We start from the raw sequence: 72,089 nt of genomic DNA on the forward strand, positions 1-72,089 counted from the left end.
GATTTTTTAATTGAAGCTTAATTGATTTTCAACGTTGAAAGTGATTCAGTTATACACATACAAATATATTTTTTCAGTCTCTTTTCCCTTGTACATTATTATGAAATATGGAGCATAGTTCCCTGTGCTATACATCAGGTCCTTTGGTTATCTACTTTATGTATAGTAGTGTATGTTAATGCCAAACTCCTAATTTATTTCTCTCTACCGACTGCCCACCTTCTTCCTTTAGGAAAATCGATGGTATGTTAAGCAGCTCTCTAATTAATAGATTAATGCAAACAGTAACCATCCTAGCTTGATAAACATCTTCCCCTAGGACATCAAAGGACACGCATGGACACCTACGCACTTCATCAGTACGTTAAATTGGTCAATTATGTTTTAGTGAAAGGAACTTCTCTCCCTTGCTCCAGTGTTTGGTTAAGAAAGCCACCTGGGGAGAGAGAGGAGCATTCAGTTTTGAATATACAACTGAGCTCTCCATGCAAACGAGGCTACAGAATCAAAGACCCAAGAGAACAATCTCAGTATCACACCAACTAGCCCCTAATTCTTCAGTAATGAAGCCCTTCCCCTCCAAAATAGTAGTGAACGCTGCAAAACTGTTAATAGCAGCTTGGACTAGTTTAAATCTAGCTGTCACTTTCCAAATAGGCTTAATATTGGATGTGAAACCATGAGAATACAAATGCAGCCTGACCACAGAGCACAGCAGGCAGTAGCTCACTGGAGCGTCATGCAGAGATCGTGACAAGTCCATGCTGTGTACACTCCTGCTCTCCATGAATCCCGTGCCATCTGCTCCCTTGCCACTGCCACCATGGCAGGACGTCTCCTAGGCTACTACCACTGAGCTGAAACTGTGCCCTCTCCCCCGCGATCTGTATCAGACAAGCATTTAGCGCTCATTCCTGAATCAGAAGGGACCCATTTAATCCAAAGGGGCAGGCTGTGTTGCCCCACCTTGACAGGCTGGGCACGAGTCTGCACTGCTGCGAGAAGCAGACTTGGACTCTTGTCCAGGAGAGTTTCTGGGCTGTTGTTTCAGAGCCTCACCACATCTAGAACAGTATGCCCATCTAGTAAACAGTAGTGCCTCCCACCACCAAATGCATAAGCCAACAGTATGAAAACAGATTCTAAGGCCCTCTGCCCTCCCTCTCCCACGAGTGCTCCCTCCTATCTAGCTACACCATGCGATGTATTCATTTAGTCAGTACCTGTGCTCTGGCAGCTGCACGGAGTTCTGACATGTAATCCTGACCCTCATCAAGGAGCAGTGAGCCAGGAGAACTGTTAGGGCGAGTTCCTACATTCACAAAGGGATTCAAATTTAGACCTATGAGGGTACCTCCAAATGAAGTCCTGTATCACTCACAAAGATCCACTGAATGACTGAAGCAAGAAATTTACTATCCAGACTTAATCTCATATCCAGTCACCAGAATGCACCACCCCCAATGCACTATATGCATTGTAACCAAGCTATAATTAAGCTCTGCATAGAAAGTGTTTTGTGCTTTATAGCATTAATATGTTCTTGTAAATCTCTAAAAGTGGACTGCAAGAAGGTTCAGTCTTTCTTTTATGTTCCAGAATTCTGGAAACCTTGAATAAATGGAAGGCAAGTGGACTTCTTTCAACTGCTCTACGAGAGAGAGGAAGAGAGAAGGGCAGAGAAGTGACCAACAGTCCATAGGCTCTGTTGTCCAGCCAGCCCTCAGTTTCTCTCTAGGACTCTGCTGAGCTAGGGCTCCCACTTGAGAACTTTTCTCCCTTCCCTGAATAGTGGCCCTTTCCCTGTGCCAAATGTCTTCTGGGGGCTTCTAACAATATGGCACACTAACCAAAAAAAAAAACCCCTCTTTCAAAATCATGTTAAATGCTTGATAAAATATAAAATACATCTTTAAATTCATAATTAATTTTGAAAGAAAGATGTCCCAGGAATAAAGAAAGGACCAAGCCAGAGAGCCAATGGGGGCTGCACTTCAGGCTTTTTGTTCACATCCTTAAATGAACATCTTTGTATATCAAACTTTTCTTAGGTTTCAATCATCCCCTCCCCTGACTGGGATGAGTCCTTCTAGGGTAGATCCACAGAAGCAATGTTCTTTGTATGCATGTCCCATACCCATTCAGCCTCCTCATATACTCTGGTTATTGGCATTCACTTCCTCTGTGTGCATGCTAAGTTGCTTCAGTCGTGTCCAACTCTTTGCAACGCTATGAACAGTAGCCCACAAGGCTCCTCTGCCCATGGATTTCTCCAGGCAAGAATACTGGAGTCAGTTGCCATTCCTTCCTCCAGAGGATCTTCCCAACCCAGGGACTGAACTCGCATCTCAGGTCTCCTGCTTTGGCAGGTGGGTTCTTTACCACTAGTGCCATCCACTTCCTTTATTGCCTTGAGACGTTAATGTGGTGGTGGTGGTTTAGTTGCTAAGTCATGTCTGACCCTTGCAACCCCATGGACTGTAGACCACCAGTCTCCTCTGTCCATGGGATTTCCCAGGACAGAATACTGGAGTGGGTTTCCTTTTTCTGCTCCAGGAAGTCTTCCCAACCCAGAGATCAAACCTCATCTCCTGCATTGGCAAGTACATTCTTTACCACTGAGCCACCAGGGAAGTCCCAAATGTTAAAATATGGATTGCCAAACCAATAACACACTGTACCACAGCAAAAATTGCTTTTTGTAGGTAGATATTACGGAGAAGGCAATGGGACCCCACTCCAGTACTCTTGCCTGGAGAATCCCAGGGACGGGAGTCTGGTGGGATGCCATCTATGGGGTCACACAGAGTAAGACACGACTGAAGTGACTTAGCAGCAGCAGCATGTAGATACTAAAATACTGACATGGCCCTTCCCTGGCTACTGGATAAACAGCAATGAGACTGCAGCTCTGGAATCCTCAGACCTGAAACTATCTCATTCTATGGAGACCATATGGATCATCTCTGAGAGGAGACGAGAGACAACGGGAAGTCCACCCTCCCGTCTGTATCCTTAGTCTTGGTTGGAATCATTTGTTTGGCCCACTGGTACACCAAAGTAAGAGCCATCTTAAATCAAGTCCTCAAACCCAGACCACCCTTTGTGAGCTGACTAGCTCACCAGTCACCTCTACTGCCCACAATAATAGTGCTCCTCTTACTCTATGCGGCAGGCAAATATTGTCATCCACCCAGTATTAATTTCACCTTCTTCGCTAGCACAGCCTCAATCTTGGAACTGCAATGTGGTCAGCCCCAAAACTATGTCTAAGTTAAACATAACAATCCCATTCCCCAGTTTCTGAGCCTCCCTATGTGTGGCTGCCAGCTCCACTTCTAGCCATTCAGGTGTAAATGAACAAGGATTCAGTTCTGAAAAGGCATCGGCATTCTTGATGGAAGAAACAGACACAGCTAACAGTTGCTTTCCTCTTCCTCCCTGCCATGAATGTGATGTCACACCTGGAAGTACAGCAGACAGTTTAACCAGAGGGAATCAAATCAACCAGGCAGCAAGAACAGAAAGAGATTGGGTCTTTGAGAACATGACTAAGCTGCTGCTTCCACCCTGACCTGAAAAACTCTAGACTCATTATTTAGGATAGTTAAATACCCTCATTACTTAAGCCAATGTTGGTTGGGCATTCTGGTCAATGCAGCTGAAAGCATTCCTAATTAATATACCCCTTTTTCCTGCACTGCACTCAGATCCACTATAAATGATTCATGGTACTTCCGCTGGCATGAGTGCCCCTAGAGCATGTATCTCAATAGTGCAATTTCTTGCTTATAGTATCCGTTTCCTTTCTATAATGGAAGCCCTACAAAGCCTGACTTCTTTCCTATTATAATACTGACATCTAGAAAATTATCTGGCATATAGTAGGGGTTCAAAAAATCATTGTTACTAAATAGTGTCAAATTGGAAGGAATATGTCAGTGCCTGAGCTTTGAAAGACACTGGGTGTATTAGCAATGGACTTGTTTGTAGTTGAAAAATGTGCTCTGTGAACATGAGGAAAGTCAACTTTGGTAAGTCAGTGCTGGCAAGAATTAGTGAATGCGATAATGTAAATCCAGCCCCCCAGACATGAAAATGACCCCATTTTCTCCAGCAGTGTGTACACCAAGGAACTCCAGAGTCCTGTGGTAAAAAGGCCCAAACCAACACACTGATCCCCTTTCTGAGGTGTGGGGTGGAGTTGTGTTGACACACACTTGCTGTTACCAGTGTTGCCCTGGAGTATCTCAGCCTTAGTAAGGCAGCCCGCTGTTTTGAACTTCACTTTCCAATGATAACCCACCATGCTTCTGTGGATCTCAGGGTGCTGTGGGGCCAGCTGCAGGTACCCTGATGATGCTACCGACAGCCAGCAAGGAGCCAGGACCTGTGGGTGCTGACAGCGTGGGCCACTCTCAAACACTGAGGAGGTGCCACCATTTACATCCTCAGAGTACCTGTGGGTTTCTCATCACTGAGATGGTGACTGAAAAGGACTTGGAGACATTCTGATGGTCTCCACCCCCATGCATATATTTTTTTAAGACTTCACCTTCCACACGGGCTTCAGAAGAAGTCATACTCAGCTCATGAAACCTTCATTGTAAACATGTGTGTGAATTTCACCTGTAGAACCAACACCCAAATCAAGAAAAATCATCTGCAGTTTTGATGTTCTTGTTTTTTGGTGGTTTTGTTTGTTTGTTTTAGTTGGGGCATGCAAGATTTTAATTGTGGCCTGTGGGGTCTAGTTCCTGATCAGGGATAAAACCTGGGGCCCCTGCATTGAGACAACAGAGTTCCAACCACTGGGCCACTGGGGAAGTCCTCCAAATGTAATTTTGAAGAAATAGTTAGGAGTCACTCTCCCTTCATGACTTGGTCTCACACACTGAGTTCCATTTGACTTGGCCTCACACACTGAGTTCCCTTTGCAACCTGCCACATACCTCTCATAGGTGAGTGAACAAACTTTTCATATAGCTTGAGTCATAAATCATCTATATCTTCTACATTTTTGGCCTCAAAATGATTGCCATCCACCCTCTATGTTACATAAGGCTAGCCTTTTCTTCCCTGGGCATGGCTTCCTATTTTGAGCCTATTAATTCCAACTGATGTCATAGATATTACTTTAGTGACAGCACCCTCAGAACTGTGCAGAATCCATAGAGCACTGGGTCTCTCTTCACAGATGGACATCTTATGGCCTCAAAATGCATAGATCCTTCCAACCCAGTAACTCTTCTGATGGTACTAGAATGCAGATGCTACCATGATGTTCAATGCAAAGAATCTTAAAATATACAAATAGGAAGAGACCTTAAACCCCTCATGATCTCTATTCTTTCACTGGCATTTGAATTTCCACTCTAATATCCTCAATAACTGAGTAGTTCTCTCTGTTAGAAATCCTATAGCTCCAGGAAAGTTATTAAACTCCAAAGCCATTCTTTACATTTTGAAACAATTGTAGGTACTTGAAAATTCATCCATATTTTAGCCAAACTCTGCCTTCCTATAATGCACAGTAATCTATGTGCCACTCTAAAGGCAGAAAACCCATTCTCCCTATCCCTTCTTGGTCCCAAACTGATCACAGATAGTTCCTCATTACGAACTTCTTTTCAAGTTCTCATTTCAGTTAATATTTGCAATATAGTCTTTGATGCAGAGATGGTACTATACACATTTTATAAATGAGAAGATGTAGAATCAGACAAAATGAGTGGTTGCCCTAAAGTCACCAGCTGGCAGGTGACAGACTCTGGACTCAAAGGCAAACCTCCTGATTCCCAATCCATTGCTCCTTTTGCTTCAGGAGAAGACATGGTTTTGAATCCCCTCATGATCTCTGATGCTCCTCTGTGGACACAAACCTGTAATAAGTCACTTAGTACTGAATCCAGCACATCCAGGGTGGGGCGAGCACACAGAGGAGTGTGGAATTCTGTGTCTTTTGTTCTGACATGCCACTTCAATTCATGCAGCGCAAGTTCAAAGTGGCTTCCCTGGCCACTTCATGTTCTCACTATTTAAATAATGTTTTTGGTTTGTTGATTTTTTTATCATTTATGAAATCAGTGTATGTTTATGATAGAAAACAAATACAGTCAATAAGGGATAAAAAAAACCAAAGTTCCATCAACCACATAAAACCACTATTAACCATTTTTCTATGCATATATTTGGTAGTAAATAAGATCATACCATAATGTTTTGTAATCTGCTTTCTAAACTCAATTACCTATCTTTCTCACTACTTAAATATTTTTTGTGACTTCAACTAAGTAGTTGCATTTTATTTCTTTATATGAATATGCTAGATTTTAACAAGTGCCCCATTCTTGAAGACTCGTTTCAACTTTCTTGCCGTTGTTACAATACTAGAGTGAACATCCTTACAGCTAACTATTTCCACACATCTATTGCATCCTTTCCATTGGATTTAAATCTAAAAGTGGCATTGCTGAGCCAAAGAAACTCACATTTTAAGATTTTCTTATGTGAATTGCCAAATATACCTCCAAAAGAGGTATTTATACTTATATTGCAACCAAAGTATACTGTTCAGACACAAAATTTTGTCCAACTCTTTGCGACCCCATGGACTGCAGCACGCCAGGCTTCCCTGTCCTTCACTATCTCACAGAGTTTGCTCAAACTCATGTCCATTGAGTTGGTGATGCTATCCAACCATCTCATTCTCTGTCGTCCTCTTCTCTTCCTACCTTCAAAGTATACTGGTTGAATCAATTTATATTGCAACCTAAAGTAAAAAACTGCTATCAATTTATATTGCAAACAAAAGTATAAATGAATCAATTTATATTACAACCAAAAGTATAAAAACTGATAATCACAAACCCTAGCATTGCTGTACACTATCTTTCACTTAATATTTGTCCATCCTATGTGCCGAAGAATTTATGCTTTTGAACTGTGGTGTTGGAGAAGACTCTTGAGAGTCCCTTGGACTGGAAGGAGATCCAACCAGTCCATTCTGAAGGAGATCAGCCCTGGGATTTCTTTGGAAGGAATGACGCTAAAGCTGAAACTCCAGTACTTTGGCCACCTCATGTGAAGAGTTGACTCATTGGAAAAGACTCTGATGCTGGGAGGGATTGGGGGCAAAAAGAGAAGGGGACGACAGAGGATGAGATGGCTAGATGGCATCACTGACTCGATGGACGTGAGTCTCAGTGAACTCCGGGAGTTGGTGATGGACAGGGAGGCCTGGAGTGCTGCGATTCGTGGGGTCAAAAAGAGTTGGACACGACTGAGCAACTGATCTGATCTGATCTGATCTGATGGCCAAAAACAGTTTAATTTCATTTTAGTTTAAATTTTTCATTTATTTATTGGCCAAAGTTAATATTCTTTTCCAAATAACCCATTCATATCTTTTGCCCATATTTTACTGGATACTTGCATTTTTATTCATTGATAAAGTCACTCACACCTCTTTGTTGAGCAATAGAGTTTATCTGCATATTAGCCAAAACCTCCAAAACTTCTTCTATGAATGATGCTATTTAGAAACAACTCTCCTATCTCATATATCTTATAGATCTGGCAGTCATCTATGTTTCATTTACATGTCTCCTTATTAAGTTTCATTTTGTCAAATTTCCTACATGGTTGCAAACTGTTAAAAATAATTTTATCCCCATCCTATCATATGTCCCCCCTATTCTGAGCCATCCATTGGTTTAACCCATTTTTCTACATATTTACTTGAGTGCAGGGTAAAAGGTCATAGGACAGACATGACTCTTTGGGAGACCTGACATCTCCCTGCAAGGAAACATCATTCACCATTTCCTTGAATTATGTCAGAGTTCTCATTCACTTATTAATATGTGTCTGCTCCCAAAGATACAAATAATGAGTCAAAGGATACAATGGCCCCAGATCACAGGTAGCTAACATATTACTGAGATAAGCATGAAGCAAATATTCATACAAACAATCATACAAGTGTAACAGCAAGTCCAGCCATTCACAGGTGGGCCTGGTCCAGATGTTTCCTGTGAGTTGAACAAAGGTATATTAGCTTAATGCTCATTATCTTGGAGGCAGAGTTCCCAGAGATGGTCCATTAGATACACTTTAAACTGTGGGCAGCATCCGTTTAGCAACTGTGTGCACACACGCTATGTTGCTTCAGTTGTGTCCGACTCTTTGTGACCCCATGGACTATATAGCCTGCCAGGCTCCTCTGTCCATGGGATTCTCCAGGCAAGAATACTGGAGTGGGGTGCCTTGCCCTCCTCCAGGGGATCTTTCCAATCCAGGGATCAAACCTGTGTCTCCTGAGACTCCTGCATTGCAGGCAGATTCTTTACCACTGAGCCACCAGGGAAGCTCCCTTTAGTTATTAACTTATAGCAAAAACAATAGAATACAAAGTTAAAGTAAAAGAAATAGATCCAATAGGGAGTCAGATTTGTTCTTCCATATTACACTGACCTGAGGCTTCCCTGGTAGCTCAGGAAGATCTGAGTCAGGAAGATCCCTCGAAGAAGGAAATGGCAAATCACTACTGTATTCTTGTCTGAGAAACCCCACGGACAGAGGAGCCTGGAGGGCTAGGATCCATGGGATCACAGAAGTCGGACACAACTTAGCAACTTAACCACTACTACAAAGTATAAGAAAGAGATTCAATGTGGAGTCAGATTTGTTCTTCCCTATTACACTCACACAGATGCAGGTGGCATGGATCTCTTCTCTCCTGAAAATGTTTATTCCTTGCTGGTCTAAAGTTCACTCAGATTTATTTGCAACTTATCCACTGGAGAAGGGATAGGCTACCCACTCCATTATTCTTGGGCTTCCCTTGTGGCTCAGCTGGTAAAGAATCTGCCTGCAATGCAGGAGACCTGGGTTCGACCCCTAGGTTGGGAAGATCCCCTGGAGAATGGAAAGGTTGCCCACTCCAGTATTCCAGCCTGGAGAATTCCATGGACTATATACATGGGGTCACAAAGAGTTGGATACAACTGAGCGACTTTCACTTTCTTTTCAACTTCCTGATGTGTTTTTTAAATGACTAGCATGTAACTAATCTAGCTTTTTCATGTTGTTAGGATGAGAGCCCACATTCTCTAATAACTGTCTAAATCAAAACTGCAAGCTCATACAGAGCTTTTTCATATACCATGCCTATATTTTAGGCATGTAGATGGTCTCCTGAGAGTCTCTTGGACTGCAAGAACAAAACAGTTGATCCTAAAGGAAATCAGTCCTGAATATTCACTGCAAGAACAAAACAGTTGATCCTAAAGGAAATCAGTCCTGAATATTCACTGGAAGGACTGATGCTGAAGCTGAAGCTCCAATACTTTGGCCACCTGATGTGAAAAGCTGACTCATTGGGAAAGACACAGATGATGGGAAAGATTGAGGACAGGAGAAAAAGGGAGCAACAGAGGATGAGATGGTTGCATGGCATCACTAACTCAATGGACATGAGTTTGAGCAAGCTCCAGGAGATAGTGAAGGACAGGGAAGTCTGGCATGCTGCAGTCCATGGAGTTTGCAAAGAGTCAGACACGCCCTAGTGACTGAACAACAACATTTTAATAAAAGCCATTACATAATGAATTATAGCTATGTTTTTGTTCTTCTCTTTTTTGTAATATAATAAAAGTAATCTGACCTAGACAATCTTATCTCTAAGAGAAGCCTTCTTTTAAGTTCCCCTTCAATATGAGTGGCAGTGATCAGTCAGTTAATTATGAGTTTCTCCAGTTTTATGCATTTCAGACCATAAATCTCATCTTTAGATTCCTTGTTCCTGACTATGCTTCTCACTGATGGCTCTGTCCCCCTGTTTCTCTGGCTCCAACTCTCTTCCAGGCCAAGACAAATATAGGACAAGCTTCTGTCTGTCCAAATATTAGACTTTTTAGAGCTGAAAATAAACATGTAAGTAAATGTGAGTCCTAATTCCTACAGTGCTATACTATCTGTCCCAAATCAGATCTCATTCCCTAGCACAGAGGAAACTTCTGGGGAAACAAATCTCTAGTCCCATTAAGATTTAACTAAATGCAACTGCATTTTCAGTGCTAAAATTGTGTTGTAATTAGACAAAATTACGAATGGCTCTTTTCATAGCGAAAGGAAAACGTAAGCGACCCTTTAATTAGGAATTGAGCATCTTTTTCCATTTCGCCTCCAAGAAGTCCTGTCAACAAACTTGAAATGCACACTGTTTTGCAGATGGCACCACACTGCGGTTCATTCCTCACGCTCATCACTAAATGTAGCAAAACATTCTTTTGTCTCTACATCAGACACTAACCAAGGATCCAAGGCCTGGGAGAATATAAATATTTTCATATAAAAAAGAATTATAACCTGATTTTCTGCTCCTTCACCCAGATGTTTGCATTGTTGGTATTTTTTATCAACTCTACTGCAGAATGATCTTCAAAGTGATAAATGCTACTGAGATGCTTTATTTTCTTTTTCCCATAACGTTTTTTCTTAAAAAAAAAATCCAGAGCTGGCAAAATATTAAGTCATATATCTTTATAACTAGCTAAATCCAAGGTGACTATGATATTCTACCATTTCCCTCCCAAGGAGGTAAAGTCAGGTCATGTGGGTCCATGGCCAAGGAGGGCAAGGTTCAACTTGGGTTTGAGTAGTCAGACTAAGTCCAAGAAAGAAAGAGGTGAAAAACAGCTAGTGAGGCACTATAATCATGTCTGAATAAAATGCTAAAGGTTAATCCATGGTAACTCAGACAGTAAAGAATCCGCCTGCAATGCGGCAGACCTGGGTTCGATCCCTGGGTTGGGAAGATCCCCTGGAGGAGGGCATGGCAACCCACTCCAGAATTCTTGCCTGGAGAATCCCCATGGACAGAGGAGCCTGGCAGTCTATAATCCATGGGGTCACAAAGAGCTGGACACAACTGAGCAACTAAGATCACAGCACAATCCTGGTGAAGCCAAGTCCATTTTCAAGACCAAGGATAAGTTTGACAAGTCATGAGCCAGGGAAACAGAAGGCTGGAGCAGTTGATTTGGAGCAAGCCAGGGACAAGGCCATCTGGCCCAGGACATCTATAATGAGAAGAGCATGTTCTTATCAGACACGACATAGGACACTGGGTTATATAGGGGCTGATTGGAAGATGTGGAGTTCACTAAGGATACCCCACATTTCCAAATTGGAACCTGAAAGGTCCTCATATTTCTTCTGGACTGAAAATCCTAGATGTTTCATTGGCCCATTCCAAAAGATGCAATGAAACTCAGGGAAATCTCTACCCTTATCTCTCAAATGGCAAGGGCCTATGTAAAAGAATCCATCTGTTCTCTGGGTTTGTGGCTCACCTCTACCTTCCACCGCCACTGGGCACCTTAATTCTAATAATAGCTTCTTAATTCTAGTTTCAATGCACCGAGTGTATCCCATAACTGGACCTTTATATCTAAGTTCTTATAACTGGAGCTCTAACTTACCTTTAGAAGTTTTATTCCTTGGAGACAGTTCCCAATCTTAAACCACAGGGTAAGTTTAAGGCTTAAGTACCTGTGGCTTGAGCTCCTGGGCGCTGTCCCCATCTGCTTGGGTTCAGAGAAATAACCAGTCCAGGATCCTCACTAAGTTCTTTAACCACTTCCCTTGGATCCTTGGTCTATCATGGCCACAGCCTTCAGGCACCAGTGGCTGAAGCCACTGCGCTCAGCCAACAGTCCAGCCCTCAAGCTCCCCTGCCATTTGCACTAAGTGACTCAGTTATCAGACCAGTCTGTGATTCACCCTTTCCTTAAGAGGGAAGCACCTGGAACAATGGCTGTTGGGATCAGTTTATTGGAACTTAAGACACTGCAGTTTTGAGTGGGCAGCCAAAGAAACAGAGAGCTCTGCAATAAGTGTAGGCTATGTGACAAGGAGGCCTGCTGGCACTTGAGCCAATGGACGGCACAGTGATGGAGTACACAGTGGGTAAATCTGTCATGTGGAGTTTTCGACAAGCCACAGTAGGAGTCATAACACAGAAATCTAAAGTTATGGAGCATGTAGTCTGCAGCAGAGAATTATATACCATTTGGAAAAAATGCCTGGTATACTATGGCAGTGATGGAGAGTCTGGCCATTAGGCATCAATTGAACATGTCACTGGAGCTGTCCCTCATGAGCTGCTGCTGTCAGATACACAATAATGTAAAATCAGGTGGGCACAGAAGTGTCCATGAATGGATGGCCCAAATTCCCATGCCGCTCATCTCTGTTACAATGACACTTCTTTCTCAGTATACACTGTTGTGTCTTGGAGGGGAACTTCCCAGGTGGCTCAGTGGTAAACAATCTGCCTGCCAATACCGGAGACGCAGGAGACATAGGTTTGGAAGATGCCCTGGAGGAGGAAATGGCAACCCATCCCAGTATTCTTGCCTGGAAAATTCCATGAGTAGAGGAGCCTGGTGGGCTGCAGTTTATGGGGTTGTAGAGAGTCAGACACAACTGAGCATTTGACCACATATGAACTCACGCACACAATGGATTGGAGAGGAGTCAGGTGAGTTCTAGGCAACTTAATAGAGGAGGAAAAGAATATAGGCCTGATCTATTAATAGATCAGCTCAATATTTATATAAGCCAAAAATAGACTGCTGCCCCGCTACAGCCTCATGAGTGACCCAGCTTCAAGTGATGTATTTGGTCATGTACTTTGTATGAATATGCATAGACTCCTGGGTTATGGCAAATACCTTGGCTGGTTGGTCAGGCACTTGGAAGATGTGGACTTGAAAGATCAAGAACAAGGAGATTTAAAGAAAAAGCATGTAGAAAAACTTCAAGAATGGATACAAAATATATGAATGTGTAAGATACACATTAATGCCCATAAGAAAGGATCCAATGTAAAAGAACTCTTAATAAAACTCAAATAAGTAACCTTGAAGACCTAATTGGCTTTATTCAAAGATTTCTGAATCAGACAGCATCCTATCTGGCAAGAAGAAAGGCATTCCAAGGAGCTGTACAATTTAAGGCATAAAAGTACCACCTCAGCTATCACTCCATAGTTTCTGAAAACTTTGTTGATCCCATTTTATTTTGTTCTGAATCTTTGTGGCCTTCACAGATTACAACTTCAGATTCAAGTTTTCTAACTTTGTCATTCCCGTCATTTCTTTTTCAACATTCCAGTCTTAGGGAGATTATTTGCCTGGTGATTAGCAGCTGCAAACATGGACTTAAAGATTTTGAGTGAGTACAATAATATTGGGAGATTATTATGATTATTGTAAGCAGGATAATCCCCAATGTTTAGAATGAACTTTGGAGCCATGGTCCCCAAGACTCAAACCAATCAAAATCAAATAAGTCAAAGAGAGACCTTTTTAAGCCAAGTTCAGTGATCTTATGTAACTGAGTTTTACTTTTTCTGTAAGTGTTAATGCAAGTGCAGCAGTGATTTTGACCACAGCATAGACACCTCCTCATTTAGCTAAAAGATAATCAAAGGCTATTCTATTACCAGTAATAAATTTGGCCAGAGAGTCTAAGGATTTTTGTTGGGCAGCTATTGCTTTTGCAGCAGATTTTGCAACATGTTCAAGAGTTAAGGACAGGTTCCTGATCTTAACCTCATTTGTACTTACCCCTAACAAGGGAAGTAGAGCCTTGCCAAAGAAAAAAAGTGAATCCTGAATAATAAATACCTCCTGTTAGCTCCCTTCTAACTCAACAATGTAAATCCAGGGAATCTAACAAATGAAGTGTCTCGGTTTATTTATAGACAGTTAGGAGCACAGTTAGATAACCCAAAAGGCATTGTCCAGTCATGTGCCAGCCATCGAGGCATTAATAAGCTCAAGGAGAAAATTAATCACTATAAAGATAGATCCTGTAGGGATATAAACCACTGCCACTCAGGTGGCACAGTTAATGGACTAATCTCAGGTATTGTTTGATTTGTCTGTTCAAGCCAGGAATTAGTTAGATTTTTTTTTTTTCCTACCCTGAAATTACAAAGCAGTTTCAAATTCCAGAGATTGCTTCCTTTGCCAATGGCTTAGGAGACATGGGTCTCCAAGACAATGAGGGGGAAAGAGAGGGCTTCATGTTTAAATTATGAAGTCTTGATTCAGTGTCTCGGGCAGAAGCAGTCAACATCGATGTCAACTACCTTTCCTCCTGCTTAGTTTGACTTGAAGGTTTAGAGCATTGGGACAGGACCAGATGTCAGGCAGAGCCTTTTTGGCTGTCAGATGTATACCCAAGGTTCAAACCCCTGAAATTTGGCTGCCATTGGGTAATGAGGAGGAGCTGGCTTAGTCCATTTCAAAGAAATTCAAGAGCAGTCTTTCTCTTGGTGGTTCTAAATCAGAAGGATTCGAGAAAATTGGAAATGTCAGCTTGGAGAGTTGTTGTCAGTCATTTGAGGAAACTAGAGGAATTCAGGATCCAGTCCAGTTTGCATGTAACAAAACCTCAAAGACAATTAATAGGATTAGAATCTAATATTTACAAGTGTGCAAACATAATTTTTTTCTCTCTATTCTTTTCTTCCCGTTTTTATCAAAGTTCACAGTGAGACCATTTTTTCTTTTTTGCATTAAAATTGGCCTGATTATTTACATTAGTTTAGCAAGAATAGTGATCAACCAGATAAGGTCTTTCAAAGACTGCTTTGATGGAAATTTTTAATCTCAGATTGAATTCTTTAAAGTCTTTCAGGCCAAGACGCCCAGCCAAAGACTCACCACTAGATTTTACCTGTGATTCTATCTCAGTCAAAGCCTTGGAAACACAATGTAGCCAGTGTTTCCAATTGTGTTCTATTATAAGAAGAACAGATTCTTATCGAACTTATATCAATAACTACTGGAAGGATTAGGTAGGAGAAAAACTAAATATTTTCATCTTTGACTACAAAGGTATAATTTACTATATTGCTGTGGGTCTTGGGTAGCCTAAGAGAAACAATTTTCTCAAATGTGGTAAAGTAGCAATGTTTCAAAAATGAAACCATAAAAAATTACAATTATTCTCCTCTCTTCATTCAGTCCTATGCTATTAATTCTTGTTTAGTTTAACTGGTTTTTGCCCCTTCATCCTGGAGATTCTTACCCAGATCAGTTTTATGTATTTAAAGATATCAAAATCCTATAATTATCAAAAGTCCTTTCTTTTTGAAAATGCAGCACTCTTACAGGAACACTTTTGCAAAAGCTCTCTGTAAATGACAAAGATTTTTAAATGCCCACTGTTGGACCTCATTTGATAAACAAATGTAGTTATTTTTGTGATGCACAACATTTTATGATAACAACTAGAATTATGACAGCATTTAGTTCAGTTGATCAGTCATATCCGACTCTTTGTGACCCCATGAACCACAGCATGCCAGGCCTCCCTGTCCATCACCAACTCCCAGAGTTTACCCAAACTCATGTCCATGGAGTCAGTGATGTTATCCAACCATCTCATCCTCTGTCATCCCCTTCTCCTCCTGCCTTCAATCTTTCCCAGCTTCAGGGTCTTTTCACCTTGCATCAGGTGGCCAAAGTATTGGAGTTTCAGCTTCAACAGCAGTCCTTCCAATGAACACCCAGGACTGATCTCCTTTAGGATGGACTGGTTGGATCTCCTTGCAGTCCAAGGGACTCTCAAGAGTCTTCTCCAACACCACAGTTCAAAAGCATCAATTCTTCGGCGCTCAGCTTTCTTCACAGTCCAACTCTCACATTCACACATGACTACTGGAAAACCCATAGCCTTGACTAGATGGACCTTTGTTGGCAAAGTAATGTCTCTGCTTTTGAATATGCTGCCTAGGTTGGTCATAATTTTCCTTCCAAGGAGTAAGCGTCTTTTAATTTTATGGCTGAAGTCACCATCTGCAGTGATTTTGGAGCCCCAAAAATAAAGTCAACCACTGCTTCCACTGTTTCCCCATCTATTTGCCATGAAGTGATGGGACCAGATGCCATGATCTTCGTTTTCTGAATGTTGAGCTTTAAGCCAACTTTTTCACTCTCTTCTTTCATTTTCATCAAGAGGCTCTTTAGTTCTTCTTCACTTTCTGCCATAGGGTGGTGTCATCTACATATCTGAGGTGACTGATATTTCTCCCAACAATCTTGATTTCACTTTGTGCTTCTTCCAGCCCAGCGTTTCTCATGATGTACTCTGCATTACACTGGGATATATCAGACTCTCCGGAAATGCACACAATTTCTGAAATGCTTATAAAATATACATATGCAAACACAACATAATCTGACAGTGCTTCCCATGTAATTTATTTTTTTAATTAATTTATTTATTTTAATTGGAGGCTAATTACTTTACAATATTGTAGTGGTTTTTGCCAAACATCAACATGAATCAGCCTCAGGAGCACATGTGTTCCCCATCCAGAACCCCCCTCTCACCACCCTCCCCATCCCATCATGAAATTTAACATAACAAATAAGCCTAATTAGTTTAAAATGTTTTTTATAAGGAGCGAGAACAAATCTGAGATGTTTCAGGGACTCTAAAAATCCAAGTTAGTTCCAGGTCAAAAGACTTCACTGAATACTTGATTTGGGGAAGTTTGCCAAAAGTACCAAAAGGTTTTTAAAAAATACACTTGGTCAAATAAGATCATAGATTACTGTGAAACAATATTTAGTCACCTATTTAACCAAAGTGACAATTAAAGATGGCTCAGGCACACAAAGTTACATTGTTGCAAAACAAACAAAAAACAAAACAAACCCTAGCTCTTTCAGTAGAGAAGACTGCTTTCTTCAGTTCAGTTCAGTTCAGTCGCTCAGTCGTGTCCAACTCTTTGCAACCCCATGGACTGCAGCACACCAGGCCTCCCCATCCATCCCCAACTCCCAGAGTTTACTCAAACTCATGTCCATTGAGTCAGTGGTGCCATCCAACCATCTCATCCTCTGTCGTCCCCTTCTTCCTGCCTTCAATCTTTCCCAGTATCACAGTCTTTTCAAATGAACCAGTCCTTCACATCAGATGGCCAACGTAGTGGAGTTTCAGCTTCATCATCAGTCCTTCCAATGAATAATCAGGACTGATTTCCTTTAGAATGGACGTTTTGGATCTCCTTGCAGTCCAAGGGACTCTCAAGAATCTTCTCCAACATCACAGTTCAAAAGCATCAATTCTTCGGCGCTCAGCTTTCTTCATAGTTCAACTCTCACGTCCATACACGATTACTGGAAAAACCATAGTCTTGACTAGACGGACCTTTACTGGCAAAGTAATATCTTTGACTGCTCTCTTAAGCAGTCAAAAAAATCTGATAAGGCACGGGAAATTATTTTTTGTAAAATGTGGAATCTTTGCTTTCTAGGTAGCTTACCTAAAAGGGAAAGACACTTTTACCATCTGTTATCAAAATCAAACCAAAAGTCCAATAAATCTTTCTCCTTTTAATAGTAAGAAAACCAAATTTTAGCAGTACCACCATACTTTTAATATTAAAACTCATCACTTAATTAAATTCACTTTAATCTTACCCAGTTCTGACCACTAATAAAATTTCTTTCTAGAGACTTTTTTTCCATGGCCTTCTGCAACTTTCTTTTTTACATTTATATTTTGTCCTGTGTTTTTCCTTTTTCTTATTCTGAAATAACCAGCTTCACTTTATGACAAAATTACTTTCCTCTCTCTCAACAAAATGCATTTCTGTTCTTCATATTCTTTTTTACTGAAAACACACATACCATTTTCCTTGCATGCAGAGTTGTTGTCCCCATTACTTCCAGTAGCCCTAATAACATATACTGGAAAACTTGACCCTTAAAAACTCAATTCTCAGGGAAATATTGAACTATTTTATAATATATGAAATTTACATTAGCATTATATGGCTTGGCAGGTTTGTAAATACTTTTTATAATTTCTAAAAACATGCTTTTTCATAGTAGATGTTTTAGTGTAGCACAAGCTATGTTTACTAACAAATCCAAAAATCTTAAATGTTACAGCAACAAGAAATCTAAAGTAGATAAGCCATGTTCAGCAATTAAGGTTTTAGTATTTTATCCTGTTAACCAATGTTCCAGATATTTAGTGAACTTCTATCATTCAACTTAATTAACAAAACTTTAAGATTTCAGGTTATCAAAAAAACTGAGGAAATCATTTGAAAAGTTCACCTAAAATTTTTTAATCCAATTTACATTTATTTGATTTACTTTTTCTTAACAATTATGTTTAGACTACCCACAACAACTTCATGAGACATTAGACAAAGTCAGTCATTGTCCCAGCTAATTTTCTTGCTGACAAATTTTGTGATAACATGAACTCGTTTGACCTTTAGTAAGCCTAAGTAGAATAACTATTATATTCAGTGCTGACAGTTCTAAAGTCATGCTTGTTTTTATTAAACTAACAAACCAGCTTTATTTCTGACTATTTTCCCAAATCACACAAACTTGGAATTCATTTTAACTAGTTTTTATTATATTTTTGAGAATTTAATTTATATAAGCACTTGATTTTCTTTAAGCCTATTAAATATAGAGCTCTTCTATAAGTTAATCTTGGCAGTAACATTGAGAGATAAAGAAAATGCCACGCATATGCAGTGCACATATATATTCACACATAAACACACTGTCAACTACAAATTGACACTTTTCATCTACCTCTATGAGGATTAAATCATGTGCTGCTGCAACTGCGAACTTCCAACACATCCTGAAAGGAGTTCAGGGTGGACAGCAGAAATGAGGCACTCTGTGCTCTGGAAAAAATTGGCAGAAAAGGTCTTTCAATAGTTGGATATTTTCAGTAGCTGATTTTATTAACCCAATTCCTATATCTCCTCATATCTAGAAAAGCACTAAAATCCTTCATGGTAATGACTGCTCCTCAGGACTAGCAGCAAACTTCACAAGACTAGCAGAACCTTCTGCAAAAAAATATATGCTTGATTGCATGTACTCCCTCTTCTCCAAAACTGCATATATACTGATCCTCCCCCCTGCCTCTTTGAAGCAGCTTCTCAGAGTATCTGAGGTGCTGTCTCCCAGACTATAGTTCTCATTTTGTCCCAAATAAAACTTGATTCACAATTCTCATGTTGTGCATTATTTTTAAGCCAATAATGCAAACAGAGACCTTACAGCCTCCATTTTTAATTACTGCCATGAATCAAATATAATACAAAACTCACTAGTTATAAAAGTGGCATCTAAGTTACTTTACTGATGGAATAAGTTAAGGTTATCTGCTCAGATGGTTAAAGCTTTCACATAATTTTTTACTTGCCAAAGTTTCAAATGACCTTTCTCCTATTTTTTTTCCTTCCAATAAGAATTACCTCCCTGAAGTTTGTACTCTAAAGAGAGGGCCTAGATAACAGTAAACATTTATTTGGGGGAAGAATGCAAATTCCTCCAAGAAGAGCTTTGATTTCCTAAGGCCAGTGTTTTACAAACATTTGAGATAAATGGGGGAGCTTAGGGGATTGGTAATTGGTTGATTTTTAAATGTTTCTAGAGGATCAATCTAGTCCTGTGAAGACTGAGGCTGCTGCTGTTAAGTCACTTCAGTCGTGTCCAACTCTGCGACCCCATAGACGGCAGCCCACCAGGCTCCCCAGTCCCTGGGATTCTCCAGGCAAGAACACTGGAGTGAGTTGCCATTTCCTTCTCCAATGCATGAGAGTGAAAAGTGAAAGTGAAGTCGCTCAGTCATGTCTGACTCCTAGTGACCCAATGGACTTCAGCCTACCAGGCTCCTCCATCCATGGGATTTTCCAGGCAAGAGTACTGGAGCGGGTTGCCATTGCCTTCTCCTCCTGTAAAGACTAGATTTGTAAAATAAGGGCATCTGTTTTAATTACTCAAAGAATTGGGTTGCCGCCCAAATATAAAAGGACTCCCACACCCATCCACCTATGTTAGAATGTTTTTTCTTTACCCCTAGGTACATTTACCTTAGGAGACAAGTCTAAAATAATTCCTCTCAGACTCTGAATATTAGCTTCCAATTTGGCCAAATTTCTTTCTTTCTTTGAAACTCTGATTTTTTTAATAGGTGCATTGAGTCTTACTTGCAGCATGTGGTGGCTCACGAGCTTCTCTAGTTGCAGTGCATAGCCTTCTCTCTAGTTGTGATGCACGGGTTTAGTTGCCCCATAGCATGTGATATCTTAGCTCCCTGACCAAGGATCAAGCTCAAGTCCCCTGCATTGGAAGATGGATTCTTAACCACTGGACTAACAAGGAAGTCCCGATTTGGCCAAATTTCTGATCATAGAGTTATTAAATGTTTTCAAATAATTGTAAGGTTTCATCCATGAGAAATATTAATAAATATTTCTGGTGGTATAGAAAAACACCTGAGATTTAGGAGGCATTCCCAAAGAAAATACAGAAGATATTATCCCACCCCCCTCCCTCCGACCCAGGATCTTAGAGCCACTCCCAACTAGCCAAAAGAAAAGACTTAGATAGTGACAAATAAGAAGATAACAGTTGTACCTGGAAAGAAATGATCTATGGGTCTGGATTTGGGTGGAAGAAAAACAACATGAAATCTTTTTTTTTTTTTGTATTAATTTATTTTTTTATTGAAGGATAATTGCTTTAAAGAATTTTGCTGTTTTCTGTCAAACCTCAGCATGAATCAGCCATAGATATACATATATCCCCTCCCTTTTGAACCTCCCTCCCATCTCCCTCCCCATCCCACCCCTCTAGGTTGATACAGAGCCCCTGTTTGATGTTCCTGAGCCATACAGCAAATTCCCTTTCAGTTCAAAATAGGGAAAGGAGTACATCAAGGATATATATTGTCACCCTGCTTATTTAACTTATATGCAGAGTACATCATGCAAAATGTCAGGCTGGATGAAGCACAAACTGGAATCAAGATTGCTAGGAGAAATATCAATAGCCTCAGATATGCAGATGACACTACCATTATGGCAGAAAGCAAAGAAGAACTAAAGAGCCTCTTGATGAAAGTGAAAGAGGAGAGTGAAAAAGTTGACTTAAAATTCAACATTCAGAAAACTAAGATCATGGCATCTGGTCCTATCACTTCATGGCAAATAGACAGGGAAACAGTGGAAACAATAACAGACTTTATTTGGGGGGATGGGCTCCAAAATCACTGCAGATGGTAACTGTAGCCATGAAATTAAAAGACGCTTGCTCATTGGAAGAAAAGTTATGACCAACCTAGACAGCGTATTAAAAAGCAGAGACATTACTTTGCCAACAAAGGTCCGTCTAGTCAAGGCTATGGTTTTTCCAGTAGTCATATATGGATGTGAGAGTTGGACTATAAAGAAAGTTGAGTGCCGAAGAATTGATGCTTTTGAACTGTGATGTTGGAGAAGACTCTTGAGAGTCCCTTGGACTGCAAGGAGATCCAACCAGTCCACCCTAAAGGAAATCAGTCCTGAATATTCATTGGAAGGACTGATGTTGAAGCTGAAACTCCAATACTTTGGCCACCTAATGTGAAGAACTGACTCATGGGGAACACATGTATACCTGTAGCGGATTCATTTTGATATTTGGCAAAACTAATACAATTATGTAAAGTTTAAAAATAAAATAAAATTTAAAAAAAAAATGAAAAGACCTGATGCTGGGAAAGATTGAAGGTGGGAGGAAAAGGGGACGACAGAGGATGAGACAGTTGGATGGCATCACTGGCTCAATTGACATGAGTTTGAGTAAACTCCAAGAGTTGGTGATGGACAGGGAGGCCTAGTGTGCTGCAGGCCATGGGGTCGAAAAGAGTAGGACATAACTGAGCGACTGAACCGACTGAATATAAGTTTCCATGTTACTCGTTCCATACATGAAACCTTAATTTTCCTCTCTCACCCGGACACCACAGACTAAGTGTACTACTTTGCAACCCCATGGACTGTAGTTGTCCAGGCTCCTCTGACCATGGGAATTCTCCAGTGGGGTGGGTTGCCATTTTCTTCCCCAGGGGATCTTCCCAACCCTGTGATTGAATTCAGGTATCCTGCATTGAGGCAGATTCTTACTGTCTGAGTCACCAGAGAAGACCTGTACTACACTGAGTACTCAAATATTAATAAAAGAGGACAGAGAGAAGCAATAGAAGTTACATCAATCTTTATTCTTTTAGTCTTGTTTTTAGGTACCTCTTATGTGTTTAATTTTTCAATAGCCATTTACAATGAATCTTTTAATGAAGTTACTTTGGAATTTTGAAGTCTTTTGGAGGCTTCTGCATTACCAGTTAAAATAGGTATCCCATTTTCTTTGATATGGGAACACCAGCTTTCAAGTGCACTTCTTAAATGACTGTACCTAGTTGGAACACTCCTCATAATGGCCATTGTAATTCTAAGGATGTAATTTCCCCTTAGGGCTGGAAGCATTTTGGGATAACCAAATGGAGTGCAACCCAGATCACTTCCTGGATATGTTTGGGACCCTCATCCATTACTAAACCAAGTTTCAGAACACAAAATTGTAGGCTATCTTTATTAAGATTTTGATATTCTTTTATAGGTATTTATAGCTTCCAGGACTATAGATCTTAAGAAAGTATGCTGGTAGGTGACATGTGAAATGAAGTGAAAGTCTCTCGATCGTGTCTGACTCTTTGCGACCCCATGGACTATATGGTCCATGGAATTCTCCAGGCCAGAATACTGGAGTGGGTAGCTGTTCCCTTCTCCGGGGGATCTTCCCAACCCGGGGATCAAACCCAGGTCTCCCGCATTGCAGGCAGATTCTTTACTAACTGAGCCACCAGGGGATTCTCCAGGCAAGAATACTGGAGTGGGTTGCCATGCCCTCCTCCAGGGGATCTCCCAACCCAGGGATTAAACCCAGGTCTCCAGCACTGCAGGCAGATTCTTTACCATCTGAGCCACCAGGGAAGCCCCAGTAGGTGACATACTGACATACTTAACTCTAAAATGTGAGTAACTTAATTCTTTAGCCAATCCTTTGGTCCTCTTGGAGCAAACTAGTACCTAAAATGAATGAGCCACTGGGTTAGGGCTTGTGGGATATTTTACAGTGTATCTCACTGCACAGAAAATTTAAGGTTGGCAGGTGACCTAGTGTCAATCTAGTTCATTCCATGACCAATTTATATTAACACCAGAGTCATTGGATTAGATAGTGAATGCTCTAAATTCTTAAATGCTTGACCCATGTCCACAAATTTTGGGACTTCCAAGACTCCCATTAACAGAATTTTATTCACACAAGACCTCACACTGGACCCAGTTAAGCTTAAATCAGAACCAATCCAATCTCAGACCCAGTTTGATTTTTAAATTGGACCCAATCTGTTCCCAGACCCAGTTCGGTTTTTAAGTCAGACCTAGTCCTATTCCACTGGTAAATACCAGCAGTTCCCAGTGTAAAATCTGAACAGTAGGAGAAAGAACTGAACCAGCAAGCCCTAAATAATGGGGATTGCTGACTGATTCCAAACAAGCAGGTAACTGCAGTTCCCAAGCTGGAATCTGGGGATCTAGGGTCAAAGCCAAGGCCGGGGTTTCCAAACAAATAGGGAACTGTGGAAAGCCAATTAGATCAGGAGCTCAGTGCAGAGACCAGAGCTCAAGAAATGAAAGGAATGTGCCCACATTGCTCTGAAACAGTGAGAAAAGCAGAGAATGCAAAGGGGGTCATAGGATACCACACATCTGTTTCTCATTTTCCCCAAATGCTTTCAGAAGTTCACTTCAGATCCCACCATTGCCACTAAATCTGCTTTTAGAAATTCAACTGAGTAAATCTGAAGGTCTCATTGGCTTTATTCAGTGATTTATGAGTCAGGCAATATTCCATCTAGCAAGGAGAAAAGTGCTCCAAGCAGTTGTATAACATGGAAGGTATTTATAGACAGAAAGATGACGGGACAAGAAGGGGTCAATTAAGCAGAAGGAACTATACTCAGTGCTCTGTGATGATCTAAAGGGAAAGAGATCAAAAAAAGAGGGGATAAGTTGCTGCTGTTGTTCAGTTGCTCAGCTGTGTCTGACTCTTTGCAACCCCATGGACTGCAGCACACCAGGCTTCCCTGTCCTTCACTATCTCCCAGAGCTTGCTCAAACTCATGTCCACTGAGTCAATGATGCCATCCAACCATCTCATCCTCTGTTGTCCCCTTCTTCTCCTGCCCCAATCTTTCCCAGCATCAGGGTCTTTTCCCAGTGAATCGGCTCTTATCAGGTGGCCAACGTATTGGAGCTACAGCATCTGTCCTTCCAATGAATATTCAGGGTTGATTTACTTAAAGATTGACTGGTTTGATCTCCTTGCAGTTCCAGAGACTCTCAAGAGTCTTCTCTAGCACCACAGTTTGAAGGCATCAATTCCTCAGTCCTCAGCTTTCTTTATGGTCCAACTCTCATATCTATACATGACTACTGGAAAAACCATAGCTTTGAATATACAGACCTTTGTTGGAAAAGTGATGTCTCTGCTTTTTAAAATGCTATCTAAGTTTGTCATAGCTTTTCTTTCAAGGGGCAGGCATCTTTTAATTTCATGGCTGCAGTCACTGTCCAGTGATTTTGGAACCCAAGAAAATAAAGTCTGTCACTGTTTCCTTTGTTTCTCCATCTATTTGTCATGAAGTGATGGAACCAGATGCCATGACCTTAGTTTTTTGAAAGTTGAGTTTCAAGCCAGCTTTTTCACTCTCCTCTTTCACCTTCATCAAGAGGCTCTCTAGTTCCTCTTCCATTTCTGCCATTAGGGTGGTGTCGTCTATGTATCTGAGGTCATTGATATTTCTCCCGGCAATCTTGATTCTAGCTTGTGCTTCTAGCCCAGTATTTTCACAGGATGTTCTCTGCATATGTTAAATAAGAGCTGGGTCTGACTCTTTGCAACCCTATAGACTGTAGCCTGCCATTCTCCTCTGTCCATGGGATTCTCCAAGCAAGAATACTGGTGTGAGTTGTGCATGCCCTTCTCCAGGGTATCTTCCCCAACCCATGGGTCAAACCCTCATCTCTGCTACATCTCCTGCATTGGCAGGCAGGTTCTTTACCAGTAGCATCACCTGGGATCTCACATGTACACGTATAGCTGATTCACTTTGCTGTTCAGTAGAAACTGACACAACATTGTAAAGCACTAGATTCCAATAAACTTTAAAAAAATAAAAAACAATTTTAAAAGAGTGGATTATTCCAAGCCAGGAAATCATTATTTCAAGCAAGGAAATAATCTTCCTTAGGAGAAGGAAGGGGAGGACAGATTATCTCTCTAGTGGTAGTCAGGACATTCCAGACTGATTGGTTTAAAATTCACTCCTGGGTTAATATTGTAGGTTTTAAGATTTTTTTTTTAATTTTATTTTATTTTTAAACTTTACATAATTGTATTAGTTTTGCCAAATATCAAAATGAATCCACCACAGGTATCCATGTGTTCCCCATCCTGAACCCTCCTCCCTCCTCCCTCCCCATACCATCCCTCTGGGTCGTCCCAGTGTACTAGCCCCAAGCATCCAGTATCGTGCATCGAACCTGGACTGGCATCTCGTTTCATACATGATATTTTACATGTTTCAATGCCATTCTCCCAAATCTTCCCAACCCTGTGTACGAGACAGCAAAAGAGACACTGATGTATAGAACAGTCTTATGGACTCTGTGGGAGAGGGAGAGGTTTTAAGATTTAAAACCATGTCCCACAACTTACTATCTGTGTAAGCTCAAGCAAATTATTTAACTTCTCTTAAACATAAATTCCCAAATCTATAAAAATCTAGATAATACTACGTACCACTCAGGGGCATTTTGAGGTTTAAATGAAAAAAAATGGGAAGAGATACACAAAATGACTCATCCAGTAAGTATTATCTAGCCTCTGTAACTTGAATGTAGCAGCCATGGTAGTGAGATGGAATTCCTCTTACCAAGACTAATCTAGGTGTTACCACTGCTGAGTATCTCACCTATCAATCACAGATTTTGATGCTAAGGTCTAGATGTGCCAGCTCTCAAGGAGTCCAGCCAGCCAATTTTTGGCAAGTCAACTACATTGAACTCCTTCTAAACTGGAAAAGACGGAGCTATCATTCTCAATAGGGTTGACCCAAGGCGCAGGTATGCGTTTGCCTTTCCTGCCCACAGCACCTCAGTCATTACACTCTCCAGGGGCTCACAGACTATCTGCTTTACCATTGTATGATACCAGATAACAACGCCTCAGCCCAAGAGACTGATGGCAGAAACTTCTTACGTATTCCTTTTAACTCACTGAAGTGTAAGAAAGTCATTCTGGCTTATTTGACTTGAACTTTATGCTAACTAGAACAGCATGCCTTATGGTGTGTTTATTATGCATTGTATGCTTTAACTGTTAAAAAAACAGTGTATTCACCAGATTGTTTAGAATGTTCATGTTGGGTTGACTCCTGGCCCCATTTTCTGATGCTGACTGCCAGTACTTCTTGGAAAATGAGGTTCCCTTCACAGACACCAAGGTCATGCTGACTCGTGTGTATGTGCTAATCTGTCTTCTAAACTCTTAAAGAACTGTACCTCTGTCATGTTTGATGTTTGGTTTTTGTTCTGACGGACCATACAACGGTGGTTCACGTGTCCAAAATGAAGCAAGGAATGTGCCAAAAAGAACAAGGAAAATAAAGAGACATGGAAAGGTATATAAAACACTGAGAAATCTGTAAAGAATGTTCTGTTTACACCCTCCAACTCCAAAGAGAGGATCTAGGCAAAAGGCTGTCCATTATCCAAGCTCCATCCCCCATGGCCAGTCCAAACACTTTCCTTCTATTCACAGTTGTAAACCACCAGCTGTGATCTTAAGAAATCTGAAAAGGCTGAGAAAAGAAACTATACTGTGTGTCTCCACTTCAGTGAAGGATTAGCAAGATCTGGGCAATCTGAACTCAGCTGGACCTTTAGCCCTTAAAAAGACATTCCAATGAATAAAATCCCAGTGGCTGCTAGAGGCATTTCCATTCTGTGTGTCTTTGGCACAGGCATCAAAGTGACTCCAAGATGAAGTGAACATAGCTGCTATACAAGGTCAACCACTTCCTCTTTATCTTTGACTTAAAGAGACCCTGTTTGCTATTACTTATGTCAACCTCATATTCTTACTGGCACCCTCTTGACAGCATCAAGATTTCAGACATCCCAAGACAAAGCAGGTAAACCTAAAGCAATCAGAGACAACATATTTCAGTTCAGGGCTCTTTGGAACTACCCTGTTACCTGAAAGACCCTCCTAATTTGTGTGACAGCTGGTGAGCCCCCTTACCCAGCACCTAAGAAACATACAATTCTTCTCTTTTGCTCTCTCTCTCATCCCCTGCTCCCCTCTCTCCAGTATTATTGATGGATTTGCACTGACTTATACACATTCTCTCCCTCACCATCCCCTCATCTCATCCCTCACCAAGGGATACAGATGTGATCCATGGGTTGGGAAGAGTCCCTGGAGCAGGAAATGGCAACCCGCTCCAGTATTCTTGCCTGGAAAAGTCCAGGGACAAGAGACAAAATTCCATGGAGGAGCCTGGCAGGCTACCGTCCGTGGGGCCACAAAGAGTTAGACATGACTAAGCTACTGAGCACACACGTACATGCACATATATTCAGACATTTAGGTAACAATAAAATAATAGAATATCTTCCACTCAGCATGTTTACTTACCACTTGTATACTTTTCCAAAACAGAACCAATTTGATTTATTTTACAGATATTTTTGTTATATAAGAGGAGACTTCATATGAGACTCATCAGTTACAGTCCTCAAAGTTGATGTCAGAGCAGAAAACTTAAAAGAGACTATTTCAGCTATGAGAAATCTAAATAAAATACCCAAAAGGAAATTGTTCTGAAAAGTACTATTTTGAGTGGGAATTATTGGAAATAAAACACTTTAGAAAATAACCAAAACCATGGGTGCAACTGTGACTTTGGAAGCAAAGTGAAGCTGATGACCACATGCATCACGTGGGCTGTGCTGACCCCTTAGCATCCTCAGGTCTGCTCCCCAGGGACCAAAGCCACTGGCTGACTCGGGCCCCACCTCCTGGTTCTCGTGGCACCCCTCTACTTCCTGTTCTAAAGTCAGGACATTCTTATCCAGAGGACGACAGGGTGTGATAGCAAAGTTGTGTGGTCTCTGGACAAACAACACAGATATATTGGCCCTTCCTTATCTTCCTTCTGAGCTAGACGTTGCCCTGAAGTGTGTGTATGTGTGTGTGTGAGTCCTGGCTGAAGTTTACCTTCCCCCTTAATGTTTGCTGCCGGCCCACTTCCAGCCACAGAGGTGGAACTAGCTTTCCTCTTCTCTAAGAAGACACCAAATACAAGAATGGACACACAATTCTTTGACTTGATTTTTTGCTGAATTTGCAAGTGACGATCATCCATATAGTATCCAGTTGAAATAGTAAAGTCACCAATGATGAGAGGCAAAAATGGCCCAGATGGAAAATTCCTCTGATTTTTAGCTTGATAAATATAGCACAAACAGATCAGTTTCTCAGGAGACATCTGAAAGTTGCAAGTCTGAGCTATCCAGATAAACACCCCCAATAGCAGGCAATGCCCCCAGAATATCAAAACTCACTTCCTTTGGTAAGCAGCTTTTCTAGGCCAGAATTCAGGGAGTAAAGAAGCAGGAGCTACCAGTCTAGCCCATGGCTTCCTGGTGGAGAAGAAAAAACTGCAATATTACTGTGGTCACAGAGAGGCTTGGGGATCAAAAATAAACACAGATATGGATGATTCCTATGATTTTTTTTTACATGAAGGAGAATCACTCTATTTAATTTAATTGAGATTAAACAGGAACTGTAATGCAACTGTTTTTTGTTTCGTTTTTCTAATAGGCAAACAGCCTTTTCCCTCTTGGTTTTAAAAAGGATGCACTGTGGAGTATTCAAACAATGCAAGGTTTAAAAGAAATGAAAATCACCTGGAGATCCGCCCCCAGTGATGACCCATTCTGTCTTGGTGGGAACATCTTTCCAGACATCTTGCCATAAAATTTTACCCATGTATACCCACCCCCCACACATAGATGTGCACGCACACACACAAACACACACACACATATGTATAGACACACATAGACACATACATGCACAAGCACACATACACGCATGCACACATATACACACCTTAAATAACTGGGCACATATTCACAAGCTAGCTTACAGTCTATCTTATCAGCACCTTGTGTGTGTGTAAAATCAAGCACCTTAAATCATAAATCATAAATATGGACATGCAGTGTCTGCATTTTATTTCTTTATCCATATGTACTACAATTTAGCCAATCCCTGAATACTGGTAAAACTAGTTTTGTTTTTTATATATTTCAAACAGTCTTCTAAAAAACGCCATCTTTAAACACTTATTCAAATATTTTCTTGGGAAAATGGGAAAATTCCTATGAAATTGGGACATTTCTTTGGAATTGGGAGGTTAAAGGGTAGCCCAATTTTTTAAAATCTTGGTACATAGTGCCAAAGTGGAGATTAACTGGGACATCAGGAGATCGTTGACCTTGAACTTTCCCTCCCAATCTGAGGAAGCTCTACACAAAACCTCTCCTTAGGGTCTGTCCCTACACGGACATCAAAGTCATGCCCAAATTTCTACCTGTGTCCCTGCTAGGTTGGAGAGCAGGTCTCACTGGAGAGAAGGCATAAAATTCTCATAAAACTCTCTTGAGCCCCTTCTGCTCCATGGTGAGGATGGACCCTGGCTGGGAGCTCTGCACATCTCCCTGCACCCAGACAACGGCTCCTGCCAAACTGGACACCCATTACTATGCGCATCCTGTGCTCCAAGTTAGCAGATCTGTGTAAAGACTGAAGGCAAGAATTTGTAGTAAAAGATCGGGAGTTTTCCTCTTGCTTTGGGGCAGATCAGTGGGTCTCAACTGGGGAAGGGAGGGGGTGATTTTGCCCACCCCCCTCAGGGAAGATTTAGCAATGTCTAAAGATATTTTGGGCTTCCCTGGTGGCTCAAACGGTAAAGAATCTGCCTGCAGTGCAGGAGACCCAGGTTCAGTCCCTGGGTCAGGAAGATCCCCTGGAGAAGGGCATGGCTACCCACTCTAGAATTTTGCCTGGAGAATTCCATAGATGGAGGAGACTGGCGGGCTATACAGTCCATGGGGTCGCAAAGAGTCGGACACGACTGAGTGACTAACACTTTCACTTTCCAAGACATTTTAGGTCGCCACAGCTGTGGGTGTGTGCTGCTGGCATCTGGTGGATACAGACCAGGGATGCTGTTAAGCATACTACTGTGCCCAGGCCAGCCTCCCACCACAAAGAAGTATCTGACCCCAAATCTCAGTAGTGCTCAGGCTGAGAAACCCTGTGTAGATAATGCATTCTTCTCTACTTTGTGGTTTTAGCTCATTCACTACCCTAAATTTCAGAGGGGAAGAACTGCAAATTTTCAGATATCTTTACCCCTCGTATATATGTATTTTTAAGTAAAAATATTGCTTCTTCATCTAATATTTTAACACCTTCTCCATTTTCTGGCTTTCCTTGTCCAGAATCCAAGACCCACAAGGTTCTAGAGCCCTAGAGTTCAAACCTGCTCTACCCAAAGTTGGGCCACCCATGAAACCCAAACAGCATTGACATAGACAAGCCTGATTTGATGTTTTCCTTCAATCCTTTTGTTTTAAATTAACTCATATAATTAACAGAACATGTAGACCTGTTCCTTCTTTTCTGCCCACGGAGTGGTTTTCATCTCATTCATATCATTTTAATATGCTGTCACTTCAGCACAAATCACTTGATGTGATGATAAGCCCCTTTGGCCTGAATCAGGGTGGGGAAGCATTTTCCTTGTGAGGGGAGTAGCTCTTCTCTAAACAAGAGAATTCTACATGCTATCCCATTCTCTCCACCACTCTTTTAGATTTACAAGAGCAAGATGCAAGGCATTCTAAAGCCCTGAGCAGGGTCACTGGACACATCTCATTGCTTAGATGACTACCTGAGAAGAATCATACTTTATCCAGACTTGGATCCCTGTCAAGCCTTCCTTGGGGCCCATTACTCAGTAAGCCCTGAGTTAGTGTTACTGACCAAAAACAGAGTCCCTCAGAGGCAATGAGCCGTGAGTGAAAATTCTGAGGTCGACAGAAATGGTTCCTATGATAACAGAGCCTCTGTAATGATTCCCTGGTGCCCCAGGGTGGTGGTCAGGAACCATTAAAAGGATCTACCATTCATAGACGGGAACTTAACTGCAATGGTAAATTGAGTCCACAGCCCACACACAAGTGCACACATATATACACCCCCGACCTCCCCACTGTGGAAAAGCAGCCTTGCTTGATTTATTTCCCTGTCACCAAAATTTTTCATCCATAGCAGACAAAAGAAATAGCCAAGTTCTATCCAGGCACAAGACAAGAAATGCCTTTTTTCTCTTTGCACATCAAGTTAAAAACGATTGCTTGTGGAGCAAAGCTGAGGACTGCAGAACAAAGGCAACGAAATCTAGCTCTCGTTGGTGCTCTGGCAAGATACTGAGACACACTGGAACTGGAGGCTTTGTGAACCTTTGAAGGAGAAACACCGCTTCAGAAATACAGTAGCCACAAAATCCCTTTTAATGCAGTTGCATGGGGCCTTTAGGACAAAAGAGGTGTGCACCTGTCTCCCCTATAGGACCTGGCCCAGTGTTTTGACACAAGTTCTCAGTAAATTATTATTGGGCGGATTGCTCACATCAGAAAGCCCCATCATCTTGCTGTCATCTAGATCCTGGCTACTTAAAATGCAGTCTTCCAACCCACAGCAGCATCCAGGCAGCTTGTTAACAATGCAGAATCAGGCTACTCCCCAAAGCCACCTATAGAATCTGAATTTTCACAAGATCCCAGGTGATGCATATGCTTATTACGAGTTTCATAATCAATGCTGTGAACAAACTCTCCCGACAAAACGTAGAAACTCTGCCCCAGGATGACGCAGAGTGTATCCAGTCAATCAATCAGCCAAATACTGCCTGACAGTCTGCTCTGGGCATGATCCCAATGAGGTGGCCAAAGCAGAATCTGAACACTAGAATACTAACACAACAGAATGAGAGTTTGGCAGTAGTTCCCTGGAAGACATGGGACACACCACAAAGGGGCCAATGAGAGAGGAAACTTGGGCCACAATGAGATTTGTCTCTAAAGGAGCCCTGGGAGTCAGAAATATATTAGTACAGCAATGATTATGCCTTCAGCCTCTGCAGACCTTCCCAAAGTGCTTCCCCTAATAAGGGAGCAGGCAGATCTGAATGAAGATGTTAAATTAGAGATTACATGAAATAAGCTAGCAGTGCATGAGAGTGGAGCAAAAACAGGAGAAAACAGGAGACAGAGGCCTGTCCCTAGCCATGACTTTAGTAACCAGTCTCAGGGCTGCCAGAGGCAATCTTCATCAACAGTCGTGAGTGAGTGAATGAGTGGCTTCTGCCGCCCTTGTGATTCTGCTCCAGCTGCAGTCCTAATGCCTCTTGGGATTTAGTCTTAAAGTCAAAGAAAGAAACATCCTGAATGAAACAAAAATTTGTTCCCTGGCCTCTAAGTTCAGCAATGGCTGATAGACAGGAGACAGGAGTAAGACAGCAAGTTACTTCCTTCACCCCGCACCACTCCCACTCCTTGCTCTGGGTCTGGCAGGAGGCTGAATCGGTCCCTGGGGGATATTTGGCCAAGTGCAGAGACATTTGGGTTTCATAACTAGTTGCGTGGTTACTACTGGCACATCCTTGGTAGAAGCCAGGTGTGCTGCACAAGGAGTTCAGCCCAGTGCTCTGCGATGACCTAGAGGGGTGGGAGGGGGTGAGGGGAGGTTCAAGAGGAAGGGAATATATATGCGTATGTAGCTGATTCACTTCATTGTACAGCAGAAACTAACACAACTTGTAAAGCAATTACAGTCCAATTTTTTTTTTTTTTTTTAAAGATCCTACAATGGACAAGATAGCCTCCACAACACAGAATTCTCTGACCCGAAATGCTGACACTGCCAAGGATGAGACACTCGGCTCTATGGCAACACCCCTGTGGGGGCGCTTCCTGCAAGACTGTCTTCAGGTGACAGATTCCTGCTGTTGTTCTTCCTATGGGCCTCAACTTTGGGGGTTTCTTTAATCTCCTGGCCCCCTGAAGTCAGCACCAACATTCAGTTCAGTTCAGTTCAGTCGCTCAGTCGTGTCCGACTCTTTGTGACCCCATGAATTGCAGCACGCCAGGCCTTCCTGTCCATCACCAACTCCTGGAGTTCACCCAAACTCATGTCCATCGAGTCGGTGATGCCATCCAGCCACCTCATCCTCTGTCGTCCCCTTCTCCTCCTGCCCCCAATCCCTTCCACCAACATTACACCCTCCTCAAATATTCTCAGCCACATGAATCTTTTGATTGCTTCCCAGACCCTTTGTTGAACTCAGCTACTTCATGATACTGTTTATAGAAATAGGTTTGTTTAGCTGACTCACAGGCCAAATGCTGAGATGCCAAGGTTTACAGCAGAGAAAGAGTTTATTCACAGGGCATCCAAGTGAGGAGATGAGAGAAAGAAAAGAAAGAAAGAAAGTGAAGTCGCTCAGTCATGTCTGACTTTTTGAGACCCCATGGACTGTAGCCTACCAGGCTCCTTCATCCATGGGATTTTCCAGGCAAGAGTAATGGAGTGGGTTGCCATTTCCTTCTTCAGGGGATCTTCCCAACCCAGGGATTGAACCTGGGTCTCCCACATTGCAGGCAGATGCTTTTACCATCTGAGCCACCAGGGAAACCAAGGGAGGAGATGAGAGAAAAGACTTCAAATCCACTTTCCCAAAGGTAAAGGGTTGGGATATTTAGAGGATAAAGAAGCTAGTGGACTAAGGCATGGGAGAAGATGATTGGAGTTAGGGAAATAGTAAGGTCATCAGTGTACCATGAGGGCATATCTGAGTTATCTTCTTCTTCACTGACACATGTTCAAAAACAGAAGTGCTTGGCAAGATCTGAGGGTGGAGTTTGGGGCCCGATATGACATCAAAAAGTCACTCATCAGCCATCCATGCAGGCCGTTTTAGGGTTGGTTGTCCCATCCAGTGTTAGCCAGCTCAAACTGTGACTCTAAGTTAACTTAAGCCTCAGTTACTATAGTGACCCCTACATCAGAGGCACTGTCTATCAGAGGTGATTAAAAAGCCTTGTAATATATTACCTAGGCTATGTGAAGCTTGGAGGGTATGCAGTTAAAGAGAGAAAAAAAAAAATAACTAAAGCAAGCTTAATCAGTAAAGGCAGTTTACAAATGGAAAGGTTTTAACAAGCTGTTCCTTTATCTGTTGTTCTATAAAGCAGTCTCAAGAATCTCTGCTGGTCACCAGCCTGCGTTAACCCTGTGGGGGACAGTTTGAATACATCTGCTTCAGCATGCGTGTTCTTTGGCCAAGCAGCCTGTTGGGCCTTAAACTGCCACTAGCCCCCTCATGCAAGCTCATGCCCTAGAGAGCAGCCACAGAGTCACAAGCAAATGTAAGTTCTGATGATTTCCCAACAGGCTGTGAAGTCAAAATGCCATGTGCCATATCCATAAGCAAAGGACGTTGCAGCCATCAAGCCATCATATTAGAGCTGACCCTCTACCCTGAGGGAACGCAGAATAGAGGCAGGATTTGCCCCCACCCATGGCACCCCACTCCAGTACTCTTGTCTGGAAAATCCCATGGATGGAGGAGCCTAGTAGGCTGCAGTCCATGGGGTCACTAAGAGTCGGACACGACTGAGCGACTTCACTTTCACTTTTCACTTTCATGCATTGGAGAAGGAAACGGCAACCCACTCCAGTGTTCTTGCCTGGAGAATCTCTGGGATGGAGGAGCTTCGTGGGCTGCCATCTATGGGGTCACACAGAGTCGGACACCACTGAAGCGACTTAGCAGCATCTATTAATAGCAGTCAGCCATGGCAGCCACCTCCTGATGGTGCTCCCAGAGGAGACTCAGGATGAGAAAATGCAGGATCCCACCCACTCCATAGCTGACATGCATATCAAAGGGAAGATTTCAATGAGCCCAGAATTTGTATCCTCCCATATGTAGAAAAGTGCTCATCTTCTTCCCTTGAGATGTCTGGTCTTCTTTAATTAGCAGTAATCTTTTGATGTTCCAACTGCCTGGTCTCTGTTGCAAAGATTCCTATAACTCCTGGCTTCCAACCCAGCCCCCTTGCCTCTTTGGAGCAGCCTCAGAATCTCTCAGCCTCTCTGAGATGCTGTGTCCTGGGCTTAAATTCTCAGTCTTGTCCACTGAATAAAGCATAGCTCTGAACTTTCAAGTTTTGCGTTTTTTTTCCATCAACAAGCCTTGTGACCAACAGTTTCTCCTCCTTAGGGCCTTCGCCTTGTGGGACCCTTAGATAAGACACCCACCTCCCACACAAAACCTGCAACATGCCAGCTCTTTTGGTTTGAATTGACCAATTCAGCCTTACTGAATCCACTGGGAATCCCAAAGCACTCTACCCACAGACCCTAATAAAGGCATGTGGCCCAGGGCCTGCCTGTCTCTCTGACTGTACCCTGCTTTGCCCTCCCTATGGCTCCTTAAGGCTTATTTGAAGTACCTCCTCTAGGACCTGTGAGTAACAACCCTCTCTGTTTCAATTCTTTTGTGATCTTTTGTCGAACAGTGACTCACAGTTAACACCCCAAATGCTATTTTTTTTTACTTTATTTTTTTAACTTTTTATTTTATATTGGAGTATAGTTGATTAACAACGCTGTGTTAATTTCAGGTGTGTCGCAAAGTGATTCAGTTGTACATATACATGTATCTGAAGTGAAGTGAAAGGCACTTAGTCGTGTCCAACTCGGCAACCTCAAGGACTGCAGTCTCCCAGGCTCTTCTGTCCATGGGGATTCTCTAAGCAAGAATCCTAGAGTATGTAGCCATTCCCTTCTCCAGGGGATCTTCCTGACCCAGGGATCAAACCTGGGTCTCCCACATTGTAGGCAGATTCTTTGCCATCTGAGCCACCAGGGAAACCCTGATGCATCTATTCTCTTTCAAATTTGTTTCCCATTTAGGTTGCTACTTAAGCAGAGTTCCCTGATCTATATAGCACTGGTCCTTGTCGGTCCATCCCAAACTTCCTAACTCTCCCTTCCCCTCACCCTTCCCCTCTGGTAACCACAAGTTCATTCTCTCAGTCTGTAAGTCTGTTTCTGTTAACAAATGCTAATTTAACAAAGTCATAATATCCCAGCTGGTACAAAGAAAGCTCAGTAATGAGAAAAATAATACCAAGATTTGTCCTGGGGCAGTAATTCTTAATTGATGATCCAGTCAAAGTCTAGGAAAAGAGTGAATAAAGTCTGGAAGCAGGTGGGGCAGCCTTGGAGAATCCAGCCCCAACATAGGAGAGGGCAGGGCAGGCTGAGTGGGATAGAAGTGCCCTTCCCAACCTCAGTAAAGCAGATTCAGCTTGATGAACTAATAATGAACTACTAAGATCAAAGTGGAGGCCTCTTCCACTTGCATAAGCACTTTCCAAGGATGCCAGAGGGGCCCTAATAATGTCCTTACATAGTTGTATATGTTTGTTAAATTCTCAAAACTGAGATGTTTTAACTGCAATGGGTTAAGAATACAGCCTCTTTCCACACCAACCTGCTTACCAATGCAGGAGTCACAGATGATACGGGTTCGATTCCCGGGTCAGAAAGATCCCCTGGAGGAGGAAATGGCAACCCACTCCAGTATTCTTGCCTGGGAAACACCATGGGCAGAGGAGCCTGGAGGGCTACAGGCCATGGGGTCACAAAGAGTCAGACACAACTAAGCAACTGAGTACTCATGCACTCTTTCCACACCAACTTTCCCTCCAACACAACCCACTCCAGTATTCTTACCTGGAGAATTCCCATGGACAGAGGAACCTGGTCGGCTACAGTCCACAGGGTTGCAAAGAGTCAGTCATGACTGAGTGACTAAGCACAGCACAGCAAGGTGGCATTAGAGGAGACAGCTAAACCAAAGCTGAATTGGTAATACATGTAATTTGGGTTTAGTGGGATGTATTTATGCTATTCACCATCATTTTGAGATATGCTAAAGTTATTGCTAGCCGTCCATGTGTAAAAATGACTTTCAGGAGTAATTATATCATCCCCTGGAAGAATTCATTGAACATTGTGACACAGAGGGGTGGGTCCAGAAGTCATATATTGTGGTAGGAACCTGTCCAACAATGGTGCAGACACAGTGGAGGAGAAACAAGTCTTGAAAGGCACACAGACAGAAGATGGTCTGGAAAATTCTTCCAATTGTCAAATGGGGAAAGTGTTAAAGATGCTCATTCTCTTCATCCTCTGATCAAAATAAAAAGTTCTCTCTTTCAAGAATATATTCAATACTTTGGAGTACAAAATTATAACTGTACCATAGATTTTTTTTTCCTTCTTTTTGGAGAAGGAGAATATCAGGTTTGATTTCTGATTGTACTAGTCCCCTCAGCCCCTTTGTGAGAACGCAAATTACACAAATGTGTGTGTAGTAGCCTTGAAGATAAGGGTTACAAATATGAATCTAGAGCCTACTGAAACTGACCAGAACTCTGCTCCCCCTAAAACCCACCTATGTCTCTTGACTCTTGTTTGTAGAAGGTCAAGTCTCCCAGGTCTCCCTGAATCACAAAAGAACAACCTCAAGCAGTTAGTGATTAGGACAATAAAGTTATAGAACCTTTCAGTGTCTATTACACATGTCTGAGTTGTTTTATAGATATTGTAACTGTTTCCAGAAGGAAAAAGCTGACTGCATGATGACCAGACTGTAGCCATGACATAAATTGCTCCTTCTTGAATAGTACTGAATCTGTGGCTAGCACAGTTGCAAGAATTTGGCTTTAAGAAAATGGGATTAACCAAAAGACAAAGACTGGCTGAATGGATACAAAAACAAGACCCTTACATATGTTGTCTACAAGAGACCCACCTCAAAACAGGGGACACATACAGACTGAAAGTGAAGGGCTGGAAAAAGATTTTCCATGCAAATAGGGACCAAAAGAAAACAGGAGTAGCAATACTCATATCAGATAAAATAGACTTTAAAACAAAGGCTGTGAAAAGAGACAAAGAAGGTCACTACATAATGATCAAAGGATCAAGAAGATATAACAATTATAAATATATATGCACCCAACATGGGAGCACCGCAGTATGTAAGACAAATGCTAACAAGTATGAAAGGAGAAATTAACAATAACACAATAATAGTGGGAGACTTTAATACCCCACTCACACCTATGAATAGATCAACTAAACAGAAAATTAACAAGGAAACACAAACTTTAAATGATACAATAGACCAGTTAGACCTAATTGATATCTATAGGACATTTCATCCCAAAACAATGAATTTCACCTTTTTCTCAAGCGCACATGGAACCTTCTCCAGGATAGATCACATCCTGGGCCATAAAGCTAGCCTTGGTAAATTCAAAAAAATAGAAATCATTCCAAGCATCTTTTCTGACCACAATGCAGTAAGATTAGATCTCAATTACAGGAGAAAAACTATTAAAAATTCCAACATATGGAGGCTGAACAACACGCTGCTGAATAACCAACAAATCACAGAAGAAATCAAAAAAGAAATCAAAATTTGCATAGAAACGAATGAAAATGAAAACACAACAACCCAAAACCTGTGGGACACGGTAAAAGCAGTCCTAAGGGGAAAGTTCATAGCAATACAGGCACACCTCAAGAAACAAGAAAAAAGTCAAATAAATAACCTAACCCTACACCTAAAGCAACTAGAAAAGGAAGAAATGAAGAACCCCAGGGTTAGTAGAAGGAAAGAAATCTTAAAAATTAGAGCAGAAATAAATGCAAAAGAAACAAAAGAGACCATAGCAAAAATCAACAAAACCAAAAGCTGGTTCTTTGAAAGGATAAATAAAATTGACAAACCATTAGCCAGACTCATCAAGAAACAAAGGGAGAAAAATCAAATCAATAAAATTAGAAAAGAAAATGGAGAGATGACAACAGACAACACAGAAATACAAAGGATCATAAGAGACTACTATCAACAATTATATGCCAATAAAATGGACAACGTGGAAGAAATGGACAAATTCTTAGAAAAGTACAACTTTCCAAAACTCGACCAGAAAGAAATAGAAAATCTTAACAGACCCATCACAAGCACGGAAATTGAAACTGTAATCAAAAATCTTCCAGCAAACAAAAGCCCAGGTCCAGACGGCTTCACAGCTGAATTCTACCAAAAATTTAGAGAAGAGCTAACACCTATCCTGCTCAAATTCTTCCAGAAAATTGCAGAGGAAGGTAAACTTCCAAACTCATTCTATGAGGCCACCATCACCCTAATACCAAAACCTGACAAAGATCCCACAAAAAAAGAAAACTACAGGCCAATATCACTGATGAACATAGATGCAAAAATCCTTAACAAAATTCTAGCAATCAGAATCCAACAACACATTATAAAGATCATACACCATGACCAAGTGGGCTTTATCCCAGGGATGCAAGGATTCTTCAATATCCGCAAATCAATCAATGTAATACAGCACATTAACAAATTGAAAAATAAAAACCATATGATTATCTCAATAGATGCAGAGAAAGCCTTTGACAAAATTCAACACCCATTTATGATAAAAACTCTCCAGAAAGCAAGAATAGAAGGAACATACCTCAACATAATAAAAGCTATATATGACAAACCCACAGCAAACATTATCCTCAATGGTGAAAAATTGAAAGCCTTTCCTCTAAAGTCAGGAACAAGACAAGGGTGCCCACTTTCACCATTACTATTCAACATAGTTTTGGAAGTTTTGGCCACAGCAATCAGAGCAGAAAAAGAAATAAAAGGAATCCAAATTGGAAAAGAAGAAGTAAAACTCTCACTATTTGCAGATGACATGATCCTCTACAAAGAAAACCCTCAAGACTCCACCAGAAAATTACTAGAACTAATCAATGACTATAGTAAAGTTGCAGGATATAAAATCAACACACAGAAATCCCTTGCATTCCTATACACTAATAATGAGAAAACAGAAAGAGAAATTAAGGAAACAATTCCATTCACCATTGCAATGGAAAGAATAAAATACTTAGGAATATATCTACCTAAAGAAACTAAAGACCTATATATAGAAAACTATAAAACACTGGTGAAAGAAATCAAAGAGGACACTAATAGATGGAGAAATATACCATGTTCATGGATTGGAAGAATCAATATAGTGAAAATGAGTATACTACCCAAAGCAATTTATAGATTCAATGCAATCCCTATCAAGCTACCAACTGTATTCTTCACAGAGTTAGAACAAATAATGTCACAATTTGTATGGAAATACAAAAAACCTCGAATAGCCAAAGCGATCTTGAGAAAGAAGAATGGAACTGGAGGAATCAACCTACCTGACTTCAGGCTCTACTACAAAGCCACAGTTATCAAGACAGTATGGTACTGGCACAAAGACAGAAATATTGATCAATGGAACAAAATAGAAAGCCCAGAGATAAATCCACACACATATGGACACCTTATCTTTGACAAAGGAGGCAAGAATATACAATGGATTAAAGACAATCTCTTTAACAAGTGGTGCTGGGAAATCTGGTCAACCACTTGTAAAAGAATGAAACTAGAACACTTTCTAACACCATACACAAAAATAAACTCAAAATGGATTAAAGATCTCAATGTAAGACCAGAAACTATAAAACTCCTAGAGGAGAACATAGGCAAAACACTCTCTGACATACATCACAGCAGGATCCTCTATGACCCACCTCCCAGAATATTGGAAATAAAAGCAAAAATAAACAAATGGGACCTAATTAACCTTAAAAGCTTCTGCACATCAAAGGAAACTATTAGCAAGGTGAAAAGGCAGCCTTCAGAATGGGAGAAAATAATAGCAAATGAAGCAACTGACAAACAACTAATCTCAAAAATATACAAGCAACTCCTACAGCTCAACTCCAGAAAAATAAATGACCCAATCAAAAAATGGGCCAAAGAACTAAATAGACATTTCTCCAAAGAAGACATACAGAGGGCTAACAAACACATGAAAAGATGCTCAACATCACTCATTATCAGAGAAATGCAAATCAAAACCACTATGAGGTACCATTTCACACCAGTCAGAATGGCTGTGATCCAAAAGTCTACAAGTAATAAATGCTGGAGAGGGTGTGGAGAAAAGGGAACCCTCTTACACTGTTGGTGGGAATGCAAACTAGTACAGCCACTATGGAGAACAGTGTGGAGATTCCTTAAAAAACTGGAAATAGAACTGCCTTATAATCCAGCAATCCCACTGCTGGGCATACACACTGAGGAAACCAGAAGGGAAAGAGACACGTGTACCCCAATGTTCATCGCAGCACTGTTTATAATAGCCAGGACATGGAAGCAACCTAGATGTCCATCAGCAGATGAATGGATAAGAAAGCTATGGTACATATACACAATGGAGTATTACTCAGCCATTAAAAAGAATACATTTGAATCAGTTCTAATGAGGTGGATGAAACTGGAGCCTATTATACAGAGTGAAGTAAGCCAGAAGGAAAAACACCAATACAGTATACTAACGCATCTATATGGAATTTAGAAAGATGGTAACAATAACCCTGAGTACGAGACAGCAAAAGAGACACTGATGTATAGAACAGTCTTATGGACTCTGTGGGAGAGGGTGAGGGTGGGAAGATTTGGGAGAATGGCATTGAAACATGTAAAATATCATGTATGAAATGAGATGCCAGTCCAAGTTCGATGCACAATACTGGATGCTTGGAGCTAGTGCACCGGGACAACCCAGAGGGATGGTATGGGGAGGGAGGAGGGAGGAGGGTTCAGGATGGGGAACACATGTACACCTGTGGCGGATTCATTTTGATATTTGGCAAAACTAATACAATTATGTAAAGTTTAAAAATAAAATAAAATTTAAAAAATTTTAAAAAAAAGAAAAGAAAATGGGATTAACACTGCTGCTCATAATAATCTGTATCCTTGGGGCTTCAAAGTAATTATAGCTTACTTCTGCCCAGGCAACTAAAATTGTTGGTGGAGAGATGCTACAGATCCACAGGTTGACATCTTCTATTCTAAGACTACGGTGCCCTATGTCAGATTAAAAAGTTGCAGAAGACAAACCTTCCCCTATAATCCCATAGAAATGGAATGATATCTGGCAGTGAGGATTTCTAAACAGCTCTTTGCAGGAAAGTGCTCTCTGTAGGAAGCCCCTTGTGTCTTGTCACTCTAGCAAAACTATATTATAATTTACCTTCAGCCCAAGCTCACCTTTCAAATCTTTTGCTCAAAGTCTTATCTAATATATTGATTTTTTTCCCTAGATCAAAGAAGTATTAATAGAAATGAAGAATAAGAAATTAACAGACGACCAGAACTTTTCCCCAGTTTCCCTTTCAGTAATCTCATGAGCAGACTGTGTGAATCAAAGATCAGAGACTTCCTTTTTGGTACAGGGGTTAAGACTCTGTGCTTCCACGGGTAGGGCTGCAGGTTCGATCCCTGATCAGGTAAATGAGATCCCACATGCCTTGTGGTGAGGCCAAAATGTTTTCAAAAAAAGAAGATGAAGGAAGGAAAGAAGGGAAGAAAAGTTACAAGGAGTTGACAAGTCTGCATGCAATGGGAAATGACAACAAATATGACACCCCCCCCCCCAGCCCCACCATCTCAATGATTGACTGAAAGTACTTCCCCTTTTTCTCTTTAAAAACTTTCATGGCCAAGCAGAATCTTCAGAGTTGGTTCTGGGACACGAGACCACCTTATCCCCAGGTTGCCCGCCTCCTGAATAAAGCAACCTTTCTCTTTCTACCAGTATTTGTCTCTCTTTCCTAGCAGCAAGCAGCCAAATCTGAGCTCAGTAACACTAGCAGTGCATGGAATATCAAAGATGCACAACACAGTTAATGAGTGGATGAATGAATAGATGGATGACTGAATGATGGCCTAGCATGGTTAGAGAGTCTTCCTGAAACAGGTAAGAAGTCAACAAAACGTAAGACAACTCTGGAAAGGAGCCCAGAGTGAGTGAGGTGGAGTAAGGAAGCCAGCTCTCTGAAGAGAACTAGCCCTCCACAGGAACAATGGGAGGTTTTGCTGGGTAGGAGGGTATGGTCAGACACTGGAAGTCCTTGGGAGCCAGAGGGGTTTGACTTTGAAGTTGTAAATAACAGGAAGCCATTATAGGTTTCAGAGCAGGGTAGTGGTATGATGATGGGTGTTTTCCAGAAATTATCCTGACAGTGGAACCCAAAACAGATGTGACTGGGATCAATAAGATGGGAGGAAGCACTGTGGTAATGCAAGTACACAAAATGGGCCTGAATTAGGGTTCTGGGAATGGGAAGAAAAGGTAAATCTTAAAGGGAAGACTCTTGGGACTTCCCTGGAGGTCCAGAGGTTAGGACTTCGCCTTTTAGTGCAAGGGTTCGGGCTCATCCCTGATCGGGGAACTAGGATCCAAAAGCTCAAATAATGAAACCAAAGCAATGTTGCAATGAATTCAATAAAAGACTTTAAAAATGATCCACATCAATAAAGTCTTTTTTTTTTTTTTAAAGAGAGAAGACTCATAGCACGAACAATCTCAAATTAATATTAATGAAAATCTCTACAGTGTTATAAACTATTTCTTGGAATTAGGCATGGACATACAGATAACTATTAATAATGTCATGGCTTTAAGTTCTCAGATCAGCAGCTTGACACCGTAGACTCTATGATTGTGCAATATGGCCAAGAAAAAGCTCTCAAGACATCTTGGTAAAGAAAATCTCCACGAAGCTAGCTTCGTCTGCATTCATAGTCAGCTGCCGCTACTGTCGTTCCCTGCAGCTGCTCCACAGCATGTGACATCCTGAATGAGCCTCCACCAGAAATCCAGTGGGTGTTGATGCCCATTTTAGGGGCTGCTGCCTGGCAGCGGAAATGCACATTCTCCCTGGGGGTGGTGGGTGGGTTCTGGAACCCTCATTCACATGAGTCCATCCGGACCTCTCCAAAGGAACTTCAGGGTAATTAATTAAATCAGTGCCTTTCAGTCCTCTTGATTACACATTGAGCCATCCCTAGTGGTTTTCCTCCTTTGGAAGCATCATCCCACTCAGTGGGGAACTGTACAGTTTTCCTCTTTCTCCAGGTCTTCAGGCAGGAGAAAGCAAGTCCAGAGAGCAAAGGGACCATTCATAACTTTTGACAATATGGGCAGGAAATTGCTGTGCCTAAATGAATTTGCATTATTTATCCTTCATCCTTACTCTGCTATTTTATGCTGCCGGATCTACTTCTTACCCAGAAAGTTAGAAGTTTGGCAATGTCCCCTATGAGCAGTATCCAGGGTCAATTTGTGCTTTGACTCACCGTGGTCCTCTTCCTTTTTTTTTTTTTTCCTGCCATATCATTTGGCATATGGGATCTTAGTTCCCCAGCCAGGGATTGAACCCATGCCCCCTGACTTGAGAGCTCAGAGTCTTAACCACTGAACCACCAAGGAAATCCAAGGATCTTCTTCTTGAAGGCCCATGAGATCTGTCAGGCCAAGACTTAAGCTGGAGAGGTGAGTCACAGGTCTCTTGAGAGCTGAATTTTTATCTAATTCACTGGCCCAGGTTGGTTGAACCCTGTTCTCCAGAATACTATGCTTCCTCTTCCTTCAGAAGAAGCCCTGACCTTAGCACTTAACCCACAAGCCCACTTGAATCAGATTAAGCTTTTAGATCCCAGAGAAGGCAATGGCAACCCATTCCAGTACTCTTGCCTGGAAAATCCCGTGGACGGAGGAGCTGGTAGGCTGCGGTCATGGGGTCGTGAAGAGTCGGACACGACTGAGCAACTTCACTTTCACTTTTCACTTTCATGCATTGGAGAAGGAAATGGCAACCCACTCCAGTGTTCTTGCCTGGAGGATCCCAAGGACGGGGGAGGCTGGTGGGCTGCCATTTATGGGGTCGCACAGAGTCGAACATGACTGAAGGGACTTAGCAGCAGCAGCAGCAGCAGCAAGCTTTTAGATATTGATAAATGACTACAGAATTGTGGCTAAAAACCTGTCAAGAAGATGTTTAAAGAATGCAAAATCCAACGAGAATGGAAAATTTGACAACCTAGGTGAGGAAGTACAAAATTCAATGAACTACTCTAATCATCCAGACAAATGACTAGAGACCACCCAATTGGGGGTGAGAAGAGTTCAAGAGTTCCTCCTATCCAACACAGGCAATAAAGCACTGAAAGAGAGGATAAAAATTGGCTAAAGATGAAACTTGAGAGCACTTGGGTACTTTCATGCTTAGCAGACAATCTGCAACCAAAAGGAAAGAGTCCACAGATTTTTCTGTGACTGAGTTGGATTTTATAAAAAAATAAGTATTCCATTCACATCTGTGGAGAATTATGTCCATTTCATGGTTCTGGACACCTCTGTTGCCCTCACCTACTTGATAGATAAGATTAATCTTCTCCCTTTATCAGATCAGTTCAGTTCATTTCAGTCGCTCAGTCGTGTCCAACTCTTTGCGACCCCATGAATCGCAGCACGCCAGGCCTCCCTGTCCATCACCAACTCCCGGAGTTCACTCAGACTCACGTCCATCGAGTCAGTGATGCCATCCAGCCATCTCATCCTCTGTCGTCCCCTTCTCCTCCTGACCCCAATCGCTCCCAGCATCAGAGTCTTTTATCAGATATATGATTTTAAAGCCATAGGAAGACATAAAAATAGACAAAGATGGTGAAGTATATAAACTCGGTTTTAATACCGTTTGTCAAATTTAGGAATGTTTTGTATAAGCATAAAGATAGCCATATTTTTCTTACTGAAACAATGCCATTTCAAATTTAATTTACTTGTGATAGATAACTTTAGTCTTCTCCCCATTCCTGGCACAGAACTCCTAAAATCCTTGGAATTTCCCAAGTGAAGAAAGCTATAAAGGTGCCTTTTATTATGTTAATGAGGTAATTCTTGGAAAGCCCGAGATAACCTAAGTATGGGGACCAATTGCTAGGAGAACCAACCTTGTAATTAAAGTGTTGGAACTTTCAGCCCTTCCAGACCTCCAAGGAGGGGAGAGGGGATGGAAATTAAATTCAATAACCTATGGCCTACCAAATGAAGCCTCCATAAAAAACCCTGCACTACAGGATTCAGAGAGCTTCTGAGCTGGGGAATAAATGGGGATGGTGAGAGACTAGTGCTCTTGGGGAGGACATGGATGCTCCCTGCCCTTCTCCACACCTTGCCCTACACATGTCTTCCATCTGGTTATTCCTGAGTTATAACCTTTTATGATAAACCAGTACATCATCTAGTAGCTAAATGTTTTTCTGGGTTGTGTAAGCCATGGGCTTCCCTGATGGCTCAGGGGTAAAGAATCCACCTGCCAATACAGGAGCAGCAGGAGACGCAAGTTCAATCCCTGGGTCAGGAAGATCCCCTGAGAAGGAGTGGCAAGCCACTCCAATGGACAGAGGAGCCTGACGGACTACAGTCCATTGGGTAACAAAGTGTAGGACTTGACTGAGCATGCAGGCATGTAAGCCATCCTAGCAAAGTCATTGAACCCAAGGAAGGGGTTCAATGGAACCCTAAACCCTAAACCCTTTAGTGGAAACCTAAAACTTACAGCTGGTAGATCAGAAGCAGAGGTGACAACCTGGACTTGTGATTGGTACCTAAAGCTGGGAGAAGGCAGTCTTGTGGGGCTGAGCCCTTAACTCGTGGGGTTTGATGCTGTCTCCAGATAGTTTCAGAACTGAATTAAATTGTATGACATTCACTCAGTATCTACTGAGAATTAGAGACTTGCTTGGTGGTACTGAAAAAGCATACACACACACCAAACTTGTGCTTTTCATGTTAAAGGTGTAAGGAAGTATCTCTGCAAACAATTTGAATGTTTAACAAAACTCAATTTATGACACTTATAAACTTGAATTATTTAACTTACAAAAGCTGTTCTGAAGTTAGAGAGAACTTATTTTCTAGATGTGTGAATTTGCTCTTTCAAGCACTGGATGTGTTTAAGAGAATCAGATAAATTACATTTTAATGTACATGAAGATACTTAAAAGACGTAAGTTAATTAGCTTTGTAAATGGGGTTAATTGTTTACAGAAAATCAGACCATTGAACTTATTAACTTATTAAATATTACTAATGTACATAAAAAGGTAATTATTCTTACATAAGTAGTTTATAAATTTATAGGTAGAATAACAAGTGTTGTGAATTTAAATCCTTAAGAAAAATAGGTTTCTTTTTATTTTATGACTTTAAATAAACTGTGTTAATTTTAAAACCACTTAACTTTGCTACACAAACACATACACACACACACTCCCTGGGCAATGTTAAAAGAATAACTTTGAAAACTTTGGAAAACACATGTCAGTGTTTTCATGGAGTCCACCAACTCTCATCTCATCAAGAAGTGTCCCACATCTGGCCTAGCTTCTTCCCCTGCTAGGCCATCAGACTTTCAGGTTGGGTAAGAATAATTCCTTTTGAAAAGCAAGTATGTCCAACATTGAACACTTATTGTTCTGTATCTGGATCTTTATGGGCAAGGGAAAGAAACAGATTTTCCAAAGTTAAGGACTAGACTAGTTTATGTGGGATTGAAACATTTAGCACACCTTTTTAAACAAATAAGAAAAAAATTTCAAGAATGCAAAATCATTTTTAACCCACTCTTACTTTCTAAACAGTTTAAATATTTATGAGAAGCAAAATCTACGTGTAGGGCATCTAATGGAGTTGGAGACTTAAATGTCTTTCTTGTTTTCTCCATAAACTGGGAAAGTGTTGCTTTTCTGTTAGAAATGCTCTGCCTATCAGTCTATATGAAAAAATGCCTTTCAGTTATTAAAACAAAGCAGTTTGTGAAGAGCTAGATTTCTGTCTTTGAGGTCACTGACATCATGATTAAATGGAATAGTGTTCTGAGTTTTCACACCCCTCTAGAACTTAAGTCTAGAATTTCAGAGATGTTAACTGTGTGTCTTTTGCTTATTATTTGTAGACAATATTTGCTGTTTCTCCTGGGTCTAATGTATAGTAATAGTAAAATTTAAAAAAAGAAGTGTGTTTCTTTAGGGGCAATGTTGGTGCCCCCTGTCCAACTTGATCATAAACCCCAGAAGGTGAGAAGCCATATCTGTTTTGCTTATCTTTGTATATCCCCATAATTATCTCTCCAGCATGAGACCTCATATTAAGAAGTCAGTTAAATATTAAATGAATGAGGGTTGGTGGGTGTGCAGGCTGCCCGCCCCTTCCCCAGACTATGTCTAGACAGAAGCTTTTGTGTCTTGCCCTCCTTGTTTCACTCTCCAGAATCTGAACTCCTTCAACTTTAGACTACTCACTTGATGTGACCCTCCATGGATCTAGATACATCCTAGCTCCAGTCTTACCTGGCTTGAGATCTCCTGTCTAACAATGAGGTTCTCCCACAAATGTACGGACACCAAGCAATGAAACACCAAAGAAGGAAGGGGGCAGTGGGGTGAACTGGGAGATTGGAATTGACATATATATATACTAATGATAATATGTATAAAAGAGATAACTAATGAGAACCTACTCTATAGCTCAGGAAATTCTACTCAATGCACTGTGGTGACCTAAATGGGACGGAAATCTAAAAAAAAGAGGGGATGTCAGACACGACTGAAGCAACTTAGCACATATGTATACATTTGGTCTTCCCTGGTGATTCAGATGGTAAAGAATCCACCTGCAATGTGGGAGACCTGGGTTCAATCCCTGGGTCGGGAAGATTCCCTGGAGGAGGGCATGGCAACCCACTACAGTATTCTTGCCTGGAGAATCCCATGGACAGAGGAGCCTGGTGGGCTGTGGTCCATAGGGTGGCAAAGAGTCAGACACAACTGAAGTGACTTAGCACACCCACACATAGGTATATGTATAACTGATTCACTTTACAGTACAATAGAAACTAACACAACATTATAAAGCAATTATACTCCAATAAAAATTAATTTTAAAAAAGAAAAACTAATGTTTCATAATGATAATACATAAGAAATGATAATATTGGGGCTATACTGACAAATATATTATTGAAATTTTTTTTTATTAAGTTCTCCCACTGTTAGTCCCACTTCCATGACTTGCTCTCCAGCTGTAGTCCTGAGCTCTCATCCTATCCCCATGATATATCAATAAAGGAACTGACATTTCCTATCTAATGTTCTCTCTTTTGCTTTCTATCTCTTTCTACTTTCAATTGCTCAACATTTTAGGGTCAAGGAAAAAGAGGAGAAATATTAGGAGAGAGTTAAGTCAAAGATGATTGAATCTCATGTCTCTTTTTATACAATGAAAACAAAGGGACTATAGATACCCTTTATCCTTAAAGAAAAGAAATTTCTTTCTGTATACCCCTGGCTCCCTCCATGATGCCATTTTATTTTGTGAGAATTAAGAAAGTAAATGCAAATTTCAGCATTGTATTTACCAAAAAAAATGCCACATATCTAACAGTGCTTCAAATTGTCAGCCTCATTCAGTGGACCATATAACTGTAAATTTTAAATTTCTCTAAAATCTACTACATACAAAAGGATATATGCTGGTTTGGATATTTTCTAGGGTTACTATGGATTTTTAAATGATAATCTGAATTAAAAGTCAAATTTAGAAATTTTAATAGTTTTGGGATTTCATTTCTAGTAAAATGAATAGAAAACTTTCATGAAACACATAAAAAATGCAAATGGTTTATGGTGGTTGAAACAGAGTGATAGCTTCCCAGAGGAGATGGGATCATTGTTTGATTCATTTTGTTACCAAAAGGACCGATCTCTTCAAGACCCATTTAGGGCTTTGATGTAAACTCTCACTCAGTCATGTCCAACTCTTTGCAACCCCATAGAGCCCACCAGGCTCTTCTGTCCCTGGGGTTTTCCAGGCAAGAATACTGGAGTGGGATGTCATTTCCTTCTCCAAGGGATCTTCCCAGACCAGGGATCAAACCTGTGTCTCCTGCTTTGGCAGAAGAATTCTTCACCACTGTGCCACCTGGGAATCCCATACGGGTCTAAAACCCTGGAAGGTGGCCCACCAATCCACATCATCCCCTCATTTTAAGTCTTCAGACTTTTTCAGATTTTCAAGAAAATACTTGGGTTACCTCAAACAACAAGGTGTTTTGCTAAAGGTAAGAAATGGCATGTGAACAAAAAAAAAAAAAACAGACTTCGTGGAAAATTGTTCAGGACAGAAGAGTACTGCTTATGTCCCAACAATAACGCCAACATCTATCTCACCTCTCCTACAGGCTTCTTTCCCTTTCATTCTTTTCTTTCTGTTAACTCCCCCTTTCTCTGGTCTCCATCATGTTCCCTCAATTTTCCTCCCTTAAGTTCATTCACCGCCCTCTCTGTGCTCTCTTACCATATGCTGCCACTCTGTGGATCATCTGTTTCTCACATAAAAATAACCATAAAAGACCCATTCGGGGTCTCTTAGTCATTGTCTAATACAAAGCAAGTTCAGTGGAAGAACTCTCCCGACAGTCACCAGGTGACCCTTGAGTCGGGAACCAATCCACAAAGTCCAGGGACAGGACGTGTGGTACAAATCATTTGCAATGACTTTTCTCCAAGGAGGGTAATGAGCATGACCGCCATTCCAAACATCTGAGCCAGTACACTTGTGTCTTATAGACATACGGTTCCAATTTATTTTTATGGCAACAAAATTAAACCTAAAGAAGGATGACATATTATTAAATTACAAGCATTTTTCCACATGTAACCTGGTACTAGAGACTTATGGAAAATATAATAAGCCAGCTTCTCCATCTCATTGAAGACACTGATAGATGTCAAGCAGGACAGAGCATGAAGACAGTGTCCTCTAGCACCCCGCATTAGTGACCAGCCTGGTCACAAGCCAACATTCTTGCAGTGCAGCACAGGGTTTCAACCAGTAATGACTTCAGTTAGCTTTATTATTCTATTTCTTCAACTTAGACATGAAAAGAACTTTGTCAAAAGCCTAGTGGGCATTAGGCTATCTTGTGGGTCTGGAAAATCAGGCTTTTCTGTTGTTTTCAGTAATCTGTAAAGCATGTCATTATTGACTAAATTTTAGGCTCTGAAAGTGCATTTTATTACAATTATTGTTATTACCCAATCTGTTACATTACTCAGCCTGAGCAATTTCTTGCTGGGATCAGTTCAGAGTGAAACTAATGCTCAAGATACTGTTTCCCCTTTCCATTCACAGGCTATTCAGCAGAAAATTGAATTAAAGCAAGCATCAATGCCTGGTCTATCAGTTTAGTGATTCCATCCCAAAATGAAGCAAGGTTAGCATGACATGTATTCAATGAATCAGTGTCGGCTTTTATAGTCATCACTGGTTCCTCAAGGAATTCAAACCATCTGTCCAATATATAACTACAACATTTGCAAGGCTATTAGACTTAGCAGTTTGCTACTTCCAACCTCCAACTTGTCCCATTCTTGAGAAGAGCCTTTTATTAATTGAGTTAAATTCCATCTCTAAACTTTAGTTTCCATGAAGGAAAGTCAATAGCATACAAAGGAAAGTCAATGTACACAAAGTCTCTACTACCAATACCAAAACAAACCTGTAAACCAAAAAGTAGGAGTGGGAGAAACACCATCCAGAAAGACCCAAATGTAGAAGGACATTTTTGCTAATCGATGTTTCATCTTTCCCCATATGCATAATACAAATGGCTTCAGCCTAAGAAGCAACCCACTGACAGGAGCTGAAGGCCAAGATCTTTCAGTGTCCTTGCCTATGACCCTCATGCTGGACTCTAGTTACCTGGAGATTTCAACTTCCCATTCTCTTCTTGAGAACTTTCTGGAAAGAGTTCCACACCACACAAACTGCTGGGCCTCTTGGCTTCTGATTAGTCATGTGATCAATGAGTATTCACTGAGCATAGGCTGTTGGCCAGGAGTTGACTTAAATACTAGGGATGGAAGAAAAGTGAAGACCAACCTAGACAGCATATTAAAAAGCAGAGAATTACTTTGCCAACAAAAGTCCATCCAGTCAAAGCTATGGTTTTACTGGTAATCATGTATGGATATGAGAGCTGGACTATAAAGAAAGCTGAGCACCAAAGAATTGATGCTTTTGAACTGTGGTGTTGGTGAAGACTCTTGAGAGTCCCTTGGACTGAAAGAAGATTCAACCAGTCCATCCTAAAGGAAACAGTCCTGAATATTCATTGGAAGGACTGATGCTAAAGCTGAAACTCTAATACTTTGGCCACCTGATGTGAAGAACTGACTCATTGGAAAAGACCCTGATGCTGGGAAAGATTGAAGGTGGGAGGAGAAGGGGACAACAAAGGATGAGATGGTTGGATGGCATCACCAACTCGATGGACATGAGTTTGAGTCAACTCCAAGAGTTGGTGATGTACATGGAAGCCTGGCGTGCCACAGTCCATGGAGTCGCAAAGAGTCAGAGACGACTAAACGGCTGAACTGAACTGAACTGAACTAGGGATAAAGCCATGAATGAGATAGACAAAGGCCTTGCCCTCTTGGAATTTACATTCTAGAGCTTTTGTTCTGTGGAGCTTATATCATGCCATATCAATTCACATTGCTATGCCTCTGCTCATACTATTTCAGCTTCTTGAAATCCTATTCCTTATCATTTCCATTTAACTAATTTAAAACATCTTCAAAGCGCAGTTCAACTCATACTTTCTCCATGATTATTTCCAGATTGCCCTGATGGATTACTTCTTTAACCTTCAACCAAACACACCCTTGTACCTAGTATTTAGTCCCTAATGCCTTACTTATTATTCATACATGTTCGTGCATATATCCTATCTCTTTAACTGTACTGAAGCCCTTTGAAAGCATGAAATGTATCTTGTGTTTTTGGTTTTTTTTTTAAGCCTGAAAAGAGAGTCCTAAGTGAAGAGAGTACATCATAAGTGGTGGTATTTAATGAGAATAAGAGTAAACTGAATAGTATTTTTCCTTTAATCTGGAACAAAGAGCAAAGAAGTCAGGGATATCTTGGGAAATAGTATTTTGAGATTTTTATAAAAGAAAACAACCAACAGTCTGTTTTGTTGATTTGGTCTAAAATACAGTTTAACGGCCTATTGTGAGATATTGTTGCAATCACTGTAGAAAACCGCTCACTGATGCTTGTTTAAGCTTAATTTTCTGGTGAACAGTCTATGAATAAAGGAGAGAAAACCTTTGGCTTTCATTACATTTACACTGAATTGGTCAAGGAACCATTCAGCAGGTATAATACAGCAGATTGTGTAGCAATAACAATAGCAATATTAAAACGTTTTGCACAGGATAAAACCCAAGAATTAACACAAGACATGCTTTGTAGACAAGAGAAAAACAAAAGGCCAAGCTTTTTCCAAACTCAGGACTGCTATGTAATCAAGCAAGATTTTCCTAGTGGACAACGCCCTACTGTGTAAGCATTATTGCTATTTCAGCTGAGATTTTTCAGAGAGTCTAGAACACCTGAGAATTTCAGAAAAGCACAAAGAAGCAATAAACATTTGTATTTGAATACTGCCATAAAATTTAAACAGTGTTTTCCATATACATTATCTCACTTAGTTCTTTCAAAAACCCAGAGAAGTTATTTTCAGTTCAATTCAGTCACTCAGTCATGTCCGACTCTGCGATGCCAGGGACTGCAGCACGCCAGGCTTCCCTGTCCATCACCAGCTCCCAGAGCTTGCTCAAACTCATGTCCACTGAGTCAGTGATGCCATTCAACAATCTCATCCTCTGTTGTCCCTTTCTTCCCCTGCCTTCAATCTTCCCCAGCATCAGGGTCTTTTCCAATGAGTCAGTTCTCCATATCAGGTGGCCAAAGTATTGGAGCTTCAGCTTTAGCATCAGTCCTTCCAATGAATATTCAAGACTGATTTCCTTTAGGATGGACTGGTTGGATCTCCTTGCAGTCCAATGGGCTCTCAAGAGTCTTCAGCACCACAGTTCAAAAGCATCAATTCTTCAGTGCTCAGTTTTCTTTATAGTCCAACTTTCACATCCATACATGACTACTGGAAAAACCATAGTTTTGACTAGACAGGCCTTTGTCAGCAAGGTAATGTCCCTGCTATTTTTTTATTTTACACTCTTTTAAAAATCATTTTACACCATTTTAAAAGTTTTTTTATACCCTTTAAAAAATTTTAAGGGTGTTATTTTACATCCTTTTAAAAATTTAGGATAGGGAAATTGAAGCTTGAGTATTAAAACCATTATAAAGATTAGTTATATCAGATGACATTCCCATCAATGAAAGCTTATACCTCCAAAGGAGATCTCTTTCAAACTTGGGAGTTCTCCGTATGAACATGATGAGAAGCTGTAAAATCAGATCTGCCCTATGAAAGAACTATTTGTGCTCAGTGCACAAGCATAATCAATCCAACAGTCTATCCCAGTGGGATGTTTGCCTCATCCTCCCATACACACCCACAAAGCATCCTCTATGTTCTTGCCTCTAGTCTTTTTCTCTCTGTTTAAAGTAAAATAAAAGCAGTTCTTCTTCTGGCAAAGTGGTTTAACTTGCTTGAACCAACTCTCTCATTGACAACAACTAGAAAACTTGGACAAGATACTTTGAAATATCTGTTTGAACACACCTAACAGCTACAAAGCCACTGAGGACTTGTGAATTCAATATCCTGGAGAGAAGGAAGCTCAGAGAAATGACTCTAACCTTTGGTGTTTCAGTCCTTGTAAAGGCATTTGTCGATTCAAAAGCAGCAACTGAGAATATTAAAACTTTAAGAGTTTTCATAATTTTATCAAGAATAGGATTGGGAAAATTGGAGTTTTGAGCCATAAAGAAGATGGGTACCCAGAAAATATTTCAGGTTTTAGAATGTGAGAAAGAAGGACTGCACAAAAGAATGAAGCATAAATAGACACAAGAACTGAAGCCCAGCCTCATGACTTAGCAATTAAACAATAAAATAAATTATTTTTATAATACCCACTCCAGTATTTCTGCCTGGGAAATCCCAGGAAGAGAGGAGCCTGGCGGGCTACAGTCAAGGGGGTTGCAATGAGTCAGACATGACTTAGTGACTAAAAAACAACCAGTTTATAATAGTGAAAATATAGAAAGCCACATCCTTAAAATGGAAAGCTATCCATATAGGAACCCACCTAAGCTCCTGCCCTGGCTATGCCCCTTCTCCCCCAGGGGGTCTGACATGAAGCTGGTCTTACAGTGCTCAGCACTGAGCCTTACACACACATTGCCTTGATTTTTATATCTTAAAACTTTTAGCTAAAATACAGTGGTAGGGCACATCAGAGCCTTTCTTCAGTTCTCTTCCACTCTCCCTAGCAGAGAAATTCATCCAAGACAATTTGATGGCCTATATTTCGTGGCATATAACTTTAAATCAGTGCAGTATTGGGATACATACATACAACACATTAGCTGATAAAACTTGTTGAAAAGAAAGCATCACGTCATCTGAACCATAAAGTAGACTACTAAGCCCAATTGTCCCTGATGTCTCCATCAGTTCCTGGCATAAGCCAAGATACTTCAGGCACAAATTCATTTTCCTGACCCTCTAAGTAATGGTTGTGCATTGCTATTGCAAAATCTAGCTTTGGGAGGAATCTTAAACTTTTATGCATTTTAAAACTTTTATCTTAGTTAAAGCCTGGGGTTTGAGAAAATGAGGTATGTAACCACAAAAAAGTTCACTCCTTATTGGCTGGAAACCTACTAAAAAATCCATTTTTTTTTCCCAGAGATTTCCTAATCTGTTGCAACCATATATGTTTTTGTTTCTTCATGAGTCATTTCATTTAATCATTCCACAAATAACTCTCGATTGTGAATATCGTTGAAGACACTGTGCCAGGTAGTGATACAAAGAAAACAAAAGAAATTTCTCCCTTGCTTAATGAGCTCAGAGCCTGGAACAGAGAGCAGATAAGTCAATGGCTTCTCAAGTCAGTGGGGTTCAGGCTATAATGGAAATCAGCAGAGTATAAAGGGACTCCCAAGAGAGGAACTGGATCAGTCTTCTATTGCAGTGTATTAAATCACCACAATTGTGGTTCACAATCACATACGTTATTATTTCACAGTTTCCATGGGTCAGGAATTTGTCACAAAAACATAATTCTTCTGCTCAGAGGCCCGCAAGACTCCTCTCTAAGTATCAGCCAGGCTGCCTTCCTTTCTGGAACTCGGCTCTTCTTCCAAGCTCATGTGGATGTTAGCAGAATTCAGTTCCTTGTGTAGAACTGAGGTCCCCTTTCCTTTTGGCTGCCAGCCAGGGGCCACTCTCAGCCCCATGAGGTTCCCCTAGATCCCTGCCACATGGCCCTGACACAGATCATCTCATAAAGTCGTGGCTTACTTCTTCCAACAGAGCAGGAGAATCTTTCTAAATCCTATACCCTCTTTTAAGGGCTCACCTAATTAGGTCAAGCTCACCTAGGATAATCTCCCTTTTGATTAACTCAAAGTCAACTGATTAAGCACCTTAATTATGTCAGCAAAATCATTTCACCTATGACAAGTAAGAAAACCTTATCATGGGAGTGATAGCCCATCATATCTACAGGCTCTGCACCATCAAAGAGAGGAAAATCTAGGAGACAGCAGTCTATATAGAGGGTGGGAAACATCGGGGACCTCCTTAAAATTCTGCCTCTGATAGACACCTCACCTCACATGGTAGCTGAAGGAGATGGCGTCGGAGCAAGTGTTGAATGGGAGTACAAAAGCTGCAGAGGGAGAAAGACCTATCTAAAAGTTACTAGCAAGGGCAAAGTCACGAAATGAGAAATACGGTAAACTTGGGCAAAATGGTCAATTTTAATATGTTTCTGTGTTGTGACTAATAGATGAGATATGATTCCACAGAAGAACAGATGTCAAAAAATGAGCTCATCTTTGGATATACTGAATTGTCTTTGGAACTTCCAGAAGAAATTACCAAAGGACTATAGGGATATGAGTCTACAGCTCAGAAGGAGAGATTAGAACAAAAAGAAGAGACCCGGGGCTCTTAGTACAGACTTGGTAATCAAGCCCTTAGTGATAGATGGGATTCATCAGTACCAGTATATAGAGAAAAAACCCACAGACAAGAACCTTAAAACACTATGCAGAGATACACAAAGAACAAGACTGTGAGGAAGATAGGGAGCTGCTAACTATGTAGAAGGGAAGTGTGTTATCTCAAAAACAAAGAAACAAGAGGGTCTCAAAGAGGTGGGACCCAGTGTCAACTGCTGCCCAGATGCTAAGATAAAGACCAAAAAGTCATCGATTTATTAACCGTGAGACCCTTGGTTATATTGGGGATAGCTGTTTAAATTGGAAGTAAGGAGAAAATAAGATTGCAGTGACTGAAGAGTGACTGAGCCATAGGAAATGGTGTAAGCATAGACCATTCTTTCAAGGAGCCTCATACAAAGGTAAGGAGAGAAATGGGGCAAGGAAGGATGGAATTTGGCTAAGATGACAGTTGAGCAAGGCCTCAGAAGCTGCTATAATGCTGTCTTAGGTGTCAGACCACAGTAACGTTACAGCTGGAACAGACTATAGACATCTTCTAGCACATACTACTAATACGGGATGTCAGCTAAAATCCCTTCCTCTAGAAAATACTCTTGGATCCCTGAGGCCAGATCTGGATCTTTCTTTGACATACTTTTACTGTAAATACCAGCCCTACGTTCCTCCAGAGCATTTATCACAGTGGTAATTGTACATACAGTTGAATGGCTTTGTGATTGTACAGGTTTCCTCTGCTAGTTATGAGTTCCAAGAAGGTATAGACAGTGTTTGGTTTGCTCACCAAGTTGTCCCTACTGCTGCTGCTGCTGCTTCGTCGCGTCAGTCGTGTCCGACTCTGTGCGACCCCATAGACGGCAGCCCACTAGGCTCCCCGTCCCTGGGATTCTCAAGGCAAGAACACTGGAGTGGGTTGCCATTTCCTTCTCCATTGCGTGAAAGTGAAAAGTGAAAGTGAAGTCATTCAGTCCTGTCCGACTCTTAGCAACCCCATGTACTTCAGCCTTCCAGGCTCCTCCATCCATGGGATTTTCCAGGCAAGAGTACTGGAGTGGGGTGCCACTGCCTTCTCCACCAGGCTCCCCTAGACCCATTCAATAAACCTGTAATGAGTACATAACTTGAATCCTTTTATTTGACAGGTGAAAAAAGTGAAGCTCAGAGGGGTTAAGTTACCTCTCCTGATTACACTGCTATTAAAAACAAGTTGAAATGAACCTGTGTGTGTGTTTTCTGCTCTTTTTTAAAGAATGACCACTTCCTACTCACAGTGCTGTTAAATTTCCTCTGAGTCAGCATTAACCACACATTAAACACACTCCTCCAGCATCAGGAGCTCAGGGACACTACTTTCTAACTTCTTCACACATTCATGTGATGTTACAGCATGCTCTAATTCCACAACCCTCTCTTTTTAAATTACCATTTATCAAGTACTCATTCTGTGCTAAGGACAAAGGCGCTAAGGACCTTATGTCCACTTTCTCAGATATCGATTTTCATAACAATTCTTTAAGTTTGTTGATATTATACAGGATACAAAGTTAATATAGTTCTGACGATAACTGGATAGTTAGTATCAGATTTGAATTAAACTGTGGATACCCAGTTGGTGTCAGAGAATTCACTGATTGGTACAAGGAAAAAAACACACTTGAAAAAAATTGAAGATCTTCTATGAAAGAAATAAGGTGAATAGCCTTGAAATAGAAAGCCAACAGTGTCTGCTATATTACCAATTGGTTCGTCCTCCAGGTTTCCACTGCCTACCAACCCAGGAAATACAAACTGCCAGTACATTTTCAAAAACTGAAATACTGAAGGAAGGGTAGGTTATAATATCTTCATCATTAGAGGGACTAAAACTGTCTTCTGGATTTTATTTATTCAGAGGCTGAATCTTGACCAAGAAAACATGGTTACTATACCTAAAACTAGGGCTTCCCAGGTAGCTCAGTGGTCAAGAACCCACCTGCCAATGCAGGAGACTCAGGTTTGATCCCTAGGTAGGAAAGGAGGAGGGCATGGCAACCCACTCCACTATTCTTGCCTGGAGAATCCCATGGACAGAGGAGCCTGGTGGGCTACAGTCTATTGGATGGCAGAGTCAGACATGACAGAAGTGACTTAGCACAAATGTAACACATACCAAAAACTACCAGCAAATATCACTTGGGTGATTTCCTATTAAGAGTTACACTGTGTTTTCACCAGCAGCAAAGATTTTGTCATGTCACTGTGAAAAGTTATTCATTGAAACTATACGATGCCTTTATGAATTCATCATGCTGCTACAGGGCTTTAATTTACTGTTCCAGCGATTAGACACATTTAAATGAATTATCCATTTTTTTAACCTATGCATATTTACTAGGAAAAATCAGGAAATCCCATGCTCATAAAGAGAAAATCCCATCTCTTACCATGTCATTCAGGCCCAGCATATTGCCATGCCCAAGATTTACTTAACCAAGCCTCCTTCATAAACTCCTTGTCCCCAAGGTCATTGGTATGCTGCCTTGAAGCACTTGACTCTGCCCTCTTCAGTGCACTCAATGGCTCACACTCACCCAGCACTCATTCTACCAGATGCTCTGAATGCTTTACATGAACCTACCTCATTTAATCCTCACACCAACCTCCAGAAGTAGATGCTATTTTTGTCCCAATTTGCAAATGAAAAACCTGAATGCTAAAGGGCAACTTGTTCAAGGTCACACAATAATATAAAGAAAGTTTTTTTAATCAGGATTCAAAATCAGAGGCATGGGACCCCATAGACTATGTTGCATCATAATGGCATGCTGTGTGAATGCTAATTTCTTCCTGTTTCATAGTGCTGACTTGAGTGGTCGATTTATCATCCATCACAGAAGATGAGCAAGCTCGGCTGAGATTTTTAAGTCTGTAGTTAGACCTGAGAGACATGATTCAGCTTGCGAAGCCTCTGAATCTGTGTGATGTTGAATGTGACAGCGTGGTAGAATGCTACTGTACTTTAGAATTATGGGAATTATACACATAACATATTCATAAAACCTCAAGGAAAAGAGGAAATTTAGTGGTGATCTGTAATTTCTGCCCCCAAAGTAGCAAATATATGTGCAGTAATCCTCATTAATGATCAGTCTGTGCAAATATGTTTAGTAACTATGAGCACCTCCAATAAAGACTGATCTACTGTTAGACAGCACTAGTTATAACCCACTTCACTCCACCTACTTCCCACCACTGGTTTGGTTTGGAGTTAGTTAACCAGAACTGAACTGGGAAATCCCAGAACAAGTTCTCCCTTCCAGCTATTCAGGTCTAAGTATTTTATCTCCATTCCAAACAACCACAGACAGAATCGAGTCTTTATAACTGCATTGACTTCACCTGTCTCAAGCAATTAGAAGCAACAACTGCTCCACAGACTCTTACAGTGTCTCTGCACTGGGAAAAGGACCACCCCCATCTCCCTGATCCCTCCTATGATCGTGGTTAACAGGCAATCATTTCACCTTCAGTTGAACCCCTCATTCCTCACATGAACTATTTCAAAGTATTTTTAGTAGCCTTACATTTCCAAATGCTTTTTGCCTCCTTCATGCCCTGAAAAAGAAAGATGGTTCCTTGGCTTCTCCCTTTTTCCACCTCAAAATGCCTCTATGACTTCATTCATCCTTCCTTCCCTCTACAGAAGGACGTGCCTTTCTCCATCCTAACCCAATCGTTGACTTATGTCCTGAGTCCCATTTCCTCCAACTTTATCCAGAACCTGGTTTCATCAACTATCTTCTTTCTGGGATCTTCAATCTTTTTCCCCCACCCCATTTTCCCTTTGCCTAAAATATGCAGCCACCATTCTAAAACAAGGAGGTCATGGAGATCAAACCAGTCAATCCTAAAGGAAATCAATCTGAACATTCATTGTAGGGATTGGTGCTGAAGCTGAAATGCCAATACTTTGGCCACCTGAGGTGAAGAGCTGACTTATTGGAAAAGATCCTAATGCTGGGAAAGATTGAAAGCAGGAGAAGGGGAAGACTGATGAGATGAGAGGATGAGATGGTTGGATGGCATCACTGATATGAGTTTGAGCAAGTTCTGGGAGATGGTGAAGGATAGAGAAGACTGGTATGCTGCAGTCCATGGGGTCACAAAGAGTTGGACATGACTGAGTGACTGAACAACAACAAAAATCCTAAAACAAACAGAGAGAACCTTTTCTTTATTCTGTAACCCCCTTGAGAACTTCAACTCTATCTAGCCCCCTTCACTCTTGAACCTAAAAGGTAAGACCGTCCCAAGTTTCCACGTTCTTCTTCTTTCCTGTGTCCCTCAGTGAATGCATCAACTCAGAACTCCAAATCTCAACTGTACAGGTAATTAACCACTCCATGAATCTTGTCCAAACTATTCTTCCAAGATCTATTTCTATATTTTTCTGCCACTAGTACTTCTCCACATGGATACACCATCAACATAATAAACTCCTACAACTCTAAAGCCAAATTCATGACACTACTGCCAAACCTTCCACAAGGATCAGAAACTTGAAGAAATGGAACTTGAAACATTAAAGGTAATCAAAGCCTTTTGTTTTTGAGATGAGAAGTGTGAAGTCCAGAAAGGTTGAATCTGTGAGTTCTCTTTGTCTCTTACTTCTGCTAAGGGAGTTCCTGTCAACTAAATAATGGTTCCCCTCCATCCTTTTTCTCTGGGCATTGGCTCAGGCCACCATCATGATTTTCTTGATTTGTAGCAATAGCTTCAGACTTTGTCTCCCACCTACAGCGTTTGCCCCTCATCCCTTCTTACCCTGAGACAATGCTAATTTCAATCAACACTTTTGATCTGTATGTGTGTGTGTGTTTGTACAGACATACCTCTGAGATATTGCAGATTCAATTCCAGATAACTGCAATAATGTGACTATCAAAATAAAGTGAATCATACAAATGTATTGATTTCCCAGTTCATGTAAAACTTATGTGTACACCATAGCTCAGTTGGTAAAGAATCTGCCTGCAATGCAGGAAACTCCAGTTTGATTCCTGGGTCGGGAAGATCCACTGGAGAAGGGATAGGCTACCCACTCCAGTAATCTTGGGCTTCCCTTGTGGCTCAGCTGGTAAAGAATCAGCCTGCAATGTGGGAGACCTGGGTTGGACCCCTGGGTTGGGAATATCCCCTGGAGAAGAAAAGGCTACCCACTTCAGTATTCTGGCCTGGAGAATTCCATGGGATCACAAAGAGTCCATGGGGTCACAAAGAGTTGGACACAACTGACTTTCACTTTCACTATACTTAAGTATGGGATAGCATTATGTCTTTAAAAAAAAAAAAAGTACTTGTCTTAATTAAGAATATTTCATTGCTAAAACCAAACAAAAAAGCTATCATCTGAGCCCTCGGTGAGTCATAAATAATCATTTTGCTGGTTTTGCCTTGATGTTGATGGCTGCTAATTGATCAGCATGGTGATTGCTGAGGGGTGAGGTGGCTGTGGCAATTTCTTAAAATAAGACAACAGTAAAGTCTGCTTTATCAATTGACTTTTTTGTTTTCTACAAATGATTGCTCTGCAGCATGCAATGCTGTTTGATAGCATTTTATCCAGGGTGGAACTTCTTTCAAACTTGGAGTCAGTCCTCTCAAATCCTTCCACTGCTTTATCAAGTAAGTTAATGTAACATTCTAAATTCCTTGATGTTATTTCAACAATCTTCACAGAATCTTCACCAGAAGTAGATTCCATCTCAAGAAACCACTTTCTTCGCTTATCCATAAGAAGCAGTACTTTTAAAAATCATCTGTTTAAGTTTTATCATGAGATTGCAGCAATGCATTCACATCTTCAGGCTCTGCTTCTAGTAGTCTTGCTATTTTCACCACATCTGCAGTTACTTCCTTCACTAAAGCCTTGAAGCCCTCAAAATCATCCATGAGGGTTAGAATCAGTTTCTTCCATGATCTATTTATGTATTTCCTATTAATGTTGATATTTTTATCTCGTCCCATGAATTACAAATGTTCTTAATGGCATCTAGAACACTGAAACTTTTCCAGGAGGGTTTTCAATTTACTTTGTCTATATCAATCAGAAGAATCACTATCTGTAGTCCTACAAAATGTGTTACTTAATATTTATTACTAGTTATGTATTTGGCTGCATCAGGTCTTAAATCCAGCATGCAGGATCTTCGATCTTCATTGCGGATTCATGCTGGATCTTTAGTCGCAGGCATGAGAACTCTTAGTTGCAGCATGTGAAATCTAGTTCTCCAGCCAGGGATCAAACCTAGCCTCTGCATTGGGAGCATGGGGTCTTAGCCACTAGACCACCCCCAGGAAGTCCCCAAAATGTCTTTCTTAAATACTGATACTTGAAAATCAAAACTACTTCTTGATCAATCACTCACAGAATGGATGTTGTGTTAGCAGGCATAAAAATACCATTAATTTCATACATCTCCATCAGAGTTCTGGGTTGACTAGATGCATTGACAATGAGTAGTGATATTTTGAAAGGAATATTTTTTCTCGAGCAATATGTTTCAATGGGCTTCCCTGAGGGCTCAGCACACAAAGAATCTGCCTGCAAAGCAGGAGACACAGGAAATGCCGGTTCAGTCCTTGGGTCAGAAAGATCCCTTGGAGGAAGGCATGGCAACCCACTCCAGCATTCTGGCCTGGAGAATCCCATGGACAGAGGAGCCTGGCAGGCTACAGTATGTGGGGTCTCAAAGAGTCAAACACGATTGAACAGCTGAGCACAGGTCTCAATAGTGGGCTTAAAATATTCAGTAAACCATGTTATAAACAAATGTGTGGTCACCCAGGCTTTGTTGTTCCATTTATAGAGCACAGGAAGTATAGATTTAGCATAATTTTAAGGGCCCTACTGCTACTGCTACTGCTGGTAAGTCGCTTCAGTCATGTATGACTCTTTGCAGCCCTATGGACTGTAGCCCACCAGGCTTCTCTGCCCATGGGATTTTCCCACCAAGAAAACTGGAGTGGGTTGCCGTGCCTTCCTCAAGGGGATCTTCCCAACGTCGGGATCCAATCTGTGTCTCTCATGTCTCCTGCAGGCAAGTTCTTTACCACGAGCTCCACCTGCGAAGCCCTAGGATTATTCAATTTGGTAAATGAACATTGGCTTCAACTTAAAAGTCACCAGCTGCCATTAGCCCCTAATAGGAAGGTCAGCCTGTCCCTTGAAGCCCTGAAATCAGGCACTGACTATTCTGCTCTAGCTATCAAAGTCGTAGATGGCATCTTCTTCCATGCAAAGGCTGTTTGTCTACACTGAAATTCTGTTGTTTAGTGTAGCTACCTTCATTTACTATCTCAGCTAGATCCTCTCGATAACCTTCTACAGCTGCTACATCAGCACTCGCTGCTTCACCTTGACCTTTTATGTTATGAAGATGTTTTCTTTCTTTAAACCTCATGAACCAAACTCTGCCAGCTTTAAACTTTCTTCTGCAGCTTCCTTACCTCTCAGCCTTTAAAGAGAGTTGGAGCCTTGCCCAATACTGGTTTGATTTTCCATCCAGACCACTACAACTTTCTACACGTCGGCAATAAGGCTGTTTTACTTTTTTATCATTCATGGGTTCAGTGGAGTAGCACTTTCAATTTCCTTCAAGAACTTTCCCTTTGCATTCACATTTTGGCTAACTATTTGGCTCAAGAGGCCTAGCTTTTGGCCTATCTCATTTTTTGACATGCTTTCATTGCTAAGTCTAATCATGTCTAGCTTTTGATTTAAAGTGGGAGATATGGGATTCTTCCTTTCATTTGAGCAGTTAGAGGCCATTGTAGGGTTATTAAGTGGCCTGATTTCAATATTGTTTTGTTTCAAAGACCAGGGAGACCCAATGAGAGGAAGAAAGATGGGGAGTAGCCAGTTCATACAGCAGTCAGAACAAACACAACATTTGTCCGAAACAATTACTACAGTAGAATCAAAGGTCATTGATTAATAGGTCATCAAAACGAAAACAATAATAATGAAAAAAATTGAAACGTTGCAAGAATTACCAAAATGTAACACATAGACACAAAGTGAGTCAATGCTGATGCGAAAAATGGTGCTGACAGACTTGCTCAATGCAGCCTTGCCACAAACCTTCAATTTGTAAAAAGCACAATATTTGTGAAGTGCAAGGAAGAGAAGAGAAGTAAAAGGTGATCTGTCTGTATACATTTGGGACTGTGCCTAGGCCCCCGAGCTCAGATATGAAGATAGCTTTTACCTTCAAGTGTGGTGCTTAAGAAAGACACTTAAATCAGACTGTAAATGAAAGGGAGGATTGAGGAAGGTCCCTTGTATAAGGACTATATTGACAACTGAGTACTGATAGGAAGGAACCAGATGATGAAAGTGAATGAATTCAGAAAACTCGTGGAAGAACTTCCCTGGTGGTCCAGTGGTTAAGAAGTCTGCACTTCCAATGCAGGGGCTATGGGTTCATTTCCTGGTCAAGGAATTAAGATTCCACATCCACATGGCATGGTCAAATTTTCTTAAAAAATGAAAAGTAACAAAAAAGAAAGTTAGTGTAGCAGGATCAAAAACTAGAGGGTTTTACTATGGCTGAACAAAGATCCAAGACGGTGGCAGGGGACACATAGAAGACCCAACAGAGACCCCAGCAGAGACCCAACAGGGACCTGTAAGACGGGATGGGTACACAAGATCTATCACAAACCGGTGGGATAGAGTTTGAAGGAATTTTAAGCAGCATGTATGACAAGATCAAATTAGCAATTTAGAAAGACCATTTAGTCAAAAGTGTCCCAACAGGCTAGGAGGGAAGGTTGCAAACAGGGAGACCGTTAGCTGATGGTTTCAACTAAGAGAGTGAAGATATAGAGGAGAAAAGAAAAGAAAGCCCCAGTGTTGAGGTTTTTCTGGGTCACTGAGCAGAACAAAATGTAGTAAAGAAATCAAGAATGTTGAGAACACAGTGATTTAAAGGGTCAGTAAACCAGAGCGTTCAGAGCACGTCAAGCCCAGCACCTGTGTTTTTATACTAAAAGTGAAGAATGGTTTTTGCATTTTTAAAAAGTGGAAAAAGTTAAGAAGAAGAATATTTCATGACATAAAATTATATGAAAATCTTTTGTCAGGATCCCTAATAACATTTTACTGGCTCACAGCCATGCCTGCTCTGCTCTGCTAAGTCACTTCAGTCGTGTCCGACTCCGTGCGACCCCATAGACGGCAGCCCACCAGGCTCCCCCATCCCTGGGATTCTCCAGGCAAGAACACTGGAGTGGGTTGCCATTTCCTTCTCCAATGCATGAAAGTGAAAAGTGAAAGTGAAGTTGCTCAGTCGTGTCCGACTCTTAGTGACCCCATGGACCGCAGCCTTCTAGGCTCCTCCGTCCATGGGATTCTCCAGGCAAGAACACTGGAGTGGGTTGCCATTTCCTTCTCCAATGCATCAAAGTGAAAAGTGAAACCGAAGTCACTCAGTCGTGTCCGACCCTCAGCGACCCCATGGACTGCAGCCTACCAGGCTCCTCTGTCCATGGGATTTTCCAGGCAAGAGTACTGGAGTGGGGTGCCATTGCCTTCTCTGCACAGCCATGCCTACTGTTGACATAAACTCTGTGGCTGTTTTCCTGCTATACAGACAGAGTTGAGTAGTTGAGACAAAGAATGCATGGCCCACAAAGCCTAAAATATTTACTAACTGGTCTTTTACAGAAAAAGTTTGCCAGTCCCTGGTTTAGGTAATGAATCATGTGGCCTTCAGTGCTTGATAAAGTGGGAAAGAGGAGAGAAGCCATGAAACAGAGCTCCCTGGGGCCTGAGAATAAGAAAGATGAGAGTAAGGGAAGGTAAATGAGCTGCAAAGCCAAGAGGTGAGATCACAGAGACAGATACAGGAGGGAAAACGTATAACAATTCTAAGTGACGGACTGGCTTACTTATACAAGAGGCCTGGGAAGTCTGTTTTTCTCCCCATTATTACAGCCATGAATCTAAGGCCGGATAGTCATGAGTTGCTTTCTTACCACCAAACCTCACTTGCTGCCTGTAGCTCAGATTAACTAACCAAACCACAACACTATCACATGCATGTCTACCATCAAGCTAATTCTATTGCTGTGAATTACATCATTAACCAGAAGAGCTTTGAATCATTGAAAAGGTTTGAATTAAATTTAAAATCTTTCCATTCATCACTTCCTGTGCTGCCTCCCACAAAGAAATTAAGGTATAAAATCCTCGTTAACATAACAGAATGATTCTCCAGGAAAATGAAAGTGAAAAAAGATCCATCACTCCTGAATTTGCTAGAAGGTTTCCTGTAGCTACCCATGTTTACTTTATGTTCATAACCTGGTTCCAGTGCATAGAAATGGATCTTCTTTGTAATCTCTTACATTGGGAGCCTAGGATTGATCAAACTATAGATAGTTTCCATCCCTCTCATCTGATCCCTATAGCAGCTAATGCATGCGGTAGATAAACTCTGTTCAGGGACTGATTACAGCTTGTGCAATAGGGAGAAAAATACCCCATCTCAGTGCTTTCTGGATTAGAGCAGAATACCAATGTACATTTCCCAGGACTGAAGTGATCATAACCACAAAGGCAATTTGGCAGCTAAATGAGATAGATATTGCTCATCATCCAGCTTTGCATAAAGATCACCACAGTACCAGGCATTCAGATCAAGGGCAAATCACTTCTCATTCCATGGGCAGAAACAGGGACATGATGCCTCACCACTAGAAGTGTCATCAGTCGAACCCACAGTCAGGGATTTAGAGTCATCAGCAGTAAATTGAGCTACTGGTCTCAACTACAAAGAATCTGAAGTTTTACCATCAAGGTTAAAAAGATTCATATTCACACTTTTCCACCAAAATCAGGAAAGGAGCAGCAAGTTCTCCTGCTTAGGAGTCCAAATAAGAAACTTCATAGATTAGAACCAAGTCATTATTTTAAAGGCTGTATTTCCCAGACACAAATGTATAAAATTATCCTCCATTTTGCAAAATGCAGAAGAAACAAGGGCACTTCAGAAAACAGGAGCAATTTCACCTCCTTGAGTGCAAAGAAGTCACAAGCAAAATGGATCTCTTTACTCCATCATGTCCTAGACCCGGCTGCACCTCTGACCATGACCTGCCCATTTCTCTACTCATTAAGTGCCTTATTCATCATGCAGCAGCCCTGCTCAAGTCAAAGGCAGAGCGTTCTTTCAGTTCCAGGAGCAGCGAACTGCTCCATTAGTTTTCAGACTTTGATGGTGGGTCAGAGGTTCCCTAAGCCTGTCTGGAATTGAAGAGACCTCAAGGATCCTTCCGTCAGAGATTCTGACGGAATCATCAAAGGAGGAAAAATACCTTGACATAATGAAACTTGTGGGTAATCTCAGCTAAAGGGAACCACAGCCTCGTGAACACATTTAACCTGTATGTTGTGTTTCCTTTTGCCATTAAGTTATTTCTATTCTCTCATCAACCTTGGGACCTTGAGTTATTTGGTTCTAAATACCTTTTCCCATATAACAGATGACTACAAATGCCAAAAGAAATCATTTATAAGTTATCAGTTGCCACAGCCTATGTTGGAAAACATCTGCAGACATACAGAACAGACTTGTGGACACAGTGGGGGAAGGAGAGGGTGGGAGGAATTAAGAGAGTAGCATTGAAACATACACATTACCATATGTAAAACAACCAGCCAGTGGCAATTTGCTGTACTATGCAAATTTGCTGCAAACCTGGTGCTCTGTAACAACCTAGACCTGTGGGATGGGGTGGGAGGTGAGAGGGAGGTTCAAGAGGGAGGGGACATATGTTTACCTAGGCTGATTCATGTTGATGTATGGCAGAAACCAACACAATGTTGGAAAGCAATTATCCTCCAATTAAAAATAAATTTAAAAAGAAAAGAACCTAAGTGGGAAAGTGGAGGCAATTTACAAATGGCAGTTAGGATAGCCTCGTATTTGTTATTATTTTAATACATCTTACTAAGAAAGCCTCAATATTTTTAAATCATAGTTGAAAGGGGACCTGCAGGCATATGTAGAAAAGTTGACAAGATTCCCGTCTCATCTTTTTGAACTTGGCATTCTCGAACCCAGTTCTATTGTTATCTCAAGTTTGCATGCCATCATTTCCCCTTTAGGTTTGTAGACTTGCCACATATGTGACCACTCCTCCACACCACATCCCAAAAAAGAATATTTGCTTGCTAAGAAGGAATCTGGCCTAGTCCAGATTCCCCTCCCCTAGCCTCATGCACCCTCTTACAGACCTGATCAGTAGTGAGGGAGAGGCTATGTCTGTCTGGCCCTACCTCTTGTCCACTGCCTAGCACACTAGTGAACATATACTAGACATCCATGAGTGGTTATTGAATGAGTGCAAGAATGAACAAACTTTCCTAGGAGAGGGGGAGTTTGTTCATCAGCAGAGTCTGAAAATCCAAAAGATCATACAGTCTTTGTATTTCTTTTTCAGTCGCAATTTCAAAAGGACACCCGTAGGAACGATGCTGTGATACACAATTATGTGTGAGAAAGCCCTGTGGTCCACTCACATCCAGAACTGGCTTTTTCACTCTTTCAGGCCAGATCAGACTCCAGTAACTAAGTATTCTGAAAATAACATTATTTTGTCCTTTCCTGGTTTAAAGAAAAAAAAGTCTTCATCATGGGTGACAGGGAAAGGATCCAGCTGAATTGTATGATTCATTTTTGGCTTCAAAATAGCTTTGGTCTAGTGGGATGAAACCAGTGGGCTTAAAGCCCACCAGTAAAGGGCACAAGCACCATTTGTCTTCAAGGAGACAGTAGCTTTCACTGGCCATGAACTAATGAGAAATGCTGTTGCTCATTTATTCTGAGGTCCTCTTCTTATTTTTCAGATAGGTATCACAGTCAGCATGTTTGATTAACCAGAAGGAGATGCATTTTCAAAAACTTGGTACTTGGTACTTCTGCTATTTTCTCGGAAGAGAATTTATCACAAGTTATTCTTCTGCAAGGACTTCAAAAGGGCTCATTAACCACCTTTAAACTGAAGCTCTGAACTGAAGCATGCCTTTGTAAGTGTGTCTGTCTCTGTCTATAGAAAGTGTGCCTTCCTCTCACTCACTGGCGGTCCAGCCACCCTGAAGGGCAAAGAGGCAGTGAAGAACCCTAAGCTGCCCAGTTGCCTGGGTTGAACCTAAGTTTTTCTGTTTGTTGTGTTTACTTGCTCTCTCTATACCTGTTGGCTCCTTTGGAAAAGTGGAGATGATAATAGTACCTCCGTCGGTGTCATGAGGCAGGAGTGAGATATATTACTTGAAAGATGCTTAAATACTGACTGACATAGCAAATGACTGAGTGAATCATTGTTACTCTCCCCCATGCTAATAAACTACTAATGCCATTAGCAAAGGATGAACTGTACATACCCTATCATATATCAGTCCTGCTTGTAGGAATTTTTTCTACCTATAGATTCACTTGTGTGTTCAAGATACATGGTGTACAGGGATTGTGGCTTACGTGTGATAGCAAAAGACCAGGCAAGGACTAAATTTCAAGGACTCAGTAACAGAGTTGGTAAAACCAATTTGGGAACTTCCATGCTATGAAATACGGTGGAGCCTCTAAAAAGACATCACTTCATTACAAGAACCAATATGGAACTCTTTCTGAGCTGTATTGTAACTTTTTTTAAGCAGGATGTAAAAACAAATATCACATGCTAGCTACTATTTCTATAAGAAAAGAAAGATATATTTGCTTATATGTTCAAACACAATCTTTGGAAAGGGATATAAAAACCTGACAATGGTGATTGCCTCTGGAAATAGGAACTCAAGGACTAGAAGAAAACAAGAGAAGGCAGACCTGTTTTATTACCTCTGTTCATTATTACATCTACTACCTACTGAAAACATAAAATATGACATAAATGATAAAATTTTATAAGAAAATTTAAAATAAAATGTTACACAGCAAGCTTGAAACTGTACTGTAAAAGTACAAAACCAAATATTATTAGATTAAAACCATAGAGATGAGATGACCCAGGAAAGTTCTGCATGGACCCCAGATGAATGGTTCAGGCTGAAGGTTTTAAGGTGTGGTCCCCAGGAAAGGTGCGGATTCTGCATCCGCTGAGGCTAGAAAAGACCAGTGATGTCACACTTCACTTCCATCCTCTGCCCACAAAAACTGAAGTGAGATCTCTGATCTTATCTACGAGTATCTAAGGGCCAGACCTCAGTCAAAGCTACCAAGACTTGAAATTACTGATCACAAATTACATCATTTTATGACTTCCAAAATATAGCTTAGAACATTGGAATCTGAACATTGAAAGCCTTAAAAGTCCTCTTGTTCAGTCACTCAGTCATGTCCAACTCTTTGCAACCCCATGGACTATAGCACGTCAGGCTTTCCTGTCCTTCACCATCTCCCAGAGCTTGCTCAAACTCATGTCCCTCGAGTCAGTGATGACATCCAACCATCTCATCCTCTGTCATCCCTTTCTCCTCTTGCCTTCAATCTTTCCCAGCATCAGGGTCTTTTCTAATGAGTTGGCTCTTTGCATCAGGTGGCCAAAGTATAGGAATTTCAGCATCAGTCCTTCTAATGAATATTGAGGATTGGTTTCCTTTAGGATGGACTGGTTGGATCTCCTTGCAGTCCAAGAGTCTCTCAAGAGTCTTCTGCAACACCACAGTTCAAAACCATCAATTCTTCAACACTCAGTCTTCTTTATAGTCCAACTGTCTCATCCATACATGACTACTGAAAAAACCATAGCTTTGATTAGACCAACCTTTGTCGGCAAAGTAGTATCTCTGCTTTTTAATATGCTGTCTAGGTTGGTCATAGCTTTTCTTCCAAGGAGCAAGCGTCCTTTCATTTCATGGCTGCAATCA

The sequence above is a fragment of the Bos javanicus genome, chromosome 16 (assembly GCF_032452875.1).
Source record: "Bos javanicus breed banteng chromosome 16, ARS-OSU_banteng_1.0, whole genome shotgun sequence".
NCBI classification, from domain to species: Eukaryota; Metazoa; Chordata; class Mammalia; order Artiodactyla; family Bovidae; genus Bos; species Bos javanicus.